Source organism: Protopterus annectens, chromosome 15.part0 (assembly GCF_019279795.1).
Source record: "Protopterus annectens isolate FY-2018-M chromosome 15.part0, PAN1.0, whole genome shotgun sequence".
Taxonomy (NCBI): Eukaryota; Metazoa; Chordata; order Ceratodontiformes; family Protopteridae; genus Protopterus; species Protopterus annectens.
Window position 1 is genome coordinate 806756744 of NC_056749.1, and position 72089 is coordinate 806828832.

Sequence of the window (72089 nt, forward strand, 5' to 3'; positions counted from 1 at the left end):
ATATTATTTTTGTATATATATATATAGTTAGTTAATGATTTGTTATTAATTTCCCATTTCCAAAAAACATTTTATATTAATGGTCTCATTCAGACCTGGCTTTCTACCATTAAAGTTTTTCAAAACATATGTGAAGAAGCCATTAGGAATATACCGAAAATTTATGAAAATAATAATTTAAATGATTTGGAAGTTTTGGCTTTAAAAGAACTTAAGGAAAATAATGAGATAAGAGTGATGAAGGCAGATAAGGGGGGGTAAAATAGTTATTATGGATAACAAACAGTACATTGAAAGTATGGAAAATTTGTTGATTGATGTAAAAACATATTGTAGGGTAAATAGTCAGGATATTCAAAGAAGTTATACCAGTTTAGACATTTGTCTTTTTGACATATTTAGTCAAGGTGAAATTGATTATACAACCTATAATTTTTTGCAAGTTGAATTTCCACGGCTGGGATGTATGTTTGGAATTCCTAAATTACAGAAAGATCTATTAAAACCCCCATTTAGGCCTATCATATCTGCAGCAAAGTCAAAAACAGAAAATATTTCTATATGGCTTGATTACATTCTCAATCCAATAGTACAGGCTTCTAAATATTATTTAAAGGATTCCTGGAATTTATTAGAACAACTTAGGAAATTTAAACCTAATACATCTGAATTTGTTTTGGCATCATTGGATGTGCAGTCCTTATACACCTGTATAGACTGTGAGATAGGTGTGGATTATTTAAGGCAATATTTAACTAGATCTACTAATTTTGATAACAACAAAGTTAATACTATATGTACTTTGATGGATCTCATTCTGGATAATAATTTTTTTTGGTTTAATGACCACTTGTATAAACAAGTTTCCGGTGTGGCAATGGGAGCAAGGGTAGCGCAAGCATTTGCTAACTTAACCATGGCCAACTGGGAGAATAATTATTTGGAGAATAGTGACATGTATAAAGACAATGTCATTTTTTACAAACGTTACATAGATGATTTATTTTTTCTATGGAAAGGTACTTCAGAGGATTTTAGTAAATGTGTTCATTATCTTAACAGTACCACTACTTTTCTAAAGTTCTCCATGGGTGCATATGGTATTGGTATCAACTTTCGAGATGTGGATTTGAGTTATGATTGTTTGACTAAGAAGTTTTCTAGTAAGATATATAGAAAATCAACATTTGCTAATCAATATCTACACAAAGAAAGTTTACATCCTTTCCATATGAAAAAAGGTGTGGTTAAGGGTCAGTACATTTGGCTGAGTAGACTGACCTCAGAAAGTAATGTTTTCCTAACAGAGATGGTTACCCTAAGAAAGTTTTTTCTTAACAGGGGTTACCAAAATTCTTGGTTAAAATCTATAGAAAAAGAAGTAATATCACTTCGGAATAATAAAGCAGCTCCTATTTTGACAGTTAGTCTACAAATCAATAAATCTAGTATTGACACAGTGGACGAGTTAAATAGGGCCTTTATGACCCATTTGTAATGAAATGTGGATTATTAAAAACATTATAGTAGAAAATTGGAAGATAGTATTAGGTAACCAGGATTTGGCTAAAACTACAGGTATGAGACCTAATTTCATCTATAAAAGGGTGGTTAACATCAAAAGTATTTTAGAGAGAACTCCCAGTTCCAATAGAAACATTAGTGAAATTGTCAATACTAGAGGGACGTTTTCCTGTCATAACTGTAGACAATGTAGATATATAAGCAATTGTTCCTCAGTTTATTTTGTACATTTACATATGACTCATTGGTCTAAGATGTATTACACTTGTAATTCCACCATGGTCATTTATGTAGCTCAATGTCAAACGTGTCCAAGTTACTACATAGGAATGACCACTAGAGCCCTTAAGGTTAGAATTAGTGAACATTTATTAGCTATCAAAAAGAAGGGTTCTAATAATGCCTTAGCCAGGCATTCGATGGAATGTCATCATTTTAAAAAAATCCTATTTTCAGTATTAGATAGTATTAATAATGGTATATTTATTGGCAATAAAAAACTGATGTTAGAATGTAAGGAATCTATCTGGCAAGTTTATTTAGGGGCGGATAGAAAGCCAGGTCTGAATGAGACCATTAATATAAAATGTTTTTTGGAAATGGGAAATTAATAACAAATCATTAACTAACTATATATATATATATATATATATATATATATATATATATATATATATATATCTATACAAAAATAATATATAGTTTTTATTCTTAATGAAATTTTATATGTGCAATGTTTGTTGTTATTTGATAATTTTACTAAGTATTGTTATTTTTATGTGCATTTTTTAAGTAAGCACTTTTATAGTTAAATATACATTGTATCTTTAAATTTTCAGTAATTGATTAACCAATTAAGTACTTTTCAGTATTTAAGTTGGTTTGTAGGATGGTGTAGTTGTTTCTGAAGAAGTTCACTGGAATATTAAAGTGGATGAAAGTGCCAAAACAACTGCTTGGTGTCTCATACTTTATACTGCATTGGACTGAATTCGCTGGTTTGGTGTTTATTTACTTGGTTGCTTGGTTCTTGACATTTTGTTACTAGTTCATACTTAGGCATGGGCAGATACTGGGTCATATCTAGGCATGCAAAGGTGCTGGTTCATATTTAGGCAGGAACAGGCACTGGTTCATATTTAGACATGAACAAGTACTGGGTCATACTTAGGAAGGAAAAGATACTGGGTCATATTAGGGCATGACCAGGTACTGGGTCATATTTAGGCATGAACAGGAACTGATTCATATTTAGGCATGAACAGGTGCTGCGTCATATTTAGGCATGAACAGGTGCTGGGTCATATTTAGACATGGACAGATAATGGTTCATATTTAGGCATGAACAGGTACTGGTTCATATTTAGGCATGAACAGGTACTGGTTCATACTAAGGCATGGGCAGATACTGGATCATATTTAGGCATGAACAGGTACTGATTTATATTTAGGCAGGGGTAGATACTGCATCATATTTAGGCATGAATAGGAAATGGGTCATATTTAGGCATGAACAGGTACTGGTTCATAGTTAGTCATGAACAAGTACTGGTTCATATTTAGGCATTAAAAGGTACTGGCTTATATTTAGAAATGAACAGGCACTGGTTCATATTTAAGCACAAACAGGTATTCTGTCATAGTTATGTATGAACTGTTACTGGTTCATCTTTTGGCATGAACAGGTACTGGGTCATATTTAGGCATGAAATGGTACTGGGTCAAAGTTAGGCATGAGCAGGTACTGGGTCATATTTAGACATGAACAGTTAATGAGTCATATTTTTGTATGAACAGGTACTGCATCATATTTAGGCATGAACAGGTACTGGTTCATATTTAGTCATGGACAGGTGTTGGGTCGTATTTAGGCATGAACAGGTACTGGGTCATATTTAGGCATGAACACGTACTGGTTAATATTAAGGTATTAACAGGTACGGGGTCATATTTAGGCATTAACATGTACTGGTTCTAATTTAGAAATGAAAAGGTACTGGTTCATATTTAGGTACAAACAGGTACTTGGTCATAGTTAGGCATGAACAGCTGCTGGTTCATATTTAGGCATGAAAAGGTACTATGTGATAGTTAGGCATGAACAGGTTCTGGGTCATATTTAGGTATGAACAGGTACTGGGTCAAATTTAGGTATGAACAGGTACTGGGTCATATTTAGGCATCAACAGCTACTGATTCATAGTTAGGCATGAACAGGTGCTGGTTCATATTTAGGCATGAAAAGGCACTGGTTCGTATTTCGAAAGGAACAGGTACTGGTTCATATTTAGATACAAACAAGTAAAGGGTCATAGTTAGGCATGAAAAGGTACTGGTTCATATTTGGGCATGAACAGGTCATGGGTCATATTTAGGCATGAACTGGTACTGGTTCATATTTAGGCATGAAAAGGTACTGGCTCATATTATGCATGAACAGGTACTGGGTCATAGTTAGGATTGAACATGTACTGGTTCATATTTACGCATGAACAGGTACTGGGACATAGTTAGGGATTAACAGGTACTCGTTCTTATTTAGGCGTGAACAGGTACTGGGACATAGTTAGGCATGAGCAGTTACTGGGTCATATTTAGGCATGAACAGGTACTGTGTCATCTTTAGGCATGAGCAGTTACTGGGTCATATTTAGACATGAACAGGTACTGGGTCATATTTAGGTATGAATAGGTACTGGGTCATATTAAGGCATGAACAGGTATTGGTTCATATTTAGGCAAGAACAGGTGTTGGGTCATATTTAGGCATGAACAGGTACTGGTTAATAGTTAGGCATGAACAAGTACTGGGTCATATTTACACATGAACTGGTACTAGGTCATAATTAGGCATGAATAGGGACTGGTTCATATTTACACATTAACAGTTACTGGGTCATATTTTGGCATGAACAGTTACTGGGTCATATTTAGGCATGAACATGTACTGGGTCAGATTTAGGTATGAACAGGTACTGGGTCTTATTTAGTTATTTAGGCATGAAGAGGTACTGCGTCATATTTAGGGATGAACAGTTTCTTGTTCATATTTAGGTATAAACATGTACTGGTACATATTTAGGCATGAGCTGGTACTGGGTCATATTTAGGCATGCACAGGAACTGGTTTTTATTTAGGCATGAACAGGTGCTAGGTCATATTTAGGCATGGACAGGTACTAGCTCATATTTACGCATGAACATGTACTGGTTCATATTTAGCTATGAAAAGGTACTGGTTCATATTTAGGCATGAACAGGTACTGGATCATATTTAGGTATGAACAGGTACTGCTTCCTATTTAGAAATGGACAGGTACTGGTTCATATTTAGGCACAAACAGGTACTGGGTCATAGTTAGGAATGAACAGGTACTGGGTAATTTTTATGCTTGAACAGGTACTAGGTCATATTTAGGCATGAACAGGTCCTGTGACATAGTTAGGCATGAGCAGGTAATGGGTCATATTTAGACACAAACAGGTACTTGGTCATATTTAGGTATGAACAGGTACTGGGTCATAGGCATGAGCCGGTACTGGGTCATATTTTGACATGAACAGGTATTGGGTCATATTTAGGTATGAACAGGTACTGGGTCATATTTAAGCAGAAACAGGTACTGATTCATATTTAGGCATGTAAACGTATTGGGTTATTCAGGCATGAACAGGTACTGGTTAATATTTAGGAATGAAAAAGTACTGGGTCATATTTAGGCATGAACATGTACTGGGTCATATTTTGGTATGAACAGGTACTGTGTCATATTTAGGCATGAACAGATACTGGTTCATATCTAGGCTTGCAAAGGTGCTGGTACATATTTAGGCAGGAACAGGCACTGGTTCATATTTAGGCATGAACAGGTACTCGGTCATATTTAGGCAGGAAAAGATACTGGGTCAAATTAAGGCATGACCAGGTACTGGGTCATATTTAGGCATGAAAAGGTATTGGTTTATGTTTAGGCATGAACAGGTACTGGTTCATATTTATGGATCAACAGGTACTTGTTCATATTTAGGGATGAACATGTACTGGTACATATTTAGGCATGAACAGGCACTGGGTCATATTTAGACAGGAACAGGTACTGGCGCATAGTTGGGGATGAACAGGTACTGGCTCATATTTAGACATGAAGAGTTACTGGTACATATTTAGGCATGAACAGGTACTGGGTCATATTTAAGCATGAACAGGTACTGGGGCATATTTAGGAATGAACAGGTTCTGGGTCATGTTAGGGCACGAACAGGAACTAATTCATATTTATTTATGAACAGGTACTGGGTCATATTTTGGCAGGTTCAGATACTGTGTCATATTTAGGCATGAACAGGTCCTGATTCATAGTTAGGCATGAACAGGTACTGATTCATAGTTTGGCATGAACAGATACTGGTTCACATTAAGGTATGAGCGGGTACTAGTTCGTATTGAGAAATGGACAGGTACTGGGTCATAGTTAGGCATGAGCGGGTACTGGGTCATATTTAGACATGAACAGGTAATGTGTCACATTTAGGTATGAATAGGTACTGGGTCATATTTAGACATGAACAGATGTTGGTTCATTTATAGGCATGAAAAGGTGTTGGGTCATATTTAGGCATGAACAGGTACTGGGTCATATTTAGGCATGAACATACTGAATCATATTTAAACATGGACATGCACTGGTTAATATTTAGGCATGAACAGGTACTGGGTCACAGTTAGGGATGAACAGGTACTGGTCCATACTTATGCCAGAACAGATACTGGTTCATATTTAAGCATGAACAGGTACTGGGCCATATTTAGGCATGAGCAGGTACTGGTTCATAGTTAGGCATAAACAGGTACTGGTTCATATTATGGCCTGAACAGATACTGGTTGATATTTAGGCATGAACAGTGCTGGCTCATATTTAAGCATGAACAGGTTGTGGTTCATATTTAGACATGAGCAGGTACTGCGTCATAGTTAGGCATGAACAGGTACTGGGTCATATTTAGGCATGAACAGGTACATATTAAGGCATGAACAGGTACTGGATCATATTTAGGCATGAAAATGAACTGGTTAATATTTAGGCATGAACAGGTGCTGGGTCATATTTATGCGTGAACAGGTGCTGGATCATATTTTGGCATGAACAGGTACTGGTTCATATTTAGGCATGAACAGGTACTGGTTCATATTTAGGCATGAACAGATACTGGTTCATATTTAGGCATGAACATCTACTGGTTCATATTTATGCATGAACAGATACTGGGTCATATTTAGGCATGAACATGTACTGGGTCACATTTAAGTATTAACAGGTACTGGGTCATATTTAGGCATGAACAGGTACTGGTTCATATTCAAGCAGGAACAGGTAGTGGTTTATATTTAGGCATTTAGGCAGGAACAGATACTGTGTCATACTTAGGAATTAACAGGTACTCGGTCATATTTAGGCATGAACTGGAACTGGGTCATAGTTAAAGATGAATAGGTACTGTTCATATTTAGGCAATAACAGTTACTGGTACATATTTAGGCATGAACAGCTACTGGGTCATAATTAGGCTAGAACAAGTACTGGTTCATAGTTAGGCATGACCAAGTACTGGTTCATATATAGGTATGAACAGGTACTGGTTCGTATTTAGAAATGAACAGGTACTGGTTCATATTTAGGCATGAACAAGTACTAGGTTATAGTTAGGCATGAACAGGTACTAGGTCATATTAGGCATGAACAGGTACTGGGTCATAGTTATGCATAAACAGGTACTGATTCATCTTTAGGGATGAACTGGCACTGGGTAATATTTATGTATGAACAGGTACAGGGTCATATTTAGGCATGAACAGGTACTGATTCATATTTAAGTATGAACAGGTACTGGGTCATATTTGGACATGAACAAGTACTGGGTCATATTTAGGCATGAACAGTTTACTGGTTCATATAACCGGTACTGGATCATAGTTAGGCATGAAAATGTACTGGGTCATATTAAACATGAACAGGTACTGGGTCATAGTTATGCATGAACATGTATTGGGTGATATTTAGGCATGAACAGGTACTGGGTCATAATTAGGCAGGAACAAGTAGTGGTTCATATTTACGCATGAACAGGTACTCTGTCATATTTAGGCATGAACAGAAACTGGTCCACAGTTAGGGATGAACAGGTACTGGTTCATATTTTGGCATGAACAAGTACTGGGTAATATTTAGGCATTTACAGGTTCTGGTTCATATTTAGGCATGAACAGGTACTGGGTCTTATTTACGCATGACAGGTACTGGGTCATAGTTAGGGTTGAAAAGGAACTGGTTCATATTTAGGCTTGAAAAGGTACTATGTCATATTATGCATGAAAAGGTACTGGGTCATAGTTAGGTTAAACAGGTACTGGTTCATATTTAAGCATGAACAGGTACTGGGACATAGTTAGGGATTAACAGGTACTGGTTCATATTTAGGCATACACAGGTACTGGGTCATACTTAGGCATGAACAGGTACGGGGTCTCAGTCAGTCATGAACAGGTACTGGGTCATATTTAGGCCTAAAAAGATACAGGGTCATAGTTATGGATGAACAGGTACTGGGTCATATATAGGCATGAACAAGTACTGGTCCATATTTAGGTATGAACAGGTATTGGTCATATTTAGGAATGAACAGGTACTGGTTCATATCTAGGCATGCAAAGGTACAGGATCATATTTAGATATGAACAGGTACTGGGTCATACTTAGGCAGGAACAGATACTTGGTAATATTTAGGCAGGAACAGGTATTGTATCAAATTTAGGCATGAACAGGTACTGGTTCATAGTCAAGCATGAACAGGTACTGGTTCATATTTAGGCATGAACAGGTACTGGGTAATATTTAGGCATAAACAGGTACTGGGTGATTGCTACTGATGAACAAGTACTGGTTCATATTTAGGAATGAACAGTTACTGCTACATATTTAGGCATGAACAGGTACTGGGTCATATTTAGGCATGAACTAGTACTAATTCATATTTAGGCATGAACAGGTACTGGTACATATTTTGGCATGAACAGGTACTGGTTCATATTTAGGCATGAACAGTTTGTCCTTGTTGTTGTTGTCTTTCGGCTTTTCCCGGTTAGGGGTCACCAAAGAGGAACTCCAGTCCGCTAATGATTGGCAGTTGATTTTTCCGTGCCGAGTTGCCAGCCCTGATGCACAACCTTCAACGAAGGCACGCCCATTCACGCATGTCTCCACGCAGAAGATGCTCTAGCTGAGAATCGAAAAAGCCAGTCTTTACTGTGAGGCGACAATGCAACCGCAGCAACACCACCGCATTTAGGCATGAACAGGTACTGGCTCATATTTATGCAGGGACAGATACTGCATCATATTTAGGCATGAATAGGAACTGGGTCATATTTAGGCATGAACAAGTACTGGTTAATAGTTAGACATGGACAGGTACTGGCTCATATTTAGGCATGAACAGGTACTGATTTTTATTTAGAAATGAACAGGTACTGGTTCATATTTAGCCACAAACAGGTATAGGGTCATAGTTAGGCATGAACAGGTACTGGTTCATATTTTGGCATGAACAGTTAATGGGTCATAGTCATGAACAGGTACTGTGTCATATTAGGCATGAGCAGGTACTGGGTCATAGTTATGTATGAACAGTTACTGGTTCATCTTTTGGCATGAACAGGTACTGGGTCAAAGTTAGGCATGAGCAGGTAGTGGGTCATATTTAGACATGAACAGGTACTGGGTCATATTTAAGTATGAACAGGTACTGCATCATATTTAGGTATGAACAGGTACTTGTCAATATTTAGGCATGAACAGGTGTTGGGTCATATTTAGGCATGAACAGATACAGTGTTATAACTAGGCATGAACAGGTAGTGGCTCATATTTAGGCATGAACAGGTACTGGGTCATATTTAGGCATGAACCGGTACTCTGTCATAATTAGGCTTGAACAGGTACTGGTTCATATTTACGCATGAACAAGAACTGGGTCATATTTAGGCATGAACAGGTACTGGGTCACAGTTAGGGATGAGCAGTTACTCGGTCATATTTAGGCATGAACAGGTATTGGATCATATTTAGGCATGAACATCTACTGGGTCATATTTAAGTATGAACAGCTACTGGGTCATGTTTAGGCATAAACAAGTACTGGTTCATATCCAGGCATAGTTAAGGATTAACAGGTACTGGTTCTTATTTAGGCATGAACAGGTACTGGGTCATACTTAGGCATGAGCAGGTACTGGGTCATAGTTATGGATGAACAGGTACAGAGTCATATTTAGGCATGAACAGAAACTGGTCCACAGTTAGGGATGAACAGGTACTGGTTCATATTTTGGCATGAACAAGTACTGGGTAATATTTAGGCATTTACAGGTTCTAGTTCATATTTAGGCATGAACAGGTACTGGGTCTTATTTACGCATGACAGGTACTGGGTCATAGTTATGGATGAACAGGTACAGAGTCATATTTAGGCATGAACAGAAACTGGTCCACAGTTAGGGATGAACATGTACTGGTTCATATTTTGGCATGAACAAGTACTGGGTAATATTTAGGCATTTACAGGTTCTAGTTCATATTTAGGCATGACCAGGTACTGGGTCTTATTTACGCATGACAGGTACTGGGTCATAGTTAGGGTTGAAAAGGAAAGGGTTCATATTTAGGCTTGAAAAGGTACTATGTCATATTATGCATGAAAAGGTACTGGGTCATAGTTAGGTTAAACAGGTACTGGTTCATATTTAAGCATGAACAGGTACTGGGATATAGTTAGGGATTAACAGATACTGGTTCATATTTAGGCATGAACAGGTACTGGGTCATACTTAGGCATGAACAGGTACGGGGTCACAGTCAGTCATGAACAGGTACGGGGTCACAGTCAGTCATGAACAGGTACTGGGTCATATTTAGGCCTAAAAAGATACCGGGTCATAGTTATGGATGAACAGGTACTGGGTCATATATAGGAATGAACAAGTACTGGGCCATATTTAGGTATGAACAGGTATTGGTCATATTTAGGAATAGACAGGTACTGGTTCATATCTAGGCATGCAAAGGTACAGGATCATATTTAGATATGAACAGGTACAGGGTCATAGTTAGGCATGAACAGGTACTGGTTCATATTTTGGCATGAACAGTTAATGGGTCATAGTTAGTCATGAACAGGTACTGTGTCATATTAGGCATGAACAGGTACTGGGTCATAGTTATGTATGACCAGTTACTGGTTCATCTTTTGGCATGAACAGGTACTGGGTCAAAGTTAGGCATGAGCAGGTAGTGGGTCATATTTAGACATGAACAGGTACTTGTCAGTATTTAGGCATGAACAGGTGTTGGGTCATATTTAGGCATGAACAGATACAGTGTTATAACTAGGCATGAACAGGTAGTGGCTCATATTTAGGCATGAACAGGTACTGGGTCATATTTAGGCATGAACCAGTACTCAGTCATAATTAGGCTTGAACAAGTACTGGTTCATAATTACGCATGAACAAGAACTGGGTCATATTTAGGCATGAACAGGTACTGGGTCACAGGGATGAGCAGTTACTCGGTCATATTTAGGCATGAACAGGTATTGGGTCATGTTTAGGCATGAACATCTACTGGGTCATATTTAAGTATGAACAGCTACTGGGTCATGTTTAGGCATAAACAAGTACTGGTTCATATCCAGGCATTCAAAGGTACTATTGGTTCATATTCAGGCAGGAACAGGTACTGGTTCATATATAGGCATTAACAGGTACTGGGTCATTCTTAGGCAGGAAAAGATACAGGGTCAGATTTAGGAAAGGACACTTACTGTGTCATATTTAGGCATGAACTGGTACTGGTTCATAGTTAGGCATGAACAGGTACTGGTTCATATTTAGGCATGAACAGGTAATGGGTCATATTTAGGCATGAACTGGTACTGGTTCATAGTTAGGCATGAACAGGTATTAGTTCATATTTAGACATGAACAGGTACTGAGTCATAGTATGCCTGAAAATGTATTGGGTCATAGTTAGGGTTGAACAGGTACTGGATCATATTTAGGCATGAACAGGTACTGGGACATAGTTAAGGATTAACAGGTACTGGTTCTTATTTAGGCATGAACAGGTACTGGGTCATACTTAGTCATAAACAGGTACTGGGTCATACTTAGGCATGAGCAGGTACTGGGTCATAGTTATGGATGAACAGGTACAGAGTCATATTTAGGCATGAACAGGTACTGGGTCATATTAGGCATGAACATGTACTGGGTCAAATTTAGGTATGAGCAGGTATTGGTCATACTTAGGCATGAACAGGTACTGGTTCATATCTTGGCATGCAAAGGTACTGAATCATATTTAGGTATGAAAAGGCACTGGGTCATACTTCGCCTGGAGCATTTACTGGGTCATATTTAGGCATGAACAGGTACTGGTTTGTATTTAGAAATGAAAAGATACTGGTTCATGTTTAGGTACGAACAGATACTTGGTCATATTTAGGTATGAACTGGTACTGGGTCATATTTAGGCATGAACAGGTACTGGTTCATATTTAGGCATGAACATGTACTCGGTTATATTTAGGCATGAACAGGTTCTGGGTCATATTTAAGCATGTAAGGGTACGGGGTCATAATTAGGCATGAACCGGTACTGGTTCGTTTTTATGCATGAACAGGTACTGGGTCATCTTTGGGCAGTTAAGGGTACTGGGTCATAATTAGGCATGAAAAGATATTGGTTCATATTTAGGCAGGGGCAGAGATTGCGTCTTCTTTAGGCATGAACAGGTAATAGGTCATATTTAGGTATGAACAGGTCCTGTGTCATAGTTAGGCATGAGCAGGTACTGGGTCCTATTTAAACATTAACAGGTACTGGGTCATATATAGGCAAGAACAGTTACTGGGTCATATTTAGGTATAAAGAGATACTGGGTCATAGTTAGGCATGAGCAGGTACTGGGTCATATTTTGACATGAACAGGTACTGGGTCATATTTAGGCATGAACAAGTACTGGTTCATATTTAGGCATGAACAGATACTGGGTCATATTTAAGCATGGACATGTACTGGTTAATATTTAAGTATGAACAGATACTGGTTCTTATTTACACCTGAACAGGTACTGGTTCATATTTAGCCATGAATAGGTACTGGGTCACAGTTAGGGATGAACAGGTACTGGATCATATTTTGTCATGAAGAGGTACTGGTTCGTATTTTGGCATGAACATGTATTTTGTTCATATTTAGGCATGAACAGGTACTGGGTCATATTTAGGAATGAACAGGTACTGGTTGCTATTTATGCATGAACAGGTACTGGTTCATATTTAGGCAGGGGAAGAGATTGCGTCTTATTTAGGCATGAACAGGTAATAGGTCATATTTAGGCACGGACAGGTCCTGTGTCATAGTTAGGCATGAGAAGATACTGGGTCCTATTTAGACATGAAGAGATACTAGGTCATATTTAGGTATAAACAGGTACTTGGTCATAGCTAGGCATGAGCAGGTACTGGGTCATATTTAGGCATGAACAGGTACTGGGTCATAATTAGGCATGAACAGGTACTGGTTCATATTTACACCTGAACAGGTACTGGTTCACATTTAGGCATGAACAGATACTGGGTCACAGTTAGGGATGAACATGTACTGGTTCATATTTAGGCATGAACAGGTATTGGTTAATATTTAGGCATGAACAGGTACTGGGTCATAGTTAGAAATGAACAGGTACTGGTTCATATTTAGGCATGAACAGGTACTTGTTCATATTTAGTTATGAACAGGTGCTGGTTCATATTTAGGCAGGGGCGGATATTGTGTCTTATTTAGGCATGAACAGGTACTAGGTCATATTTAGGCACTAACAGGTCCTGGGTTATAGTTATGCATGAGCAGGTACTGGGTCATATTTAGACATGAACAAGTACTGGGTCATATTTAGGTATAAACAGGTGCTGGGTCATAGTTAGGCATGAGCAGGTACTGGGTCATATTTTGAGATGAACAGGTACTGGGTCATATTTAGTTATGAACAGGTACTGGGTCATATTTAGGCATGAACAAATGCTTATAGGTTCATGGGTTGGTACTAGGCTATCAGCCTTAGGGCTTATACAAGCCTAACCATAAAAATTCCCTGGCTATTTCTTCCCACACTATTTACTTCCCTGGAACCCTGTCTAGCAGGGTGACTGACGTGATCCCCAGGGTGAATTTCCTTTCTCCCATCCAATCGTCAAGGTTCCTTTTGAAGAGGGCCAAAGAGGCACTCTGCTTGGCATGTATGGGCAATCTATTGCAGAGTCTGGGGAGTCTATGGGTCAGGAACCTATCCCTCCAGCATGTTTTGTTTTTTGTGATGACAAGGTTTAGATCCCTGGAGCGTGTGGCTCTGAGGGGGTGGGATTTCTTTAAGTGTAGCATGTCCAACAGCTCTGTGTTTGACACGGCCTTGTATGTTAAGCAGAGATCGCCTCTGAGTAGATGATATGCGACAAAGTATAGCTGGAGTTTTTTAGGCAGTCAGTATAGGGCATCTGCTTTAGGCCTGTGATTCTTTTAGTGAGGTATTTCTGCGGCCTTTCCAGTTGTTGCAGATGTCTTGAGCGGTACATACCAAACGGGGCATTATACTCTATAATGGGTCTAATGAGGAATGAGTACAGTGGGACAATGACCTCCTTTTTTCTGGATGAAAACCCCTTAGTGATGAGTTGTGCCACATAGAAGGATTTTCTGACTGTTGTGGCGATGTGGTCATGGAAGGTGAGACCACTGTCCACCTGTGTCCCTAAGTCTCTTATCACACTTTCGGTGTTTAGTGCACTACCACCTATATGGTAATTCACGGATACATGTTTTTTCCCAAAATGGATAACTATACATTTCTTGGCATTGAGCTTGAGCCCATGGCTCTAGCACCAAGCATCTGTTTCTTTAAGTCCCTTTTGTAGAGTATCGACATCATTTGGGGATTCAATAATGGCTCCAAATTTGCAGTCATCTGCGAACTTTGTTAGCCAGAGTCCCTTAGTTTTGGCCTGTACTTCAGAGAAGTAGATGCCAAAAAAGAGCGGTCCCAGGACTGAACCCTGAGGTACTCCACTTGTCATCTGTCTGGAGCTGGATTTTGAATCGGCTACTTCTACATTGTGGTTTCCATCAGTAAGCCAGTTGGCAAACCATTGGGTGACGTAGGGATTAATGCCCAGCTTAGTAAGTTTATCTATGATTCCAGAGTGAGGGATAGTGTCAAAGGCCTTGGCAAGATCTAGATAGGCTGTGTGGACCACCTTAACCTTGTCTATGGCTCTGGAGACTGATTCAAAGAAGTCAGTCAGGTTCAGGAGACAAGATCAGCCCTTCACAAACCCAAATTGGGCGGAGACCAGTGTTTGAAGGTTGCCAATGTCTTTGTTTATAAGTTCCATTATAATACGCTCCATGGCCTTGCAGATAAGGCTCGTCAGACAGATGGGATGGTAGTTTCCTGGATCCCAGGTGGATCCCCCCTTGTGGAGTGGGATAACTGTAGTTCTGAGCCACTCAGTGGGCACAAACCCTGAGGTGAGGCTATGATTAAGCATGACACTTAGGTGAGGTGCCAGTTAATATTGTAGTTCATGTAGTGCACAGCCCGGGATGTCATGTGGTCCCATGGATGCTGTATTCTTAGCTTTGGAGAGTGCATTTTTTACCTGTGTGACCGTTATTACAAGAATTTGGCAATCTTCTGGTATTGAGATGGGCCATTTAAGGGGTGAGAGGGGGTGAAGTTGGCACTGAATCGATCAGCCAGGATATTGGCAATATCCTTGGGATCAGTATATTTAATGCCATTCTGTTTTAGCTCAGAGCAGATCTGAGCATTGCCATTTAGATTCTTGACATAGTTATAGAATGCCTTGTGGTTGTCTTTGGAATCTTTGGCAATTTTATTTTCATAACTAGCTTTGGTTCATATTCAGGCATGAACAGGTACTGGGTCATATTTAGGCATGAACAGGTACTGGGTCATAATTAGGCATGAACAGGTACTGGGTCATAATTAGGCATGAACAGGTACTGGTTCATATTTAGGCATGAACAGGTATTGGTTCATATTTTGGCATGAACAGGTATTGGGTCATATTTAGGCATGAACAGGTACTGTTTCATAGTTAGGAATGAACAGGTACTGGTTCATATTTAGTCATGAACAGCCCTGGGTCATATTTAAGCATGAACAAGTACTGGTTTATATTTAGGCATGAAGAGGTGACAATTCATATTTAGGCATGAAGAGGTACTGGGTCATACTTAGGCCAGAAGAGATACTGGGTCATATTTAGGCATGGACAGGTACTGGTTCATACTTAAGCAAGAACAGGTACTGGGTTATTTAGGCATGAACAGGTACTGGTTAATATTTAGACATGAACAAAGTACTGACTCATATTTTGACATGAACTGCTACTGGGTCATAATTAGGCATGAATAGGTACTGGTTCATATTTACACATGGAAAGGTACTGGGTCATATTTAGGCATGAACAGGTACTGGGTCACAGTTAGGGATGAACAGGTACTGGGTCATATTTAGGCATGAACAGGTACTGGGTATATGTACTGGGTCATATTTAGGTATGAACAGGTAGTGGGTCATATCTAGGCATGAATAGGTACTGGTTCATTTTTAGGCATGCAAAGGTACTGGTTCATATTTAGGCATGAAGAGGTACTGCGTCATATGTAGGGATGAAAAGGTTCTTGTTCATATTTAGGCATGAACAGGTATTGGGTCATATTTAGGCATGAACAGGTACTGGGTCATAGTTAGGGATGAACAAGTACTGGCTCAAATTTATGCATGAAGAGTTACTGGTATATATTTAGGCATGAATAGGTACTGTGTCATATTTAGGGATGAACAGGTACAGGTTCATATTTAGGCATGAACAAGTACTGGTTCGTATTTAGGCAGGGGCAGATAGTTCGTCTTATTTAGTCATGACCAGGTACTGGGTCATATTTAGGCATGAAAAGGTACTTGTTCACAGTTAGGCATGAACAGGTACTGGTTCATATTTAGGTATGAACAGGTACTGGTTTGTATTTAGAAATGGACATGAACTGGTTCATATTTACTCATGAACAGAGACTGGGTCATAGTTAGGAATGAACAGTTACTGGGTCATTTTTAGGCATGAACAGGTCCTGGGTCATAGTTAGGTATGAGCAGGTACTGGATCATATTTAGACATGAACAGGTACTGGGTCATATTTAGGTATAAACAGGTACTGGTTCATATTTAGGCATGAACAGATATTGGGTCATATTTAGGCATTAACAGGTACTGGGTCATAGTTAGGAATGAACAGGTACTGGTTCATATTTAGGCATGAAGAGGTACTGGTTCATATTTAGTCATGAACAGGTACTAGTTCATATTTAGGCAGAGGCAGATATTGCGTCTTATATAGGCATGAAAAGGTACTAGGTCATAGTTAGGCATGAAAATGTACTGGGTCATATTAAGCATGAACAAGTACTGGGTCATAGTTATGCATGAACTGGTACTTGGTCATAGTTGGGCATGAACAGGTACTGGGTAATATTAGGCACGAACAGGTAGTGGGTCATAGTTATGCATAAACAGGTACTGATTCATCTTTAAGAATGAACTGGCACTGGGTCATATTTAGGCATGAACAGGTACTGAGTCATAGTTAGGCATGAGCAGGTACTGGGTCATATGTAGACATGAACAGGAGTTGGGTCACATTTAGACATGAACAGGTACTGGGTCATATTTAGGCATGAACAGTTACTGGTTCATATTTAGACATGAACAGGTAATGGGTCATATTTAGGTATGAACAGGTACTGGTTTGTATTTAGAAATGGACATGAACTGGTTCATGTTTAGTCATGAACAGAGACTGGGTCATAGTTAGGAATGAACAGTTACTGGGTCATTTTTAGGCATGAACAGGTCCTGGGTCATAGTTAGGTATGAGCAGGTACTGGATCATATTTAGACATGAACAGTTACTGGGTCATATTTAGGTATAAACAGGTACTGGTTCATATTTAGGCATGAACAGGCACTGGTTCATAGTTAGGCATGAACAAGTACTGGGTCATAGTTAGGAATGAACAGGTACTGGTTCATATTTAGGCATGAAGAGGTACTGGTTCATATTTAGTCATGAACATGTACTAGTTCATATTTAGGCAGAGGCAGATATTAGGCATGAACAGGTACTGCATCATATTTAGGCATGAATAGGTACTGGGTCATATTTAGGCATGAACAAGTACTGGGTCATATTTAGGCATGAACAAGTACTGGGTCATATTTAGGCATGAACATGTACTGGGTCATATTAGGCATGACAGGTAGTGGGTCATATTTATGCATAAACAGGTACTGATTCATCTTTAGAATGAACTGGCACTGGGTCATATTTAGGCATGAACAGGTACTGAGTCATAGTTAGGCATGAGCAGGTACTGGGTCATATGTAGACATGAACAGGAGTTGGGTCACATTTAGACATGAACAGGTACTGGGTCATATTTAGGCATGAACAGTTACTGGTTCATATTTAGACATGAACAGGTAATGGGTCATATTTAGGTTTGAACAGGTACTGGTTTGTATTTAGAAATGGACATGAACTGGTTCATATTTAGTCATGAACAGAGACTGGGTCATAGTTAGGAATGAACAGTTACTGGGTCATTTTTAGGCATGAACAGGTCCTGGGTCATAGTTAGGTATGAGCAGGTACTGGATCATATTTAGACATGAACAGGTACTGGGTCATATTTAGGTATAAACAGGTACTGGTTCATATTTAGGCATGAACAGATATTGGGTCATATTTAGGCATTAACAGGTACTGGGTCATAGTTAGGAATGAACAGGTACTGGTTCATATTTAGGCATGAAGAGGTACTGGTTCATATTTAGTCATGAACAGGTACTAGTTCATATTTAGGCAGAGGCAGATATTGCGTCTTATATAGGCATGAAAAGGTACTAGGTCATAATTAGGCATGAAAAGGTACTGGGTCATATTAAGCATGAACAAGTACTGGGTCATAGTTATGCATGAACAGGTACTTGGTCATAGTTAGGCATGAACAGGTACTGGGTAATATTAGGCACGAACAGGTAGTGGGTCATAGTTATGCATAAACAGGTACTGATTCATCTTTAAGAATGAACTGGCACTGGGTCATATTTAGGCATGAACAGGTACTGAGTCATAGTTAGGCATGAGCAGGTACTGGGTCATATGTACACATGAACAGGAGTTGGGTCACATTTAGACATGAACAGGTACTGGGTCATATTTAGGCATGAACAGTTACTGGTTCATATTTAGACATGAACAGGTAATGGGTCATATTTAGGTATGAACAGGTACTGCCTCATAATTAGGCATGAACAGGTACTGGTTCATATTTATGCATGAACAGGTACTGTGTCATATTTAGCCATGAACGTGTACTAGGCCACAGTTAGCGATGAACAGGTACTGGTTCATATTTAGGAATGAACAAGTACTGGGTCACAGTTAGGGATGAACAGGTACTAGTTCATATTTAGGCATAAACAGGTACTGGTTCTTATTTAGGCATGTACAGGTGCTTGGTCATATTTAGGCATGATCAGGTACTGGGTCATAGGAATGAACAGGTACTGGTTAAGATTTAGGCATGAAAAGGTACTTGTTCACAGTTAGGCATGAACAGGTACTGGTTCATATTTAGGTATGAACAGGTACTGGTTTGTATTTAGAAATGGACATGAACTGGTTCATTTTTAGTCATGAACAGCCCTGGGTCATATTCAGGCATGAACAGGTACTGGTTTATACTTTGGCATGAAGAGGTAATGGTTCATATTTAGGCATGTACAGGTACTGGATCATACTTAGGCCAGAAGAAATACTGGGGCATATTTAGGCATGGACAGGTACTGGGTCATATTTAGGCATGAACAGGTACTGGTTCATATTATGGCCTGAACATGTACTATTTGATATTTAGGCATGAACAGTACTGGCTCATATTTATGGATGAACAGGTACTGGTTCATATTTAGGCATGAACAGGTACTGGGTCATAGTTAGCCATGAAAAGCAGTACTGGATGATATTTTAGCATGGACAGTTACTGGGACATAGGAGTGAACATGTACTGGTTCATATTTATGCATGAACAGGTACTGGTCAAAGTTAGGCATGAACAAGTACTGGTTCATATTTAGGCATGAACAGGTACTGGGTCATAGTTAGCCATGAAAAGCAGTACTGGATGATATTTTGGCATGGACAGTTACTGGGACATAGGAATGAACATGTACTGGTTCATATTTATGCATGAACAGGTACTGGGTCATATTTAGGCATGAACAAGTACTAGGACATAGGGATGAACAGGTACTGATTCATACTTAGGCATGAACAGGTACTGGGTCATAGTTAGGCATGAACAGGTACTGGGTAATATTTAGGCATGAACAGGTACATATTTAGGCATAAACAGGTACTGGGTCATATTTAGGCACGAACACAAAATGGTTCATATTTAGGCATGAACAGATGCTGGGTCATATTTAGGCATGACCAGGTACTGGTTCATATTTAGGCATAAACGGGAACTGGTTCATATTTAGGCATGAACAGATACTGGTTCATATTTAGGCAAACAGGTACTGGTTCATACTTAGGCAAGAACAGGTACTGGGTTATTTAGGCATGAAGAGGTACTGGTTAATATTTAGACATGAACAAGTACTGACTCATATTTTGACATAGATTCATAGATTAGTACTAAGCTGAACACCTTAAACATTAGGCCACCCTCCCATCCATGAACTGCTACTGGGTCATAATTTGGCATGAATAGGTACTGGTTCATATTTACACATGAAAAGGTACTGGGTCATATTTAGGCATGAACAGGTACTGGGTCACAGTTAGGGATGAACAGGTACTGGGTCATATTTAGGCATGAACATGTACTGGGTATATATACTGGGTCATATCTAGGCATGAACAGGTACTGGTTCATTTTTAGGCATGCAAAGGTACTGGTTCATATTTAGGCAGGAACAGGTACTGGTTCATATTTAGGCATGAAAAGGTGCTGGGTCATACTTAGGCAGGAACAGGTACTGGGTCATATTTAGGCATGAAGAGGTACTGCGTCATATGTAGGGATGAAAAGGTTCTTGTTCATATTTAGGTATGAACAGGTACTGGGTCATAGTTAGGGATGGACAAGTACTGTCTCAAATTTATGCATGAAGAGTTACTGGTACATATTTAGGCATGAATAGGTACTGTGTCATATTTAGGGATGAACAGGTACTGGGTCATATTTAGGCATGAGCAGGTGCTGGGTTATATTTAAGCATGAACAGGTACAGGTTCATATTTAGGCATGAACAAGTACTGGTTCATATTTAGGCAGGGGCAGATATTTCGTCTTATTTAGTCATGACCAGATACTGGATCATATTTAGGCATGAAAAGGTACTTGTTCATAGTTAGGCATGAACAGGTACTGGTTCATATTTAGGTTTGAACAGGTACTGGTTCGTATTTAGAAATGGACATGAACTGGTTCATATTTAGCCACGAATAGTGACTGGGTCATAGCTAGGAATGAATAGTTACTGGGTCATTTTTAGGCATGAACAGGTCATGGGTCATAGTTAGGTATGAGCAGGTACTGGATCAAATTTAGACATGAACAGGTACTGGGTCATATTTGCGTATAAACAGGTACTGGTTCATATTTAGGCATGAACAGATATTGGGTCATATTTAGGCATTAACAGGTACTGGGTCATAGGAAAGAACAGGTACTGGTTCATATTTAGGCATGAAGAGGTACTGGTTCATATTTAGTCATGAACAGGTACTAGTTCATATTTAGGCAGAGGCAGATATTGTGTCTTATTTAGGCATGAAAAGGTACTAGGTCATAGTTAGGCATGAAAAGGTACTGGGTCATATTAAGCATGAACAGGTACTGGGTCATAGTTATGCATGAACAGGTACTTGGTCATAGTTAGGCATGAACAGTTACTGGGTCATAATTAGGCATGAACAGGTACTGGTTCATATTTACGCATGAACAGGTACTGTGTCATATTAAGCCATGAACATGTACTAGGCCACAGTTAGCGATGAACAGGTACTGGTTCATATTTAGGATTGAACAAGTACTAGGTCATATTTAGGTATAAACAGGTACTGGTTCATATTTAGGCATGGACATATATTGTGTCATATTTAGGCATTAACAGGTACTGGGTCATAGTTAGGAATGAACAGGTACTGGTTCATATTTAGGCATGAAGAGGTACTGGTTCATATTTAGTCATGAACAGGTACTAGTTCACATTTAGGCAAAGGCAGATATTGTGTCTTATTTAGGCATGAAAAGGTACTAGGTCATGGTTCATATTTAGGCATGAACAGGTGCTGGGTCATATTTAGGCATGAAAAGGTGCTGGGTCATATTTAGGCATGACCAGGTACTGGTTCATATTTAGGCATGAACAGGAACTGGTTCATATTTAGGAATGAACAGATACTGGTTCATATTTAGGCATGAACATCTACTGGTTCATATTTATGCAAGAACAGATACTGGGTCATATTTAGGCATGAACAGCTACTGGGTCATACTTAGGCATGAACAGATACTGGGTCGTATTTAGGCATGAACAGGTACTTTGTCATATTTAGGCATGAACAGCTACTGGCTCATTGTTAGGCATGAACAGGTACTGAGTCATATTTAGGAATGAACAGGTATTGGGTCATAGTTAGGGATGAATAGGTACTGGTTCATATTTAGGCATGAACAGGTACTGGTACATATTTAGGCTTGAACAGCTACTGGGACATAATTAGGCATGAACAGCTACAGGTACATATTTAGACATGAACAAGTACTACGTCATAGTTAGGCATGAACTGGTACTGGGTAATATTAGGCATGAACAGGTAGTGGGTCATAGTTATGCATAAACAGGTACTGGTTCATCTTTAAGAATGAACTGGCACTGGGTCATATTTAGGCATGAACAGGTAATGAGTCATAGTTAGGCATGAGCAGGTACTGGGTCATATGTAGACATGAACAGGAGTTGGGTCACATTTAGACATGAACAGGTACTGGGTCATATTTAGGCATGAACAGTTACTGGTTCATATTTAGACATGAACAGGTAATGGGTCATATTTAGGCATAAATAGGTACTGGTTAATATTTAGGCATTAATCAAGAGAGGGTCATATTTAGGCATGAACTGGTACTGGGTCATAATTAGGCATGAACAGGTACTGGTTCACATTTAGAAGTGAACAGGTACTTGTTCATATTTAGGCACTAACAGGTACTGGGTCATAGTTAGGCATGAAAAGTTACTGGGTCATTTTAAGCATGAAGAGGTACTGGGTCATAGTTATGCATGACCATGTACTGGGTCATAGTTAGGCATGAACAGGTACTGGTTCACAATTAGGCATGAACAGGTACTGGTTTATATTTACGCATGAACAGGTACTGTGTCATATTTAGGCAGGAACAGGTACTGGGACACAGTTAAGGATGACAAGGTACTGGTTCATATTTAGGCATAAACAGGTACTGGTTCATATTTAGGCATGAACAGGTACTGGTTCATATTTAGGCATAAACAGGTACTGGTTCATATTTAGGCATGAACAGGTACTGGGTCATATTTAGGCATGAACAGATAATGGAACATAGTTAGGGATTAACAAGTACTGGTTCATATTTACGCATGAACAGGTACTGGGTCATACTTAGGCATGAACAGGTACTGGGTCACAGTTAGGCGTGAACAGGTACTGGGTCATATTTAGGCGTGAACAGATGCTGGGTCATATTTAGGCATGAACAGGTACTGGTTCATATTTAGGCATGAACAGGTACTGGTTCATATTTAGGCATTGGCAGATACTGGGTCATATTTAGGCATGAACAGGTACTGGTTCATATTTAGGGTGGGGCAGATACTGCATCATATTTCGGCATGAATAGGAACTGGGTCATATTTAGGCATGAACAGTTACTGGTTCATATTTAGACATGAACAGGTACTGGGTCATATTTAGGCATGAACAGGTACTGGATAATATTTAGGTATGAACTGGTACTAGGTAATTTTTAGGCAAGAAATGGTACTGGGTCATAATTAGGCATGAACAGGTACTGGTTCATATTTAGAAATGAACAGGTATTGGTTCATATTTAGGCACTAACAGGTACTGGGTCATAGTTAGGCATGAAAAGGTATTGGGTCATATTAAGCATGAACAGGTACTGGGTCATAGTTAGGCATGAACAGGTACTGGGTCATAATTAGGCATGAACAGGTACTAGTTCATATTTACGGATGAACAGGTACTGAGTCATATTTAGCCATGAACATGTACTGGGCCACAGATAGTGATGAACAGGTACTGGTTCATATTTAGGAATGGACAAGTACTGGGTCACAGTTAGGGATGAACAGGTACTAGTTCATATTTAGGCATAAACAGGTACTGGTTCATATTTAGGCATGAACAGGTACTTGGTCATATTTAGGCATGAACAGATACTGGGTCATAGGAATGAACAGGTATTGGTTCAAATTTAGGCATGAACAGGTACTGGGTCATATTTAGGCATTAAAAGGTACTGGTTCATATTTAGGCATGAAAATGTACTGGGTCATATTATTCAGAAAAGGTACTGGGTCATAGTCAGGGTTGAGCAGGTACTGGTTCATATTTAGGCATGAACAGGTACTGGCTCATACTTAGGCATGAACAGGTATTGGGTCACAGTTAGGCATGAACAGGTACTGGGTCATATATCGGCATGAACAGGTACTGGGTTATATTTAGGCATGAACATGTACTGGGTCATATTTAGGTATGAGCAGGTATTGGTCATAGTTAGGCATGAACATGTACTGGTTCATATCTAGGCAAGCAAAGGTACAGGATCATATTTAGGCATGAACAGGTACTGGGTCATTCTTAGGCAGGAACAGATACTGGGTAATATTTAGGCATGAACAGGAACTGGTTCATATTTAGGCATGGACAGGTATCGGGTCATATGTAGACATAAACAGGTCTGCTTCATTGCTAGTGATGAACAGGTACTGGTTCATATTTAGGAATGAACAGATACTGCTACATATTTAGGCATGATGAGGTACTGGGTCATATTTAGGCATGAACTAGTACTAATTCATATTTAGGCATGAACAGGTACTGGTACATATTTTGGCGTGAACAGGTACTGGGTCATATTTAGGCATGAACAGGAACTGATTCATATTTTAGGCATGAACAGGTGCTGGGTCATATTTAGCCGTGAACAGGTGCTGGGTCATATTTAGGCATGAACAGGTACTGGCTCATCTTTAAGCATGGGCAGATACTGGGTCATATTTAGGCATGAACAGGTACTGGTTCATATTTAGGTAAGGCAGATACTGCATCATATTTAGGCATGATTAGGAACTGGGTCATATTTAGACATGGACAGGTACTGGTTCATAGTTAGGTATGAACAGGTACTGGTTCATATTTTGTCATGAACAGGTACTGGTTTGTGTTTTGAAATGAACAGGTACTGGTTCATATTTAGGCACACACAGGTACTGTGTCAAAGTTAGGCATGAATAGGTACTGGTTCATATTTAGGATTGAAAGGTATTGGATCATAGCTGGGCATTAACAGGTACTTGGTCATATTTAGGCATGATCAGTTACTGGGTCATAGTTAGGCATGAGCAGTTACTGGGTCATATAAAAATATGAACAGGTACTGGGTCATATTTAAGTATGAATAGGTACTGCATCATAGATAGGCATGAACAGGTACTGGTCCATACTGTGGCATGTGCAGGTGTTGGGTCATATTTAGGCATGAACAGATACTGGGTTATAATTAGGAATGAACAGGTAGTGGGTCATATTTAGGCATGAACAGGTACTAGGTCATATTTAGGCATGAAAAGGCATTGGGTCTCAGTTAGGGATGAACAGTTACTCGGTCATATTTAGGCATGAACAGGTACTGGGTCATATTCAGGCATGAACATGTACTGGGTGATATTTAAGTATGAACAGGTACTGGGTCATGGTTCGGGATGAACAGGTACTGGTTCATATCCAGGCATGCAAAGGTACTACTGTTTTATATTCAGGCAGGAACAGGTACTGGTTCATATTTATGCATGAACAGGTAATGGTTCATAGTTAGGCATGAACAGGTACTGGGTCATAGTTATGTATGAACAGTTACTGCTTCATCTTTTGGCATGAACAGGTACTGGGTCATATTTAGGCATGAACAGTTACTGGGACATAATTAGGAATGAACAGGTACTGGTTCATATTTATGCATGAACAGGTACTGGGTCATATTTAGGCATGAGCAAGTACTAGAACATAGCTAGGGATGAACAGGTACTGGTTTATACTTAGGCATGAACAGGTGCTGGGTCATACTTAGGCATGAACAGGTGCTGGGTCATATTTAGGCATGAACGGGTACTGGTTCATATTTAGGCATGAGCAGGTACTGGTTCAGATTTAGGTATGAACATCTACTGGTTCATAGTTATGCATGAATAGATACTGGGTCATATTTAGGCATGAATAGGTGCTGGTTCATAGTTAGGGTTGAATAGGTACTCGGTCATATTTAGGCATGAACATGTACTGGGTCACATTTAAGTATGAACAGGTACTCGGTCATATTTAGGCATGAACAGGTACTGGTTCATTTCCAGGAATGAACTGGTAGTCGTTTTTATTTAGGCATGAACAGCTACTGGATAATACTTAGGCAGGAACAGATACTGGGTCATATTTAGGTATGAACAGGTACTGGGTCATATTTAGGCATGAACAGTTACTGGTTCAGATTTAGGTATGAACATCTACTGGTTCATAGTTATGCATGAATAGATACTGGGTCATATTTAGGCATGAATAGGTACTGGTTCATATTTTGGTATGAATAGGTACTGGTACATATTTAGGCTTGAACAGCTACTGGGTCATAATTAGGCAAGAACAGGTATTGGTTCATATTTAGGCATGAACAGGTACTGGTTCATATTTAGGCATGAACAGGTACTGGTTCATAATTAGAAATGAACAGGTACTGGTTCATATTTTGGCATGAACAGGTACTGTGTCATAGTTATGCATGAACAGGTACAGTTTCATATTTAGGTATGAACAAGTACTGCGTCATAGTTAGGCATGAACAGGTACTGGGTAATATTAGGCATGAAAAGGTAGGGGTCATAGTTTTGCATAAACAGGTACTGATTCATCTTTAGGGATGAACTGGCACTGGGTCATATTTAGGCATGAACAGGTGTTGGGTCATATTTAGACATGAACAGGTATTGGGTCATATTTAGGCATGAACAGGTACTGAGTCATATTTAGGTATGAATAGGTGTTGGGTCATATTTAGACATGAACAGGTACTGGGTCATATTTAGGCATGAACAGTTACTGGTTCATATTTAGGTATGAACAGGTACTGGGTCATATTTAGGCATGAACAGGTACTGGGTCATAATTAGGCATGAACAGGTACTGGGTCATAATTAGGCATGAACAGGTACTGGTTCACATTTAGAAATGAACAGGTACTGGTTTATATTTATTCACTAACAGATACTGGGTCATAGTTATGTATGAACAGGTACTGGGACATATTTAGGCATGACCAGGTACTGGGTCATATTTAGGCATGAACAGGTAATGGGTCATAGTTAGGGATGAACAAGTACTGGCTCAGATTTAGGCATAAAGAGTTATTGGTACATATTTAGACATGAACAGGTACTGGGTCATATTTAGGCATGAACAGGTACTGGGTCATATTTAGGCATGGACAGGTACTGGGACATATTTAGGGATGAACAGGTACTGGATCATATTTAGACATGAACAGGAACTTGTTCATAGTTAGGCATGAACATATGCTAGGTCATATTTAGCCATGAACAGGTACTGGTTCATATTTAAGCATGAACAGGTACTGGTTCATATATAGGCAGGAGCAGATATTGCATCTTATTAAGGCATGAACAGGTACTGGGTCATATTTAGGCATGAAAAGGTACTGGTTCATATTTAGGTATGAACATGTACTGGTTCATATTTAGAAATGGAAATTAACTGGTTCATATTTAGGCCAAACAGGTACTTGGTCATAGTTAGGGATGAACAGGTACTGGGTCATTTTTTGGCATGAACAGGTCCTGGGTCATAGTTAGGCATGAGCAGGTACTGGGTCATATTTAGACATGAACAGTTACTGGGATCATATTTAGGTATAAACAGGTACTGGTTCATATTTAGGCATGAACCGGTATTGGGTCATATTTAGACATGAACAGGTACTGGTTCATATTTAGACATGAGCAGGTACTGGGTCATAGTTAGGCATGAATAGGTACTGGGTCATAGGTAAACATTACCAGGTACTTGTTCATATTTAGGCATAAACAGGTAGTACTGGGTCATATTTAGGCATGAACAAGTACTTTGACATAGTTAGGGATGAACATATACTGGTTTCATATTTAAGCATGTACAGGTACTGGGTCATATTTAGGCATGAACAGGTGCTGGGTCATATTTAGGCATGAACAGGTACTGGTTCAGATTTAGGTATGAACATCTACTGGTTCATAGTTATGCATGAATAGATACTGGGTCATATTTAGGCATGAATAGGTGCTGGTTCACAGTTAGGGTTGAATAGGTACTCGGTCATATTTAGGCATGAAGATGTACTGGGTCACATTTAAGTATGAACAGGTACTCGGTCATATTTAGGCATGAACACGTATGGGTTCATTTCCAGGAATGAACTGGTAGTCGTTTTTATTTAGGCATGAACAGCTACTGGGTAATACTTAGGCAGGAACAGATACTGGGTCATATTTAGGTATGAACAGGTACTGGGTCATATTTAGGCATGAACAGGTACTGAGTCATAGTTGGGGATGAATAGGTACTGGTTCATATTTTGGTATGAATAGGTACTGGTACATATTTAGGCTTGAACAGCTACTGGGTCATAATTAGGCAAGAACAGGTAATGGTTCGTAGTTAGGCATGAACAGGTACTGGTTCATATTTAGGCATGAACAGGTACTGGTTCATAATTAGAAATGAACAGGTACTGGTTCATATTTTGGCATGAACAGGTACTGTGTCATAGTTATGCATGAACAGGTACAGTTTCATATTTAGGCATGAACAAGTACTGCGTCATAGTTAGGCATGAACAGGTACTGGGTAATATTAGGCATGAAAAGGTAGGGGTCATAGTTTTGCATAAACAGGTACTGATTCATCTTTAGGGATGAACTGGCACTGGGTCATATTTAGGCATGAACAGGTACTGAGTCATAGTTAGACATGAGCAGGTACTGGGTCATATTTAGACATGAACAGGTACTGGGTAATATTTAAGCATGAACAGGTGTTGGGTCATATTTAGACATGAACAGGTATTGGGTCATATTTAGGCATGAACAGGTACTGAGTCATATTTAGGTATGAACAGGTACAGGGTCATATTTAGGCATGAACAGGTACTGGTTCATATTTAAGCATGAATTGGTGTTGGGTCATATTTAGACATGAACAGGTACTGGGTCATATTTAGGCATGAACAGTTACTGGTTCATATTTAGGTATGAACAGGTACTGGGTCGTAATTAGGCATGAACAGGTACTGGTTCACATTTAGAAATGAACAGGTACTGGTTTATATTTAGTCACTAACAGATACTGGGTCATAGTTATGTATGAACAGGTACTGGGACATATTTAGGCATGACCAGGTACTGGGTCATATTTAGGCATGAACAGGTAATGGGTCATAGTTAGGGATTAACAAGTACTGGCTCAAATTTAGGCATAACGAGTTACTGGTACATATTTAGGCATGAACAGGTACTGGGTCATATTTAGGCATGAACAGGTACTGGGTCATATTTAGGCATGAACAGGTACTGGGACATATTTAGGGATGAACAGGTACTGGGTCATATTTAGACATGAACAGGAACTTGTTCATATTTAGGCATGAACATATGCTTGGTCATATTTAGCCATGAATAGGTACTGGTTCATATTTAAGCATGAGCAGGTACTGGTTCATGTTTAGGCAGGAGGAGATATTGCGTCTTATTAAGGCATGAACAGGTACTGGGTCATATTTAGGCATGAAAAGGTACTCTCTCATATTTAGGTATGAACATGTACTGGTTCATATTTAGAAATGGAAATTAACTGGTTCATATTTAGGCCAAACAGGTACTTGGTCATAGTTAGGGATGAACAGGTACTGGGTCATTTTTTGGCATGAACAGGTCCTGGGTCATAGTTAGGCATGAGCAGGTACTGGGTCATATTTAGACATGAACAGTTACTGGGTCATATTTTGGTATAAACAGGTACTGGTTCATATTTAGGCATGAACCGGTATTGGGTCATATTTAGGCATGGACAGGTACTGGTTCATATTTAGACATGAGCAGGTACTGGGTCATAGTTAGGCATGAATAGGTACTGGGTCATAATTAAACATTACCAGGTACTTGTTCATATTTAGGCATAAACAGGTAGTACTGGGTCATATTTAGGCATGAACAAGTACTTTGACATAGTTAGGGATGAACAGATACTGGTTTCATATTTAGGCATGAACAGGTACTGGGTCATATTTAGGCATGAACAGGTACTGGGTCATAGTTGGGGATGAACAGGTACTGGTTCATATTTAGGTATGAATAGGTACTGGTACATATTTAGACATGAACAGGTACTGGGTCATATTTAGGCAAGAACAGGTATTGGTTCATAGTTAGGCAGGAACAGGTAATGGTTCATATTTAGGCATGAGCAGGTACTGGTTCGTAATTAGAAATGAACAGGTACTGGTTCATATTTTGGCATGAACAGGTACTGTGTCATAGTTATGCATGAACAGGTATAGTTTCATATTTAGGCATGAACAAGTACTGCGTCATAGTTAGGCATGAACAGGTACTGGGTAATATTAGGCATGAAAAGGTAGTGGGTCATAGTTATGCATAAACAGGTACTGATTCATCTTTAGGGATGAACAGGCACTGGGTCATATTTAGGCATGAACAGGTACTGAGTCATAGTTAGACATGAGCAGGTACTGAGTCATATTTAGACATGAACAGGTACTGGGTAATATTTAAGCATGAACAGGTGTTGGGTCATATTTAGACATGAACAGGTACAGAGTCATATTTAGGTATGAACAGGTACTGGTTCATATTTAAGGATGAATAGGTGTTGGGTCATATTTAGACATGAACAGGTACTGGGTCATATTTAGGCATGAACAGTTACTGGCTCATATTTAGATATGAACAGGTACTGGGTCATATTTAGGCATGAACAGGTACTGGGTCATAATTTGGCATAAACAGGTACTGGTTCACATTTAGAAATGAACAGGTACTGGTTTATATTTAATCACTAACAGATACTGGGTCATAGTTATGCATGAACAGGTAATGGGTCATATTTAGGCATGACCAGGTACTATGTCATATTTAGGCATGGGCAGGTACTTTGTCATATTTAGGCATGTAGACGTACTGCATCATATTTACGGATGAAAAGGTTCTTGTTCATATTTAGGTATGAACAGGTACTGGTACATATTTAGGCATGAACAGGTACTGGGTCATATTTAGGCATGAACAGGTACTGGGACATATTTAGGGATGAACAGGTACTGGGACATATTTAGGGATGAACAGGTACTGGGTCATATTAAGACATGAACAGGAACTGGTTCATATTTAGGCATAAACATGTGCAAGGTCATATTTAGCCATGAACAGGTACTGGTTTATATTTAAGCATGAACAGGTACTGGTTCATGTTTAGGCAGGGGCAGATATTGCATCTTATTAAGGCATGAACAGGTACTGTGTCATATTTAGGCATGAAAATGTACTGGTTCATATTTAGGCATGAACAGGTACTGGTTCATATTTAGAAATGGAAATGAACTGGTTCATATTTAGGCAGAAACAGGTACTGGGTCATAGTTAGGAATGTACAGGTACTGGGTCATTTTTCGGCATGAACAGGTCCTGGGTCATAGTTAGGCATGAGCAGGTACTGGGTCATATTTAGACATGAACAGTTACTGGGTCATATTTAGGTATAAACAGGTACTGGCTCATATTTAGGCATGAACCGGTATTGGGTCATATTTAGGCATGAACAGGTACTGGTTCATATTTAGACATGAGCAGGTACTGGGTCATAGTTAGGCATGAATAGGTACTGGGTCATGGTTAAACATTAACAGGTACTTGTTCATATTTAGACATAAACAGGTAGTACTGGGTCATATTTAGGCATGAACAAGTACTTTGACATAGTTAGGGATGAACAGGTACTGGTTTCATATTTAGGCATGAACAGGTACTGGGTCATATTTAGGCATAAACAGGTACTGGGACATAATTGCGGTTGAACAGGTACTGGTTCATATTTAGGCATGAACATGTATTGGGTCATATTTAGGCATTAACAGGTATTGGGTTATAGTTAGGCATGAACATGTACTGGGACATGTTAGGCATGAACAGGTACTGGGTCATAGTTATGTATGAACAGTTACTGGTTCTTCTTTTGGCATGATCAGGTTTGGGGTCATATTTAGGCATGAACAGTTACTGGGACATAATTAGGAATGAACAGGTACTGATTCATATTTATGCATGAACAGGTACTGGGTCATATTTAGGCATGAGCAAGTACTACGACATAGTTTGGGGTGAACAGGTACTGGTTAATACTTAGGCATGAACAGGTACTGGGTCATAGTTAGGCATGAAGAGTTACTGGGTCACATTTAGGCATGAACAGGTACAGGTACATATTTAGGCATGAACAGGTACTGGGTCATATTTAGGCATGAACACGATCTTGTTCATATTTAGGCATGAACAGGTGCTGGGTCATATTTAGGCATGAACAGGTACCGGTTCATATTTAGGCATGAACATCTACTGGTTCATAGTTATGAACAGCTACTGGGTCATATTTAGGCATGACTAGGTACTGGTTCACAGTTAGGCTTGTATAGGTACTCGGTCAAATTTAGGCATGAAAATTTACTGGGTCACATTTAATTATGAATAGGTATTGGGTCATATTTAGGCATGAACAGGTACTGGTTCATATTCAGGCATGAACTGGTAGTCATTTTTATTTAGGCATGAACAGCTACTGGGTCATACCTAGGCAGGAAGTGATACTGGGTCATATTTAGGCATGAACAGGTGCTTGGTCATATTTAGGCATGAAAAGGTACTGGTTCATATTTAGGCATGAACAGGTACTGGGTCATAATAGGCATGAACAGGTTCTGGGTCATAGTTATGTATGAACATTTACTGGTTCATCTTTTGGCATGAACAGATACTGGGTAATATTTACGCATGAACAGTTACTGGGTCATATTTAGGCATAAGCAAGTACTAGGACATAGGGATGAACAGGTACTGGTTCATACTTAGGCATGAACAGGTACTGGATCATAGTTAGGCATGAACAGGTACTGGTTCATATTCAGGCATGAACTGGTAGTCGTTTATATTTAGGCATGAACAACTACTGGGTCATACTTAGGCAGGAAGTGATACTGGGTCATATTTAGGCATGAACAGGTGCTTGGTCATATTTAGGTATGAAAAGGTACTGGTTCATAGTTAGGCATGAACAGGTACTGGATAATAATAGGCATGAACAGGTTCTGGGTCATAGTTATGTATGAACATTTACTGGTTCATCTTTTGGCATGAACAGGTACTGGGTCATATTTAGGCATGAGCAAGTACTAGGACATAGGGATGAACAGGTACTGGTTCATACTTAGGCATGAACAGGTACTGGGTCATAGTTAGGCATGAACAGGTACTGGGTCACATTTAGGTATGAACAGGTACAGGTACATATTTAGGCATGGACAGTTACTGGGTCATATTTAGGCATGAACACGAACTGGTTCATATTTAGAGATGAACAGGTGCTGGGTCATATTTAGGCATGAACAGGTACTGGTTCATATTTAGGCATGAATGTGTACTGGTTCATATTTAGGCATTAACAGGTACTGGTTCATATTTAGGCATGAACATCTGCTGGTTAATAGTTATGCATGAACAGATACTGGGTCACATTTAGGCATGAATAGGCATTGGTTCACAGTTAGGGTTGAATAGGTACTCGGTCATATTTAGGCATGAACATGTACTGGATCACATTTAAGTATGAACCGGTATTCGGTCATATTTTGGCATGAACAGGTACTGGTTCATATTCAGGCATGAACTGGTAGTCATTTTTATTTAGGCATGAACAGCTACTGGGTCATACTTAGGCAGGAACAGATACTGGGTCATATTTAGGCATGAACAGGTACTTGGTTATATTTAGGCATGCACAGGTACTGGCTCATAGTTAGGCATGAACAAGTACTGGGTCATATTTAGGCATGAACAGGTACTGGATCATAGTTAGGGATGAATAGGTACTGGTTCATATTTAGGCATTCTGTGTTGGCCTGCACTTCAGAGAAGTAGATACCAAACAGGAGAGGACCCAGGACTGAACCCTGTGGTTCTCCACTTGTCACTGGTCTGATGTCGGATTTGGAATCCGCTACTTTCAAAGTGTGGGTTCTGTCCGTGAGCCAGATGACAACCCATCTTATGACATAGGGATTTATACCTAGTTTAGTGAGCTTATCTATAATTCCAGAGTGGGGGATGGTGTCGAAAGCCTTGGCGAGATCTAGATAAGCTGTGTGAACCATTTTACCATCATCTATGGCTTTGGTGACTGCTTCAAAGAAGTCAGTCAGGTTTTGGAGACATGATCTGCCTTTTATAAATCCAACCTGAGTAGGGCCAGAGTTTGGAGATTACCAATGTCTTTGTTTATGAGTTCCATGATGATACGTTCCATGGCCTTGCAGACCAGGCTCGTCAGGCTAATGCGGCGGTAGTTCCCGGGGTCCGTCGTGGCTCCCCCTTTGTGGAGTGGGATAACTGTCGCTGTGCGCCATTCAGTGGGTACAAAGCCTGAGGTGAGGCTATGATTGAACATGGTACTTAGGTAGGGTGCCAGTTCATTCTGTAGTTCATGTAGAACGCAGCCTGGGATATTGTCAGGTCCCATGGATGCTGTGTTCTTGGCTTTGGAGAGTATGTTTTTTACCTGTGCAGCCGTGATTATAGGAACTTTGCATTCTTCCGGTATAGAGATGGGCCCTCTAGGGGGTGAGAGGGGGGTAAAGTTAGCACTGAACCTATCTGCTAGGATGTTGGCAATATCAGTTGGTTCTGTATATTTAGTGCATAGGGATGAACAGTTACTGGTTCATACTTAGGCATGAACAGGTACTGGGTCATAGTTAGGCATGAACAGTTACTGGGTCACATTTAGGCATGAACAGGTACTGGTTCATATTTAGGCATGAAAGGGTACTGGTTCATATTTAGTCATGAACACAAGGTACTAGATTATATTTAGGCATGAACAGACACTGGTTCATTGTTAGGCATGAACATGTACTGGGTCATATTTAGGCATGAACTGCTACTGGGTCATAGTTAGGGATGAATAGGTACTGGTTCATATTTAGGCATGAAGAGGTACTGGTTCATATTTAGAAATGAACATGCACTGGTTCATATTTAGGCATGAACAGGTACTGGGACATAGTTATGCATGAACAGGTACTGGTTCATATTTAGGTATGAACAGGTACTAGGTCATAGTTAGGCATGAACAGGTACTGGGTAATATTAGGCATGAACAGTTACTGGGTCATAGTTATGCATGAACAGGTACTGATTCATCTTTAGGGCTGAACTGGCACTGGGTCATATTTAGGCATGAACAGGTACTGGGTCATAGTTAAGCATGAGCAGGTACTAGGTCATATTTAGATATGAACAGGTACTGGGTCATATTTAGGCATGAACAGTTACTGTTTCATATTTAGACATTAACAGGTACTGGGTCATATTTAGGCATGAAAAGGTACTGGTTAATATTTAGGCATAAACAGGTACTGGGTCATATTTGGGCATGAACTGGTACTGGGTCATAATTAGGCATGAACAGGTACTGGTTTATATTTATGCATGAACAGGTACTGGGTCATATTTAGGCATGAACAGGTACTGGGTCATAGTTAGGAATGAACAGGTACTAGTTCATATTTAGGCATGAACAGGTACTGGTTCGTATTTATAAATGAACAGGTACTTGTTCATATTTAGGTACAGACAGGTACTGGTTCATAGTTATGCATGAACAGGTACTGGTTCATATTGAGTCATGAACAGATACTGGTTCGTATTTAGAAATAAACAGGTACTGGTTCATATTTAAGCACAAACTTGTACTGTTTCATATTTAGGCATGAACAGGTACTGGGTCATAGTTATGCATGAACAGGTACTGGGTCATATTAAGCATGAACAGACAGTTATGCATGAATAGGTACTGGGGCATAGTTAGGCATGAACAGGTACTGGGTCATAATTAGGCATGAACAAGTACTGGACCACAGTTAGGAATGAACAGGTACTGGGTCATATTTAGGCATGAACAAGTACTGGGTCACAGTTAGGGATGAACAGGTACTGGTTAATATTTAGGCATTAACAGGTACTGAGTCATATTTAGGCATGAACAGGTTCTGGTTCATATTTAGGCATGAACAGGTACTGGGTCATATTATGCATGAACAGGTACTGGGTTATAGTTAGTGTTGAACAGGTACTGGTTCATATTTAGGCATGAACAGGTACTGGGACATAGTTAGGGTTTAACAGGTACTGGTTTATATTTAGGCATGAACAGGTACTGGTTCATATTTAGGCATGAACATGTACTGGTTCATATTTAGACATGAACAGGTACTGGGTCTATTTTAGGCATGAACAGGTACTGGTTCGTATTTAGGCACGAACAGGTACCGGGTCACAATTAGGCATGAACAGGTACTAATTCATATTTAGGCATGAACAGGTACTGGGTCATAGTTAGGCATGAACAGGTACTCAGTAATATTTAGGCATGAACAGGTACTGGGTCATTGTTAGGCATGAACAGGCCCTTGGTCATATTTAGGCGTGAACAGGTACTGGGCCTTATTTGGGGATATAGCTTACCCTGCATCTGAGGTGGATCAGAGCCACATTCTGGCTCTGCAGTCTTTCAGTATAATTGTAAAGGACTAGCTGGAGGTTATTAACCTGTCTGATACAGGTAAGGAATTCCAGGCCTTAGTAACATAGTATGATTACAGTTTGTGCCCAGCAGATTTTATAGGTTTGTGGACAGACAAGAGTGTTCAGTCACTAGAACATAATGACCACGTAAGGGCATGTGTGTGTAGAATGGCATTTTGTGCTGGACAAGCAGATGGATGCGGGATAACTCTATAGGTGGTAAGCAACTGTGTATATGTTAGTCGATGTGGGTAGTTCTTACTAATTTAGGTTTTTAGTGGTATATAGTGGTGGGCTCTAAAAGGGTATTGTTGCAAATTTAGCCATTTTATTAAAGCACCCCCACACACCCTGCTACTTAAATACCAACCCCAAGATCACACTTATATTTAAGTCAATGGGAATTTTTCCCTACAGCTATCTCCATGCAAATGGTTTGATGTTGTAAAAAAATATATTTTTGTCTCGGACGTATGTGGTTTTATGTTATGGCTGCTCGACAATCTGAAGGGAACCCTATATCTATATCTATATCTATATCTATATGTGTATCAATATGTGTATCTATATCGATATGTGTGTCTATTTCTATATCTGTATTTATATTTGTATTTGTATCTATATCTGTATGTGTATCTATATCTGTATCTGAAGCTATATCTATATTGGTATTTGTATCTTTATGTGTATTTGTATCAGTATTGGTATCTGTACCTGTATCTATATCTGTATGTGTATCTATATCTGTATCTGAAGCTATATCTATATTGGTATTTGTATCAGTATTGGTATCAGTATGGGTATCTGTATCAGTATCATTATCTGCATCTGCATCTATATCTATAACTTTATCTGTAGCTGTATCTGCATCAGTATCAGCATCTGTATCTGCTTCTTTATCTGTATCTATATGTATATCTGCATCTGTACTATATCTGTAGCTGTATCTTTATCTGTATCTGCATCTTTATCTATTTCTGTATTTATACCTGTATCTGTATCTATATCTATATCTATATCTATATTTATATCTATATCAATATCTGCATCTGTATCTGTAGCTGTATCTGTATCTGTATCTGCATCTTTATCTATTTCTGTATTTATACCTGTATCTGTATCTATATCTATATCTATATTTATATCTATATGTATATCTATATCAATATCTGCATCTGTATCTGTAGCTGTATCTGTATCTGTATCTATATTTGTATCTGTATCTGTATCTTCAGGAGCACAGGTGGAAGGGCATCTAAGCACCTGCTTTCCTGCATGGATGATGCCCCTTTCTGTATAGCTCCCAACACAAGCTTGGGTAAATTTTTTAGGGAGAGGAATGAATGGGGATGGGTGGAAACTATATGGCCAGCAGCATGAGGGAAAAGGCGTCTAGAAAACAAAAATCATCTTTCAGTACATCTGTGTGTTTGTTGATATACTTTTCCATCCAGTGTAAGACAAGATAAAGTAATGTTGAGTGTTTTTCTTTTCCCTTAAATAAACATCTGTTGTAATATATAATATAGGGAGTGCCTTTGCTTTTATAACAGGTCAGAAATCAATTCTTCTAAATGTTCTGTTTTTTCCTGTCACAAAGATACACCCGCACACATTCATACACACACACACACACACACACACACACACACACACACACACACACACACACACACACACACACACATACACATACACACACACACACATACACACACACACACTGGTATGCTTTACTGTGTTACTCGTAGCCAAGCTAGAGTAAACAAAGTCATTTTTTACCTTCTTGAGACATAATGATATTAAAGTACTTTATCAAATATCAATAATTCATTAATTACTGACAAATGACTTTTGTTAGTCCAGAAGTTTGCGTAACTGTAAAACCTAGGCTGATGCAATAAAATGTAACATATTACCTCTGTGCTTTATTTCTTAGGATTTGCAGTAAATTTTCACAATCTGGCAATTCTGAAGGTAAAATCTTGAAAATAAAATATTGTTTGATCAATTAGTCATTTTTTGTGAGAAAAGTGTACTATGCATGTTCATATAATATGATATTTACTGTTCTGTAGATGTGGTGATGGTAGTTTAAAATAAAAAAGGAGAATCCATTAGATTACTGGAATATGGCCTTCATGATTCCAGATGTGAACTTGAAATGGTAGTAGAATAGTTCATGGTATTTAAATTTCAAAAGTTTTAACGATTCATATTTCGAAATAACAACAGAGAAGCATTTTGATGTACATTACAGATGCTGTCAGCATCAGCAAAAGTTTGTTTGCATAAGTGCAGTGGAAAATGCTGGCTTAAATAGATGGATTTATTTATTTGTTTGTTAGTGTGTATGCTTGCTTGTTTGTTTACTTTTGTTTTCAGATATGGAGGTCCATCTGGACAAAGCCCATTTTCAGTAAAGGCAGATGGAGAAACAGTCCAGACATAGAACACTTGCTAGCCAAATATTTGCAACATAAATATAATTTTCAGTATATAGTAATGAGTGCATACCTTGGACTTGGCTTCTGTGAATGAAGGGAAACAGAAACAACCAGTGTAATGCAGTGTGTCTGCGTGTGTGTGTGTGTGTGTGTGTGTGTGTGTGTGTGTGTGTGTGTGTGTGTGTGTGTGTGTCTGTCTGTCACTAAGCCCTTGATGTGGTTGCTAACTGCCATTTGGTAACAATGAGTTAAAATGGTTCATCTGAATCAATTAAGGGATGTAAAAACAACTGGTATAAAGTAGTGAGCTGGACTTGTGATATATGAATTGGTAGGTGATTTAAATCAAAGAATTTAGAGCATATCTGAATGCCAACATATACATTAATATAGCAACAAAAAATTAACCACAATCCACAAATAAGGAACCACTGAAACGACTGCAGGAAAGCTGCATCACCTTGCATCTCAGTGAATCCTCTGTGTGGTGTGGTATAAACGCTTTTGAGGACTGCATTTCTTGAAGTAAATAAAACAGTGCTTTATGTACATGAATTGATCCTGTTGATATCTTAAAGCCAATACAGTCATGGGCCACACCCTCACACTTTTGTGAACCAATCAGGCTGCAGTTACACAGTAGACCTATGAGGTTTGCTCAAGCCTGAAAAGGATTAACAGGTAAGAGTAAAAAAAAATATTTATTTATTTGATTATCTTTGTTTTCCAGATAAAAACAGAGGCAACATAAATTAAAGAGGTATCCCAAGGCAGTTAGTAATAATACCCAAGAATGTTCTCTTAAATCACAATTCCTGTGGGATATTAAGTAGTGCTTGAGGAGGTAAGAACCCTAGGGAAAGAGCAGTAAATGCAGTAGCTAAGTAGAGACATAGGAAAAATATAGATCTAAAAAGACTGAAACTCAAAATATTTAAAACAAAACAACCCCTGTGATTTATATATACTGAGATCGTGCAACAGCGAGAAAAGTGTAGATTCCCAGTCCCTGCTGTATCGTCACCTTGCCCAGTGCAGTCATCTGAGTATACGTTCACTTGTTTCAGCAAAAAAAGTTTGATATTTTTTGATTATTCAAACATTTCACCATGCAGTCTTCCTAAATGTATATATATATATATATATATATATATATATATATATATATATATATGGGTCCATGTCATATGGTCGACTGTTCATTTGACTGAAAGTTCATTTGGTCGACTGTTCATTTGATCAACAAGAATTATAGGTGGGGGGCTTCACCCCCCACACCCCCCCCTAACTATATATATCATCTCCAGGGTCGCACAACTTGGGGAAGGGGGCAAATTCTTGTCGATCAAATCAACAGTCGACCAAATGAACTTTCAGTCAAATGAACAGTCGACATATATATATATATATATATATATATATATATATATATATATATATATATATATATTTATGTGTGTGTGTGTGTGTGTGTGTGTGTCTGTGTGTATTTATGGGGTTACTTAATTTTGTCATCTCTACATTTGGTCAACATCTGTTTAGTGGACAAAATTTGATCGAATGCACAGATGACTGACAGGTGTGTGAGATCAGTTCTCAGGTTGGAAAACATGTCCTTTCCTCAACATTTTGCAATCTGGGAGTTAGTGTATATAATTACCAGGGGCCGTGGGGGTTCAACCCTTCACATAGGGACGAGAGGTGCAGGAGCACTTGCCCATTTGTAAAAAATTATATTTTAATTTGATTTTTTATATTTAGAATCTTTGGGCACCAAGGTTATTGTTTGGTACATGTGTAGTAGCATGTTGACATTCACGTTGGTATTTGTGGTTGAAGTTTTAACTGTTGATATTTGGGTACAGATTACACACACACACACACACACACACACACATATATATATATATATATATATATATATATATATATATATATATATATATATTATATATATATATATATATATATATACACACATACACACACACACACACACACATACATACACGTATATGCATAAATGGATAGATTGTGTATGTGTGTATTATATAGAGAGAGAGAGAGAGAGAGAGAGAGATCTGTTTATCTAACTATAGATAGAAAAATATATTGGAAGAGAATCCATGGGGTGGTGAGGCTTATACTTTAAGTATCGTGGTGCAGAAAGAAAAAGGTCCCTGCAAAAAAAGCCTTATTGTAACATTCTAGAATAGAATGTACATTTATTATAGTTCTTACACAGCACTAATGACTCTTTGTTTATTCTTACCATGTTCATTGTATTGCATTTTGCTTTCTTCCTGATAGTTCCAATTTAATTTACCTTAGAAAAGTACATTTTCAGATCCTCAGTATTAATGTAGTTAATTATACACTGACAGTAAATTTAAATAGAGCATCTCAGCATGAATACAAATTAGAGCTCTTTCCTAAGAGCTAAACATAACACTTCAGCTAATGGCACATATTTGTTTACTTAGATTAAAGGCAGAGAAATGGGCTTATATCAGTTTGGTGCAAATTGCATGGAAAATCTCTGAAGTGGCTACTAAAAGCATTCTACTTTACTGCTACTATAAACTCATTTTTATTATTTTTGCATCGTTATCCAGTTATATTTTACTAGTTTTTAATATCTGTAATACTGTTTACTGATTAAACACTTTAATATAAGCAGAAGCTGGAGCTGAATCTGTATGTTAGGTACAATTACATGTACATGGGCATATGGCAGTAGCACAGACTGTAGTTTAAATATCTGTTTTCAGACTTCTTTTAAGCAGTACAAAGTGCTTTTAAACTTTACCTGATGCTCAGTACTCACTGCCTTCCAAACGGTGCTGTGGAATTAGCAGCTCTTTTGGCAATTTCTTAGTTTGAAATGCTAAAATGCTATAAAATCTTTGTTATAAAATCTATTCTGTGTTTTGATGGGGTGGGGGTAGCTAGCTGTGCTGTGAATTAAAGTAACTTGCCTTTTCAGTTGCTCACCTTAAATTCTGCCATTAAGGCTGGCTAAACTAATGTCTTTCAGCTTTTTCTGGGTAGGGGTCACCAAAGCAGAACACCGATCCGCTAATGATTGGCAGTGGATTTTTACAGTGCCGAGGTGCCAGCCTGATGTTCAAAGAAGGTACACTCATTCATGCACACACCTGCATGTCTTTAAATGTCATACAATCACAGGGAGGACATGCAGACTCCACACAGAAGGCACAGCAGCCGAAAATCAAACCAGAGAATCTCTTGCTGTGAGATGACAATGCTAACTACTGCACCACCACAGCTGGCTAATGCATGTTTATGCGAATACACTGAGTGTTATGTTTTTTTGGGGGGGCAGGGTTATGTGTGCTGTGGGAAATAAATAACATGCTCTCTTCATTCGCTCAGCTTAAAGTCTGGTATTACAGGCTGATGTATGTGTATTCGGGTACAATAAATAGAATGTTTTTTTTTTTTCCTTGGGGGGGTGGGTTGGCTAGCTGTGTTGTGGATTAAATTAACTTGTCTTTTTCACTTGCTTAGTTTAAATTCAGCCATTAAAGGGTGGCTAGTGTGCATTTGTGTGAAATAAATCAATTGTTTTGGGTGAGGAGCACTAGATGTGCTGTCAGAAAAAAACAAAAATAACTGTCCTCTTCATTCGCTCAGCTTAAAGTCTGGTATTAAGGGTTGGCTAGTATGCATGTGTGTGAAATAAATTAGAATATTTAGGGTATTTTTTTCTTGGGAGGGGATTGGCTAGCTGTGTTGACACACACACACACACACACACACACACACACACACACACACACACACACACACACACACACACACACACAGCTCATTGCATAAACTCACACAGCTCCTGACCCTACCTTACTACTAAAATCTCCAGTACTTACCCCTTCCAAGATGGCCTTTTAGCCATGTTGACTACACAAATGTGGTAAGGTTGGTCATGCTAAGCTACACGTCCAAGTCATTTCATGAATCACTTGGCACATAAATGTCTTTATGAAGGTGGCTCTGTGGGAAAGAGCACATTTTAATATTAAAATTAACATTAACATTAATAATTATCATATGTCTCTACCCCAGCCTGTCTCATTTGCATTTATCCTAGCCTCAGAGACAGCAGTGTATGACTTTGTGCTAGAACACCTTTTCAGGGCTGTCACTAAATTTAAAACACTTACCACCACATGTACACAAGGTCTAGATGTTGCAGAAACTTTTATGAATTCCCTCATGTCTCCCAGGTCTCATATACCTTGACTTGTATGCACACTAGATATATCCTTAGCATTCATTTTTTGGATGTTCAGTTATATACAAAAGCTGTATTCTGAGTTAAAATCCACTATTACAGGAGCACGTGTAATAATTAATTTATCTTATACAACTATGCATCAAGCTTACTTAAAACATAATATTGTCAAAAGTCAATGCTGTAGACTGAAGAAGATCACCTTCAGTGAAAAAAACAGCAGGAGAAATATTGATGGATTTCCACAAAGGATTTATCAGCAGAGATTACCAGTGTGTTTATTACACAGATATGTAAATCTTTTATTATCAGGTACAATTGTATAAAGTGTGTGTGTGTGTGTGTGTGTGTGTGTGTGTGTGTGTGTGTGTGTGTGTGTGTGTGTGTGTGTGCACGTGTGTGATGAAGCTAAAGAAGACGGGAGTAAAAAAAAAACACAAAGGAATATGACAATGCCATTAATGTATTATTTAAACAGTCAGTAAATAAAATATATAATGAATAATAAATAACATTTTTTTCTGCAAATCAGATGGTTATGTAAGTGGCAAGTTCAGCTTCAGTTTTTGTTAACAAAAAGGGCAGAAAATTAAAGTAAACTCTTGGAAAAGGAATTCAGTGGGAAATGTGGCACTTCTAAATATTATTATATTTATTTATTTTTATTTTACATTTGTTTACCAGGAAAGTCAGACTGGACACATGTCCATTTCAATGGAGACCTGGGAAACTGAGAAACACACGCACGCACAGACACAGACATATACACACGCACACACGCACACACACACACACACACACACACGCACACACGCACACACGCACACACACCCACGCACACATGCACACACACGCACACACACACAGACACACACGCCGCACGCACACATACACACACACACACACACACACACACACACACACACACACACACACACACACACACACACACACACACACACACACACACACAAACACACACACACAAGTGCACATATATGATACACAACTGTTCATTGATATGCATAAACATCAAAATACAGCTGACTGAAACATTTTAAATTACCAACTTACTGAAAACCACCACAAAGCTACTATATGAACGATCACAAAAGTAAGACAGTTTCCTTCTGTGATCCTAAAAACAAAACCCTTCTAACAAATTTAACTGAACAGTGGTAGTGTTCTGAAAACGGTATTTATAAAGAAAAGCAGGTTCAGGTCTAGGGTTAGGATTAGTATGTATTAGTAAGAATGGATGCTGTGGGGGGTTCATCTTCCCGTATCATGTTATTAATGCATGCTAAACCAATCCCAAATCTGCCGAATCCTCTCTACCTGTCATACAGGTGTACATAATAATTCAATCATCTGTTCTGACTATTTAACAGTAGGAAAGTAACAGATCTGGCACTGAGCTAGAAGACACATTGTCATGATAGCAGCAGATATTTAAGAGGAAATTCATTTCTTCTGCTCCTTGTAATTTTATTCAAAAACCAAAAATTCATAATTCTCCAAAAATAATTCTTTATAAAAAAGTGTAAATAGAAAAAAATGTAAAAAAATTAGGGTTTAACTTATGCTTCTCTAGAAATGAAAACTAAGTGGTATGACCAGCAACACATTTCTGATATTTCTAGACTGTTGTAAAAAACATACCCTATTTAGACCTTCTTGTAGAGAATAATCCATGGGTAAAGGCTAAGGCATAACTACTTGCCATTCTGACAGATATTTGCAGTCTGGGCATAAATATTTTTCATTTAATGTGTCAGCATTCTATCTGAGGTGTGTATGCATAGACTGAGAAGAATCCACATGAGTGTGTGCCCAGTTATCCAGTATCAAGTGCAATTTCAAAGCAGTCCTGAGTTCAATGGCTCAAAAACTTTGCATTATTATATAATTAGTGTGTCACATTATCTTTGGAATAATGTACTTACTACATATGCTGAACCTGTGTGACTATATGTCTGTGATTATACTGTTTTTGTGCATTTTTATTTTACAGTGTGTATCTCTGTTTACTGTCCCCTCTCTTTAAAATAGTAATGCAAGCAGGCAGATCAGCCATGCTAAAACTATATTCTAGGCATAGCTGTTAGACAAAAAAATAGAATCTACTCTAAGTAAGGCATTTATTCTTTATTAGAAACTAAGGGATACAATAAAGTATTAATGCATATACTACTTTGTTAAAACATACAGAAGATGGCCATGAATTTGGGCAACTGTGTAATTCTTTGGTCAGAGACAGATCATTTTTGTGGAATATGAAATGACCATCCAAGAGGTAGAGTGAGTCAGGCCTGGCACTAGAAATGCAGCAGATTCATGTCATACCAGTGATATATTAACTGTGTATTTAAAATCTTTATCTGATGACTAAAAAAATGTGTAACATCGATACATCACATGAGAGTGATGAGAAACCAAAACTTCTAAGCTAAAAAATAATACTAAAAATAAAACAAAAGAGATAACAATTGCTATCCAAACATGCTGCCAAGATGGCACGTAGTAACGAGTGAACAAAGAGGCATTGTATCTGTACTAGCTGTCATTGTAGGCATATACAGAGGCAGTGCAAGAAAAAAAAACTCAGTCTTACTAAATATGTAGAGGTCTAGGCCATTAGGCAAAAAATATGTTTAAAAGGAAAAAAACAAGAATACAATAGTACATTAATGCTCCAGAGACAAATGCTGACTTACAGGCAGAAATGCATGTGAATACAGTAGAAATGCAATTTGTGAATACTGTGAAAGTAATGAGCATAGAGAGAGTGTGTGCAACAAAGCTGCATGAAAAATAACCTGTTATTCAAAAGGAGAATGAATGTCAAAAGAGTTTTTAGGTGTCTGACAGAAAAACTGTATATAAATTTTAAATCACTTGTGTTTAAGTTTGACACTTGAGCAGAATGTAACATCATGTCTCAATTCAGAAAATGAGCATGTTGTATTCTTGGCCTAACCTAAAGCCCGTGGGTTGAATAAAGTTGAAATATGTAAAAATATATGTGTGTCTATGAGAATAAAAGAAAAAAAAAATGTTTTTCAGCCACAAATGTGACTAAAAATCCAGCCTACAAAGTGAGCAGAATTTCATGTGGAGAAACTTAGAACGTTTTTCATACAGTAATGAAAGTGTTCAGCATGAATGTTCAAAGAGATGGTTAGTTCTCTAGTTAGAGAAGTGATGAGTTAAATTCATTATAGAAACAATCAGGATTGTGCAATATAGTGATTTATTTGAAAAAAAAAACATATTCAGAGCTTTATTTCCAGTATAATACACACAGAAAAAAGAAACTAAATAAAGATGTCAGTTTGTTTGCATCACTGAGCTTACGATATATGTTGTAAAGACATTTTCTGATATGCTTAAAGTTTTTGGATGTTTGAAAACTGAGATCGCTACTTCCAAACATGGTCTGTGATTGTGGAAGGTTGCTGATTGGTAAAGCTATATATCAATGCCCTTCCATGACTCATAAAGGGAGCCATGTACAGCGGTGCACAGCTGGCATACAAATGGTGTGTCATAAGGTAGTGCTTTGTTGACATTTATGTGTGTCATAAACTATACTGTGGAGCAAAGGCCATATTTTAGAGGTGTCAGTTTGCAGATACACAACACCAAATTCTGCAGCCTGGCACTTGAAGAGTAAGTAATGGTGATGTGTTGCTTAGTATAGCATAGCAGGGTAACTATAACAGCTTTATTTATACAGATATGAATCAAATATATAGTTTTAATGGAAGAGATACAACACAGTGTATAATAACATAGTTACACCTTTTATGCTCTGCCTATGAGACTACTCAACTGGCTTGATCCCTGTATTGCCATGTGTAAAAAATGTGTATTTTCTGCAGTCATGGCCAGTGATCTAGGAATTTCATTGATTCACAGTTGGCTGTTGAGATCTGCATAGAACTACACTTTGCCATAGGCAACAGCTGCCACACGCCACAGTGCAACAATAGAAAACAGAAATGTCATTGTCATGTCCATTTGCGAAGCTGCATTGACCAAAACATATATGAGGACTATGGCTTTGAAATGGTCACATTGTGAAGAAATTAGGTCATAGTGAGCATTCCAGGAACTATTTACCACAATATGCTATATATTGCTAAATTCTTTTCCTGTTAATTACCTTCACAGCTGCTTCTGTAGCCACAGTGATAGACTGTCTGTTTGTATCCCTCACTATCCATCATTTAGTATTGCTTTGTCCATTATATCCTTTAACAGAATGATCTCATACAGGTAGAGCAACACAAAGTGTTGATCAAGAGCAGGATTATATAGAGAATACATGCATGGACCTTGTCCACAGTGTTGGGTCCTTGTGTGTACCATGGGACAGTAGCTATATAGTGAGGTAAATGAGTCAGGCTGTTGCCATGACAGCAGGTTAGTCATAGCACTCTGCACAATGTCTTTGAATAGTCTGGTGGGCATCATATTAAAATATCACCAGTAGTTCCACCAGTGATACATGCCCCATGTAATGTGTCTGTAGAATTTAAGCATTATGAGATGTGCTTTTTTGCAAAACCTCATTTTTTCAGTAAAATGCAGTTCATTTAAATCTTCATGCATGTGAGCACTATTTTGTTGAAAAGTAAAGTTGTTTTAGGTTTAAATGAAAACTATGTGAAACCCTCATGCCATATTGGCAACACAATGAATGCGTTCCTCTTGTCTTGCATTAAGCACAATATGCCAGAAGGATGTAATTACATCATTCTTTTGGAAGCACTAATTATGTTTAACTGCAGCCTCTAAGGAATTATAAAACAATTAGGTGATTACCCACCTGTTAAATTAAAAGACTGGCAAAGAGTATTAAGTGGAAGATAATTTTTGCCAGGCTGCTTATTTAACAAGTTGTTAATTACCTAATTACCTTACAATTCGTTAGGTGTTCACTTAACCCTAATTAGTGTTTGAAGGCACATCCATTGTACTTCCCAGTTTGGTGAGAGCTTTAAAAGTATTTTTTTTTATAAAAAAAACTGCTTCATATAAAAGATAAATGTTTTCCACAAAGTAGTCTTCGGACGAATGAAGATATGTGAAAACACAGTTTTGTAGAAAATGTTTTGCCTTAATCTTTTTCCGTGATCTTGAAAAGAATGTAGCTCCTGAGTATAATAGTCAAACAGCCCGACCCTAGTGAATGAGGTAACAGCACTTTGACTACGGTGATTCAAGATAAAGCTAGAATTTGTATAGACTCAAAGGATCTTAACAAAATGGATCTTAAGAGAATACTAGTCTTTGCTGTTAGTAGAGATGTAGTCACTACTATGCCAAATACAAATTTACTCCACTTCTGGAAGCTAATCAAGGATTTTGGCAACTTCAACTAGAAAGAAGGACCAAGATGTAAGCTGTGTGCTTTTAGTACTCTGTCTGGCAGATACATATTTCTAAGTGTCTTTTGGAATCTCATTGATACAAGAAGTCTTTCTTTAAAAAATTGTTTTTGCCTCTCTTTGTGTGCCTCCCATCTGATCAGCAGCTGCTGTAAATAGCTCCTTTTACCTTAATATCCCTGGTGCCATGACCATACCTGTAGCAAGGTCAGAAAGGGCAGGTCAACTAGATTAGAGGAGATGATAGGCTCATGTATTTTGTACTGCATACCAGGGGCTTTGCTTGGCATGCTGTACCTGTGCAGAACTACTGATGCCATGAGCATCCTTACACAACATAATTTAGTTCTGGTCCTATCTTCATTGTCAAAATGTTAATAACAATCTGCTTCATGCTTTCATTTACAGTGTGATTATGGGTAGAAAATCCTTCGTCTTCCTCAGAATGATAAAACCAGCAAAAAGATATTTGTTCTCACCAGCCCGTTCATGGATCCTTCTCTAAATGTACTACTAGTCAACTTTGGGTCTGCTGTGTCAGACGCAGGTCTACGTCCCTCTATACCATGAAAACAGAGACATACCATTAGTCGGTCAATGCACTGAGCTGACATGAAGAGGAAATATTATTGACAACGGTTTATTAAGGTATCCAAAGAAACAAGAATGTGACATTAGATAAATATTGTTGTTAGAGTGAGATAACACAGCTTAAAACTCAACAGAACAAAATGTTAGACTGTTGCACAAACCTTTTAAATAGATGGAACATATTCTAATAGTTCATAAATTGAAGCCAAATGTTTATAATATCCATGCTGTTCTAAATATGTAACTGAAACAGGCACACCCTCTTACATGTGATTCTTTGGGATGGTAAAATACCTGTTCATGTTCATACCTGACTTGGCAGCTATAAGATTACCTCTAAGAAAGCTAATGTTCACATTTGCTCAGAAGAGCAGGCCATGGCTCTGCGCTACTGAAGATTCTGGTAATTGTCATCTACGGTGAACTAATCTGATCCAACATTACTCAGCACACTCTAAGTGGGTACACATCAGAGTGGAACAGGACTGAAGATTCTGGTAATTGTCATCTACGGTGAACTAACCTGATCCAACATTACTCAGCACACTCTAAGTGGGTACACATCAGAGTGGAACAGGACTGAAGATTCTGGTAATTGTCATCTACGGTGAACTAATCTGATCCAACATTACTCAGCACACTCTAAGTGGGTACACATCAGAGTGGAACAGGACTGAAGATTCTGGTAATTGTCATCTACGGTGAACTAATCTGATCCAACATTACTCAGCACACTCTAAGTGGGTACACATCAGAGTGGAACAGGAGCACTAGGAATGCAAGCCAATGGACCTATCGCCTTTGCATTAAAAGATTTATCATTAGAGGGGCAATACTCAGTTTTAGCAGGGGAGAGTAACTTTATTGTATAATCTGTATTTGACAATCCCCCCATGTGAATTATGACCCAATACATATAAGTAACTGTGACACATAATGATTGAGACACATCTGTTTTAAATACGTGTTATTATGAAATTTAAGTAGAAAACTGTACTCTTTCACTTACTCCTTTTAAAATTAAGATCAGGCAAAGTTCTTGAAGAGTTACTCCTATTAAAATTAAGATCAGGCAAAGTTCTTGAAGAGTGAATTACCACTGATAGAAGTTTTTGTAGGTGTTTTGAACAAGAAGTTTTGTAGGTGTTCTGAACAACCATTAAATGTTCCTTGGGAGTAAGTTACTCCTTTTACATTTGTTACTGCCTGTGTTTTATTTGTAATGGTTAGATATTATTCACTTTCTTTATAATAATTAGGTATCACAGAATTATATAAAAATATCTTTTGATAATTATGTTTTAGAGACTGCATTGAGATAAAATTCAGAAGTGTGTGCCTGTGAAGTTAATCATTTCTACCAGTTTTTAAATGTTTAAGCACAATTTAAGAACCTGCGCCGAGGTAAACCACAAAATTGTGCGTCATTGGAGTTAATAATTTCTATCACCTCCCCCTTAACCCCTAGTGCTGTTTGATTTTAAATGTAACAGGGGATTAAGGAGGGCACAGACCCCTTTCAAGAACTTACAATGAAAAAGACTGAGGCAACTGTTCATGTGCATGTATTAGGTACCTTATATTTAAGCCACAATTATGCAAATAGAGCGAGTTGCTTTACTTATAAGTAAGCATCATTTAAACCAGTAAAAATTGAGAAAGAAATGAGGACCATAGGGTTTGGTTGTTGGACATTTTACTTTTTGGAATAATATTAAAGTTGACATATTTCAAAAACCTTTATAAAACACCTTCAGGGGGGAAAAACATGACACAAAACACCAGCAGATCACAAAAATGTTGCTTTCGGTATAGAGATATGTTGACCCATCCATCCACGAATCCTTTTCCCATTTTTGTACATGAGGTTGGGGTGTCACTTCAATGGTAACAATCATCTAGAGCCAAGGTGTACACCACTGGGTGGCTAGCCATGCCGTGGGCTGTAGAAAAATGTTGATGTGTCTTATAAAAGGGAAGTCTAGTGCTTACTGCTGGTCTACTAATTAGAGTTTAACAGGATTAGTGTAATCAGTATGTCCTATGAGTCCTGACACAAATTGAAGTGGTGCCTAGGAAGCTGCAAAAACTTAAAATGGCTACGGAAGAAGATACACAAATGCTGTTACTAAAACAAACCAAAATGTCCTGATGGTCAGCGAATGCAAAATATTTCAAATCATTGATCAAACCACATTATAATTTCACAGAAGAGATACCTTACATCCAAGGCTTATTATTTAAAAGTGAGACAGCAATTATTCCATCTCATTTAGAAAGTCAGATGCTACTGAATAATCCATAAATAATAACATTTGAGAATGTCTATATGCAAAAAAAGAGCAATAGCTATCCCATAATGGCTGTATAGTTCATTGGAACAGAGTCTAAGATTGTATGTTTTGCTGAATGCTTAAAAAACAAAATCAGAAAGAGGAGCACCTGCCTTATAAAATGTTAATATTGTCATGGTTAAAGTTAGAGGATGAATTCAGTATAATAATCTTAATTTATTGCTATGTTTGGCCAGTTGATGAAATGCCAAGAAACAAAGGAACTCTAAGATGCAATAGCCAGACTGGTAACCATTGCAACAATGTCAGTTGTTGTAGGATATGGAAATTCTGATCAGGTACTGTCAGATAACAGGCTACAATCTGCATGTCTAGCATTTAGACACTTTCCTTAAGACGATGGGCTGAATTCATAAAGGTTACGGTGAGGTGCACACCTCATGTACACCTCACAGTAACATCTGGAGTTCAAAGACCGCCCTACCACAGTGCTTATGCTTTCTTAAGACGATGGACTGAATTCATAAAGGTTACAGTGAGGTGCACACCTCATGTACAGCTCACAGTAACATCTGGTGTTCAAAGACCACCCTACCACAGTGCTTATGCTTTCTTAAGACTATGGACTGAATTCATAAAGGTTATGGTGAGGTGCACACCTCATGTACACCTCACAGTAACATCTGGTGTTCAAAGACCGCCCTACCACAGTGCTTATGCTTTCTTAAGACGATGGACTGAATTCATAAAGGTTACAGTGAGGTGTACACCTCATGTACAGCTCACAGTAACATCTGGAGTTCAAAGACCGCCCTACCACAGTGCTTATGCTTTCTTAAGACTATGGACTGAATTCATAAAGGTTATGGTGAGGTGCACACCTCATGTACACCTCTCAGTAACATCTGGAGTTTAAAGACCACCCTACCACAGTGCTTATGCTTTCTTAAGACTATGGACTGAATTCATAAAGGTTACGGTGAGGTGCACACCTCATGTACACCTCACAGTAACATCTGGAGTTCAAAGACCGCCCTACCACAGTGCTCCTGCACCAAGACATGCAGCACCATGATGGGCTGTCACCACAGCCCTGCTACATACTAATGATTTAGGCACCATGGTTGGCTGTCACCGCAGCCCTGCTACATACTAATGATTTAGGCACCATGATTGGCTGTCACCACAGCCCTGCTACATACTAATGATTTAGAGGACTATACTAATCAGCTATGTCCTCTCCGTTGGAACTGCTTGTGTGTATGGGTGTATGAGAGGGTCTACATGTGTGAGGGTTTGTTCGCCAGGGAGGTAGATGATCTACTAAGGCGGTGAGTTAAGTATGCGTGTGTGTGTGTATGTGTGTGTGTGTGTGTGTGTGTGTGTGTGTGTGTGTGTGTGTGTGTGTGTGTGTGTGTGTATTGATTGATTAACATCTGGTGACTGGGAAAGTCCAACTGGGTCAAAAAAAAGTCATTTTTAGCAGAGGCCCAGGAAGAAAAGTTCAATTACAAATGCAATTAGATAATTACAAAAAGGTAAATATAATATAATGAACATTTTATAACACAATTCAACTGCATCAGTTAGTACATTCAAGTAAAATTTTATACACAAGTTTAGCAAAGATTGATATTTTCAATTTCAGAATGAGAGTATTGTATTGGTTAAAGTAGGTTGGTGCCAACAGTGGCCTAGAGGCTGTACCTATGGGAGGCAGTGGTGCATCTGATGTATTTTGAAGTAGATAATGGTAACTGAGTGTGCAAGAGTGGTAATGTGGTGTAGAGTTAGGAAGTTAGTTAAGCCGGGAGAAAGGAGTGACGGAGGGAAGACTAAAGCAGAAAACATAGTCAGTTGTTTCTTTTTTTGGCAGAAAGTAATGATGAAAGAGGCGGTGATAAAAGTGTGAAGAGAGTGCTAGAGGAGAGGGATTGGATTAGTGTTTAGCGGTGGAAGAGGGAGTGGAGGGGGAAGAGAGTAAAGTATAGTTTTAAAGAAGAAAAAGAGGAAGTGAAAGAGGATTACGGTGGGGGGATCCCAAACCTTTGGAGTTTAGGTGGAAGTTAGTTGAAAACTGGTGTGTGTGGTGAGAGAGAAAGGGGGTAGTGTGAAGAAGACAGAAAGAAGTGGAGTGAAAGAGCTCTGAAATGGGTAGAGGTGAGGAGTATAAAGTAAAGAAGAGGGACCAAAGGGGAAACTTTAATGCTGAAGATGTGAGTGGGGTGGTCAGATGGGAAGGTGGGTAAATATGTTAGGGTGGCTTAGTGCATTAGCAAATACATTTGTTGAGAAGGAAGTTTTTTAGAGTGTGTTTGAATTTGTTAAGGTTTGATGTGGCTCTAATTTCCACTGGTAGCATATTCTACAGTTTTACTATAGTAGGAGTATTGGCTTTGGCCTGCTTTTTTTGTTAGGTCTATGTAGACTTAAAAGTTTGTTTATCTTCGAAGCATTGGGTTCTAGTTGGTATATAGCTTTAAAGGGTGGATTTTAAGTTGGGGCAGTTTTCTGGTATAAATATTATTTTGTGGGAAAAGTTAGTTGAAGGTAGTTGAAATGGTGGAGGAATTCAAGCCAGCTGAGTTTTGTGAGTGCTATGCAATAATTTTATAGGAAGGTGCAGAGATTGCAAACTTAGCAATCTTATTTTAGTAGGATTCTAGTCTTTTTTTAGTAAAATTTGGAGGTTTGTAAATATAGGTGCACAATATTATAATGACAGGAGGAGGAGGTAGTTTTTAGCCAGTGTCAATTTGGCAGTTGTATTCATAATTTTCTTGTGACAATAGAGCATACATAGTTTGCAGTGTTTTTTTTTATTACATTATTTATGTGTTGTTCATAAAAACATTTGCTGTCTATAGTAATGCTTAATCATTTTTCATGTGAAACAATTTCTATTTTTGTTTTGTTTAGTGAGTATGTTTTAAATTCTTTTAGAGGGGTTTTGGGTGTAAATAAGAGGAGTTTTGTTTTGTTGGGGTTGAGGAGTGTATATATATATATATATATATATATATATATGTATATATATCTATATATATATATATATATATATATATATATATTTGTAAAAAAAAATAAAAAGCTACAAGGAGAAATGCATTGTTCAGTGTTCTTCTCCTGTATGTTTGGCCTTTCTTTTCTGCATTTGGGACTCAGCATTGAGAGTCCTGATATTTAATTATGGAGACATATTTTCTTTTTTTTGTAATATGATTTTTATTACAATTTTTCAGTATACAATACAGATACAGATAAAAGAAGAACAAACAATAAAAGAAAGAACTTTGCATTCACTTATATTATTTGCTTGTTGTCAGGTACATTCAATGATAAACTTCAGGATATATGATTAACACTTACTAAGCGAAGACTTACAATTAAACATAAGATCATAAAAGGAAGTATTTGCAATTGCACAAACAGAATTATCTCATAAGAGAATATGTACCCGTATATCTAAACCTATTTTAATTAACTATATATATATATATATATATATATATATATATATATATATATATATATATATATATACATACACACTCGGTTGTCACTGATAGAAGATAATCGACATAGAGACATTGGATATTACTACTACCAGTAGGGGTAGAGGGTGTGGTGATAAGTATATATTATGTCCATTAGATTAAATGAGGAGAAGAGAGAGGGAAAAAACAAAGGAAGAGAAAGAGAAAAAAATTAAGATAAATGAGGGTCTAGTTAAGAGCTTCTATATGGTTACTCCAGTATTTCTGGAAGTACTTTATTTTCATGTTGCTTATTGTACATAGTTTACTTGCCATAACATATTTGGTAGCCATAGATTTAAACTCTTTTTAAGATGTTTTAGATCTATCTAGCCAGTTGAGTGTGATATAGGTTTTGAGTAACGCACAAAGTGTTACAATAATATGTTTAGACTCAGAGTTGTAGGAACTAGGAAATATGTTCAAAATTACCATTTCCCACGAAAGGGTGGACTTCATGTATCCCATTTTCTCGAGTTGGGCTCTCAAGGAGCACCAGAATTTGTAGACATTTTTACAGGACAAAAATATATGTAAAGCATTGGCTACTGAATTAGGACAAGTAGGTCAGAGAGGTGAGATGTTTGAATTCATTTTACTCAGAAATAAAGGTATATGATAAGCACTGTTTATCATAAACTGAGTATAGATTAATTTTTTGAAGGGAGTTAGTTTTAGTGTTATGTCAATCGCCTCAAGCTTTTGGTCAAGAGTTATTTCCTTGTTTTGGCTCTCCCAGTACTTAGAATATAGAATTTTGTCATGTTGTTTTATTTTTGTTATTAATCTGTAAGCATTTGAAAGCATTTTAGACCTTAACAGAGATTGAGTTATTAATTGCTGATAGAGCTGGAAATCTAATGACGTCACTTTGATCTTATCTGTAACCAGGGTTACTAGGTATATTATTTGTTTGACAATTATGTAATATTTCTTGCTGACTGCCAAGGATGCTATAATAGATTCAAAAGGGAGATCATTGATTTTATAAAAGTCCCAGACTGTACAATTCTTGATGAGAGGAAATTTATCTAGATTCAACATGTTGTTAATTTGAAGTTAGGATTTAAGTGAATTGGTTGGGCCATCATTAAGGAATTTTTTAAGTCTAGAGGTGTTATAAGCTTTTGAAACCCTGCAATATTTTTATTAATGTAGGGTGAATCTTAAAGTCTTTGAGAGTTTTGGTATTAAGGAAAATGGTTGCTTTAGAATTAAGCTTGGATGCTATTAGGTGTGAATGGTAGACTTTTAACCATAGAGGATTCCAAACTTTATTTAAAGGATCATAGTTATTTATGTGTATAATATGACTAGCATTTATTATATAATAGTATGTTAGAAAATCAGGGAGGCACATGCCTCCCCTTTCTTTGGGAAGGATTAGTTTAGAATAGCTGATCCTAGTGTTCTTGGGGTATCATATAAATTTCCCTAGTGTAGTTTCTATTTTTGAGATAAAGCTGTTTGGAATATTCTGATTGAGGGCATAGAAATGGAAAAGAATTTTGGGGAGGGTATTCATTTTTTATAATAGCTGTTTTAGAAAGGAGGGGGAGATTCAAGTTTTTCCATCTTGAGAGATCATCCATGATTTTAAACCATGTTTTATTAAGATTATTTTTTATTATTTCCTGTTGGGGATGGGTGAAGGTTATGCCCAAATATTTGAGTGAATAATTAACTTTGATCTTTGTTTCTGGTATGAAGAATTATTTGTGTCCAAGGGGGTTTAGTGGATACATTATTGATTTATATGGGTTGATAACATAATTTGAGATTCGTGAAAACTTGTCGATGGCACAAGATCTTTTCTAGATCAGTTGAAGGAAATTCAAAGTAGATATTTAAATTATCTGCAAAGGCAGTATATTTCACTGGAACTTTGGAGATGCAAATAGAGTGATGAAATGTTTTTTGACTTATTTTCAACAAAAGAACTTCAAGATAGAGGTGAAATAAGTAAGATGAGAGAGGATACCCCTGCCTTGTACCATTTATTATTTGAACTGGGTTTGGATTCTTTTTGTTTATATTTAGTGTGGTGGATGCCTTGTTATAAAGGGTTATGACCATATTGATATATTCATCAGGGAAGGCAAAGCGCTTCATAATCTTGAAAAGTAAGTGTAAGTTTACCCTATCGAAGGCTTTTTGAGCATCTACAGAAAGTGCATACTTGGGTGACTTGTCATTCAATTTCATATTGGTTATAGCTTCTATAGTCAGAGTGTTGCCCCACACGTCTATTATTCATGAATCCTAATTGGTCGTGAGATATGATTTGTGGTAGTACATTTTTTAATCTATATGCAAGAACTGATGACAGAATTTTTATGTCTAGATTGATTAAAGCAATTAGATGGTAGTTGTTTGGGCTGAAATTAGTGTCATTAGATTTTTGTATAAAAATAGTCTTGGAATTATTTATGTATAAATTGGAGATGCCAAATTGGATTATATAATTGTAGACTTTGAGTAAAAGTCTACTAAGAGTTGCCTGAAGGATATATAAAATTCTGCAAAATAACCATCCGGACCTGGGGCTTTTCCTGGTTTCAGTTTGTTTTTGACTAGAAGGATTTCGTCAATGGATATAGGAGCCTTGAGAGATTGCCTATGGGTGTCATTTATTGTTGGGAATTATAAGTCATCCAAGAAAAGGTCAGTGAAGACCTCCCCATCAAGTAATTGTGGTCCATAAACTTCTTTATGCACCCCTTCAAAGACATGAATGATTTCCTTGTCTGTGAAAAAGGACTTGCCATTATGGTTAATTTGTTTTATTCTAGTAGGTGGGGGGTTGATATTTATTATCCTGGCCAGAAGCCTTGAAGGGGTTTGGGCCCATTCAGCATATCTAAGTTCCGTGAGAGAGTATTGTTTTAGGTGTACTTCATGTAATTGTTTTTGCAGGGAGATCATCTAGTTTTCAACATCTATAGAGAATTTAGTTTGCAGTTCTGACTGTAGTCTTTTTAGTTTGGCTTCTAATGTCGATAATGTGATTTAACTTGTTTTTTGATTAGAGATGCTTTTTGAATAAGGATACCTCTGAACGTAGCTTTAGCTGCAGCCCAATAAGTGTCATGGGGGATATCTGAATTGTCAAAGGAATTTGTTGTATGGGATAAGAATTCCTGGATTTCCTGACAGAGAATCTTATTATTTATGATATTTGAGTTAAAGGACCAGTTTAATGGGATTTGTTCACCGGAGTTTGGTCTAGAATTATTTATGTTAAGATTAATTTTGGTATGATCATAAAGAGTTCTAGGGTTGCTACTGTAAGTTATTTTATAAGATGAGAAAAATGTTGAGATTAGAAAAAAGTCTATCCTAGACCAGGATTTATGATATGGTGAGAAAAATTTATATTTACTAACTGAAGGGTCCTTTCTGAAAGATTCAAATGGATCATACAGATTAAAGTCATCTATTATATCGCCTAGGAGGTCGGTAAGGCCTGCAGGTTGTTTGTTAGCTTTGTATGTCCTGTCATGTTCAGGTCCATTAGTCATATTCCAGTCCCCACCCAGGATCAGTAGATGATTATTAAACTTTTCAAGGAGTAAGTAAATTTCATATAAGAAAGAGAATTGGTATAAGCAGGGCCCATAAACATTTAATATGAGGATTTCTTTATTGCAGAAGGGAATAGAACATGTTAGGTAACACCATCTTCCATTAGGATCCCACCCACTTGCTATTAATGAGCCTTTAAAAGAGTTTTTAACAATTATGGCTACTCCTTTAGAATCTGTGCAGTTCCCAGCAACTATTATTTGTTTAATCCATTTCTTTTTGGCATCCTTTTCCCATTGTTCTTTTGTCATGTGGGTTTCTTGAATAAGAGTTATCTCGAAGGTAGATTTGTATATTAAATGTAACACTAGTTCTTTTTCTTATTATTTTGTAAACCCTTGACATTCCATGATTCCAACGATACCATTAGAGAGTTATTTTGGTGATCCGACAGTTTTTACTAAAATTAGAGTGAAACAAGAAGGCGTGATTGAATTATATAGGAAAATATAACCAAGGCAGCAGAAGTTAAAAGCGTTTTTAGATAGGTCAAATTTGTAGTAATAGTAAGAGACAGTGACAACCCCCCCTTTCAGACCTCCCCCTGTGATGGAAACATAGTTTCTAAAAATCTGCCATTAGCTTCCACATGACAACTTGGCATTGTAGCAAAACATAGTTTAGAGTTGACAAAACTGAAACACATCACATAAGGCCTTCAACATATGTGATACAGAATTAGTGGAATGTACAGAATCATGCATTCATGCAAGTATATTACCATTGTCACCAGAATTAGTGGTGTTACATGACCATGGTCATGTACCTCAGGTAACACCCATAAAAAAGAAATGTTAGGATCTTTTGCAGATATTTGGAAAGCTGTATGGCTGTACCAATCTGGATTTAGACTACATCATGAAAAATATTTATGGAACAATGTAGAAGAATAAGGCACAAAGAATACAAACCAAGAAAGTGTGACTGTAATTTAACGTGCTAGTATAACATTGTAGTACATCAGAATATTCTTGCTATTCTTAGGTACAATAATTTTGGAGTTTACTATCAAATGATTGAAAATCAAAAGACTGAATCCCAAAAAGACTGAAAATTCAAAATATTGAATACATTTTAATGCAAGGGGCAAGCCCCCCTGCTCCCCTCATGTGTGGGGCTGCACTCCCCACACCCCCTGCTAAATATATATACCAACTCCAAGATCGCACAACAGTGGAGAAGGGACAAATTCCATCATTCAATATTTTGAATTTTCACTCTTTTAGTGCTTCAGTCTTTTGATTGTCAGTCATTTTATAGTAAACCTAATTTTGGACTTCATACATATGGGAAGTAAGAGAGTGGAAGACACAGACCCCCTCATCAATGTTGCAGGGAGGCAGCGCCCCATTTCAAGAATGCCTTAAATAGCAGAGTTTCAGATGTTCAGGGTACGAAATGTGAACCATATTTCAGTGTTCACACTTTTATGGGTGTCAGATATTTGCCATGAATATATGTTTCTAAGGTAAACAGGCATGACATATATCCTACTATTTAACCTTTTCAAATGGTGATGCAAGGAGTGCAGCTTTCTTAGGACATTTCTTTGTTTATATCTGTGTCTGTTGTAGTGTTCATGCGTATTGTTCAGTTTATTAACCAGTTTTCAGAAAGAATAAAGGCTAAACACATAGCTGTGAAGCATATAAAATAATAATGGTTCTTAAATGTAATTACACTATAAATATAAGCATTTCTCAAATAAAGAGAAATAATTACTTACATCAGTTTAAGACCACTTGTCTTGTAAGCATACATAAAACAGTATTTGTTTCAATCCCTAATTGAAGCTAAAATATTCTTTAGACCATTTTAAAATTTTCTTTTATATGAGCTATATTTTTCCATGGTAGTCATTTTGTAGAAATAAAGAGAAATAAGTCATAGTAACACTAGCAAGTTTTTGTTTAGCTCAGATCAATCGCTTACATTCAGCTGGAACAAAAGTCCAATTTAAGGCTTGCTCTATAAACTGATAAACTATACTCTATACTTGCATGGATTGAATGTTAACAATGACTAGTTTCACTAAAAGTTTTCTAGAAACAGCCGGGTGACAACAGAAGCAAGGCATTTGTGTCAGCTTGGGTAACCTTAATATAACTGCAAAAGGCACAAAATGCTGTTTCTCAGTTGTTACTTTTCAGTGTAAAATGAGCAACTCTATGAATATTTTTTATCCAGCTGCGATAGCTATTTCTGATAGAAAATGTATCAACAGAGTATGTAAGGATTTCAGATGGTAATGTGCATTGCTCCTTTAGAAAGTGCACAAGTAAAACCAACCTCTAACTCCCACTGTGAGCAGTTGCCAGAAGGAAACTGCAAATAAAAACAGCCCCAGCATCATTATTCACAATAGCCGCTGTTTCCAGGGCAACCAAGGCAACTTGCAGTGATGGGAGAATGGATCACGCTGATATATCTGGGACACATTCGATGTGCCAGAAACGGGGCAGATAAATCATGACTTAAAGCAAGGTGCATTGCCACAAGAGAAAGGGATTAGTCATAATGTCTTACTGTTAAACTTGTATCCTAAGATGCTGACCAGAAAAAGAAAAAGAAAAGTAATCTGAGGAATTCAAAAACATGTACTCTTCGTACAAAAACAAATTCTATTTACTGCTAAATACATGCCATTTTTATGGGTACATTCCCAGAGTTATAACCTCTGACACTGTACCAGGTGTCTATGCAAGGCTCTGTAGACATAATTGCATGACTTCATATCTTTCTTTATGCTGATGTTGAACAAAGTAATTAACTGTCTATACATTTCCAAAGGGACGTTTTTTTACAAAATTCCCATTTCCATGTCTACACCATATTGTGCATGCCAGTTGTTATGAGTTAGTCTGTCTAGCATTTGAGGACCAAAAGATTTTTAAGATAGCTGCAACTAAGGTAAGATTCCTAGAGTGTAGGGCACTGTCTTTTGAGGTCAGAGACAATTTTGTTTGATCTTACTGCTGTTCAGCTGATGTAGAGTATGAACTATGCTCCCGTTTGTTTCATTTTTACAAAACATTTGTCAAAACTTTGATTAAAATTCACACCATGTCATCCTGTGCAAAGTGATGTATGTCCTGGTTCAGTAAAAGAATCCTACAATCTATATTTCGGTTTAACCCCTGCACCACAAGTGTCATGCTATATTGGAATAAACCACAGTCTGTGGTTCTGTCATATACTGAATATTCTATCAGAAAATACTTTTCCCACTATTTTTACTGTTCTGTACAAGGAATCCTTCTTCCTTTTCTCAAATCATTTTAAGAAAAGCTTACTTTGTAAAGTGGAATTTTGCAATAATATTTCTGTTATTATTATTATTTTTATTTTGCTTTTAACCAAACTTGTGACTGTAAAATTATTTTTCAGTCAAAAATACCACATTTAATATTTATTCCTATTTTCCCCTGAGAACCAGCTATAAGAAAAAGGGAAAGTGCATGTTTATTCAAAGCAAAATAATATAATAAGCATTAATCCATCTTGGGCGCACCCCATTTAAAACACATTTGAGATTAGGAACATTAACCATACATTCTGACTCTGTTATAGGTTCATCAAAGGTCATACTCTAAAACTGGATTATCACATGCCATGAGGCAGAGATATTCACTAATAGCACACGTTTTGAGATTATGAAGTGATGTCAGCTGTAATTCCATGCAAAATGTCAACAGAACAAAGATAATATCACAACGTCCCAACTGACTGAAAGACTGTAAGCATTATGGGTACTCAGCAGTCTTAACGGTACAAGAGCATTTACACACACACACACACACACACACACACACACACACACACACACACACACACACACCCACACACACATGCACACGTCACACACGCACACACACACACACACACACACACACACACACACACACACACACACACACACACACAACATGCACACAGACACACACACAGAGACAAGACACATGGGTATATGTAAGATCATTGGTCTGCAAAAGATTGTTGCACTGATCATTGACAAAAATCTAATTGGCATACACACTGCTGACAGTGAAACAGGCATGCTCTAACCAATGAATCAGGAGCAAAAAAAACTGCAAAAACATTTTTTTTTGGGGGGGGGGGGCTTCCCACACACCACAATACTTATATATGGCAACTCCACAATCATATAATAGTGGGGAAAGGGCATCTACTCCAACCCCACTATTACAGTGATCTCACACCGGCTCAGTCAGTCAGCTGATCTCTTGGCCAAATGGAATTGATAGCCCAACTGTCAACCAATGACACAAGGGTCATCTTGGTGGAACCCATTAAAAAAAAAAAAAAATATATATATATATATATATATATATATATATATGGGTCTTCTTCATTTCACTGAAAGCTCATTTCACTGAAAACTCATTTGACTGAAACTCATTTGATTGAAAGGTATATATGGCCTTTTCCCCACTGTAGTGCGATATTGGATTTAGTGTATAAACTAAGTGGGGGTGTGGGTGGCACAGTCCCCCACATTGGGGTGTATAAAAGGTGTAGCCCCCTACATAGTTTGGTTATATATTGTCTACTGGAAAGAGTTATTCATTGGAGTTATAAGTATCCATATCTAAGGTTTTAAACATTTAAAACAGGTGGAGGGCTATACCCCCCACACCCTAATGTGGGTGGCTGTGCTCCCGCAATCCCCTCTTACTTTATATACTAACTCCAGGATCACACTACAGTGGGGAAAAGGCCATATATAACTTTCAGTGAAATGAGCTTTCAGTGAAATGAAGTAGACCCATATATATATATATATATATATATATATATATATATATATATATATATATATATATATATAAATAACTAAAATGAACCGCACTCAAAAAAATTGAACGAAGAGAGGAAATTTTAACTAAGAACTGAACTTCGTGACAATAAAAGCATTCAAAAAATAGTAAATCACACCAACAACTCTTGTAGAACGTTAGCGCTTTCATCTTATTTATTATCAAGACTTCTTCAGAAAGACATGTTTCATAAGTATGAGCAACCATTTTCACTTCCTTTATATACATTAGTTCTAGCAGGCCATTTAAATTAACAACAGTTCCTTTCCAATAGTAAAGTGTGAACAAGCAGGGTGCTGTGTGCATTTTCATTAACATTACAATGTTAATGAAACATGTCTTTCTGAAGAAGTCTTGATAATAAATAAGACGAAAGCGCTAAAGTTCTACAAGAGTTGTTGGTGTGATTTACTATTTTTTTGAATGCTTTTATTGTCACGAAATTCAGTTCTTAGTTATATATAGATATATCTATAGATATATATATATATATATATATATACATATATTTATATATATATATATATATATATATATATATATATATATATATATATATATATATATATATATTAAAGGTCATGCTGCTAAATGCTAGGAGTCTAAACATGACACTGCACTCATTGCAAGCATTCTTAACCCTTGGAGACGTTGACATTTGTACAGTCACAGAAACCTGGTTCAAAGTTGTGAGGAGAACTCCAGCCATACCAGGTTACTCATCCTATCATATATTCAGACCCCTAACCATGGGCAGCAAAGCAAATGGAGGTGGAGTTGCAATATATGTCAAAAACATATACAGCCCCAGGCTGGTCAAACAATATGATGCACAGGAGACACTACAAGTGCAGTTAACCATTGACAAGATCCCTGTTCAAATCATAGCTAGCTACAGACCCTCAACTTTGACTCAAGATGCCAACTAAACCTATCTGAACCTCTTTGAATCTATCAAGATTCAACCCTTTACCCTGATCCTGGGTGACATTAACTATCCAACCATAGACTGGAAGAACTATTCATGCCAGAACACAAATGCCCAGAGAGTCCTTGATTTTGTCAAAGCAAATCCCTTGGACCAGCTGGTCGACACCCCCACAAGAGGTGAAAATATCTTGGACTTGGTATTAACCAACATGAGTAACCAGTGCAGTATCCCTAAAGTGTCATCCTCCCAGGTAAGAGCCAAACACGAAGCGGTCACTTTCAAAGTCACCATCCCCCCACAAGGGAAGGTATAAACAGCTTCACAGCCTCTTTTACCTCCATAGGAACTGGCACATATGTCCAAGCTATAACAAAGTACTATACAAGCATTTATATAGCTGCATGGAATCAGGAACACCCAACAGGACAAAATTCTCCTCCTCAAGGAAGCGTAAACCTGTCTGGTGGACATCTGCAATAAATAAACTCTAGAATAAAAGGAAAAAATTGCTGTCCAGGGCCAAGAAGGAGCAGGTACCTTATTGGAAGCATTTTCTCCTAAGCATGAACAAGCAAATAAGAGCACTAGTGAAATTCTCCAAGTCAAACTTCGAGTTCAAACTGGCCACATCTACTAAAGATAATCATAAGGCCTTCTTCACATATGTCCGCAGTCTCAAAAGAAGCACTCAGATCTGCTCAGAACTATTGGTCAAGGACACCACATACACAAATGCTGTAGATATAGACAACCTGCTGGCAGACAGGTTCACTGAAAACATCACTCCTCTGCCCCCTCATCAGTAATACAGGACATCCTCAGCACCTGACCTCCTCCCTTTATCTCTAGGGAGCAAGTCATCACTGCCCTCTCAAAGGCAAAAAATACAGCCTCCATGGGACCCAATAACATGCCAGGCTGCATCCTACATGAACTCAGGCAGGAACTTGCAACACCAATTAGGCAACCTATTCAGCCAAAGCCTGAGTACCAGCTTCATCCCAGCAAAGTGGAGGACAGCCACTGTCATCACTTTGCACAAAGGTGGAGCATCCACCGACACAGGAAATTATAGACCCATCAGCCTAACTAGCCGGATATGCAAGGCCATGGAGTGGATTATCATGGAACTCATTAACAAGGACATTGGCAACCTCCAAACACTTGATCCCACACAATTTGGTTTCATCAAGGGGAGCTAATGTCTGTTAAATTTGGTTGACTTATTTGACACAGTCACCAAAGCGATGGATGAGGGGAAGACTGTGCACACCACTTACTTTGACTTGGCCAAAGCCTTAGATAGTATTCTCCACTCAGGTATAATAGACAAACTCTCTCAACTTTGCATCAGCCTGAATGTTACAAGATGGGTAGCAAACTGGCTCACTGATAGAACCCACCTAGTCAAAATAGGGGAAGCCACCTCAAGCAGTAGACCTATAAAAATCAGTGTACCCCAGGGATCAGTCTTGAGGCCTCTGTTGTTTGGGATATACTTTTCTGAGGTGCAGAGCAAAACCAGTGAGCTGTAGCTGACCAAGTTTGCAGATGACTGCAAATTGGGTGGTGTCATCAATTCCCTAGTGATATTGACATCCTCCAAGAGGGTCTCACCCAAACAAATGAATGGTGCCAGAAACATGTCCTCAAACTGGATCCCAAAAAATTCATCATCATCCCCTTTGGGGAGAGTGATGTCCCCACAAATGTTCACATTAATAACAAATATCCTAAGCATGCAATCAGTTGTGAAGTACTTGGGCACCCAGGTTGATAGCAAACTGACTTTTGACCACCATATTGCCTCCATTATACGGAAAGCTTTATATATGGCCCACCTCATTAGTAAGGGTATGTCATCCAGGGATAAGTTGGTCATAAAATCCCTGTATTCTTCCACTATAAGACCTATTAGTGAGTACAATGCCCCTTTTGTCATGTACCTCACTAAGCACATGCAGCAGCTGGACAGACCACAGAGGTTCCTCACCAGGAGAATCCTGGGCCTCAAACAGCTACCCTACACAGATAGGCTAAAAGCCCTGTTTCTCTACTCACTCTCATGCAGATCCATCAGAGGTGACCTCTGTCTGGCATACAAAGCAATCTCAGACTCCACCTTGATGGGATTGCTGCATAACCGCAAGTCAAGGTCCACTCGATTAACCCGCATGTGCAACTTCAACCTGGTCTGTGACATCAATAGGACTTGTTGGTGGGAAAGATATGTGTCCCAGAGACTCCCTCTTCTGAGGAATAGACTCACTCTCTACATCAAACAGAGTACCTCATTAACCCCTTTTAAGCACAAACTGGATAACTGAATGGGGAACAGAAAATACATCCTTGGGATTCCACCAGCATCCCTGCTTTATGGGGCATCAGCTGCTGACTTGTCGGAACATGGGCTAAATTGTTGGCTAGGCTTGTAAGTGCCTCAGGGCCAATAGCCTAGTAACTTCCTATTATCCTATGATAAATGGTAACCTTTGGGTGTGGTCAAAGTATAACAGATGATGTCTGGGTTCAGCTTTATCATTAATGGCTAACATTTAAACAGACTTGCTTCTTCATATACATCTAGATTGAGATAGTTTATTCTGACAATCAACCCTACTAGAATCTTACTGTTCTGCACATTACTCAGCTATGGACTACCCAGCACTTATACCCAAAATGTAAAATTGTGACCCTTGCACTCAGATTGCTGCATGGATATGTACATCATTTTCTTCTTCATGCAGTTGTGGGCACATCATGCTGGTTCTATAAGCACCACATTCTATTGCATTAACTTCCGCCACATGTGTCTATTTTAAAACGTACCAGTGTACAACTACTGCATTAACGTCAGCCCCATGTGTCTATTTTAAAACATACCAGTGTCCAACTACTGCATTAACTTCAGCCCCATGTGTCTATTTAAAACATACCAGTGTCCAACTACTGCATTAACTTCAGCCCCATGTGTCTATTTTAAAACGTACCAGTGTCCAAAAACTGCATTAACTTCAGCACCATGTGGCTATTTTAAAATGTACCAGTGTCCAACTACTGCATTAACTTCAGCCCCATGTGTCTATTTTAAAATGTACCAGTGTCCAACTACTGCATTAACTTCAGCCCCATGTGTCTATTTTAAAACGTACCAGTGTCCAACTACTGCATTAACTTCAGCCCCATGTGTCTATTTTAAAACATACCAGTGTCCAACTACTGCATTAACTTCAGCCCCATGTGTCTATTTTAAAATGTACCAGTGTCCAACTACTGCATTAACATCAGCCCCATGTGTCTATTTAAAACGTACCAGTGTCCAACTACTGCATTAACTTCAGCCCCATGTGTCTATTTTAAAACATACCAGTGTCCAACTACTGCATTAAATTCAGCCCCATGTGTCTATTTTAAAACATACCAGTGTCCAACTACTGCATTAACTTCAGCCCCATGTGTCTATTTTAAAACATACCAGTGTCCAACTACTGCATTAACTTCAGCCCCATGTGTCTATTTTAAAACATACCAGTGTCCAACTACTGCATTAACATCAGCCCCATGTGTCTATTTTAAAACATACCAGTGTCCAACTACTGCATTAACTTCAGCCCCATGTGTCTATTTTAAAACATACCAGTGTCCAACTACTGCATTAACTTCAGCCCCATGTGTCTATTTTAAAATGTACCAGTGTCCAACTACTGCATTAACTTCAGCCCCATGTGTCTATTTTAAAACATACCAGTGTCCAACTACTGCATTAACTTCAGCCCCATGTGTCTATTTAAAACATACCAGTGTCCAACTACTGCATTAACTTCAGCCCCATGTGTCTATTTTAAAACATACCAGTGTCCAACTACTGCATTAACTTCAGCCCCATGTGTCTATTTAAAACATACCAGTGTCCAACTACTGCATTAACTTCAGCCCCATGTGTCTATTTTAAAACATACCAGTGTCCAACTACTGCATTAACTTCAGCCCCATGTGTCTATTTAAAACATACCAGTGTCCAACTACTGCATTAACTTCAGCCCCATGTGTCTATTTAAAACATACCAGTGTCCAACTACTGCATTAACTTCAGCCCCATGTGTCTATTTTAAAATGTACCAGTGTCCAACTACTGCATTAACTTCAGCCCCATGTGTCTATTTAAAACATACCAGTGTCCAACTACTGCATTAACTTCAGCCCCATGTGTCTATTTTAAAATGTACCAGTGTCCAACTACTGCATTAACTTCAGCCCCATGTGTCTATTTTAAAACATACCAGTGTCCAACTACTGCATTAACTTCAGCCCCATGTGTCTATTTTAAAACATACCAGTGTCCAACTACTGCATTAACTTCAGCCCCATGTGTCTATTTTAAAACATACCAGTGTCCAACTACTGCATTAACTTCAGCCCCATGTGTCTATTTTAAAACATACCAGTGTCCAACTACTGCATTAACTTCAGCCCCATGTGTCTATTTTAAAATGTACCAGTGTCCAACTACTGCATTAACATCAGCCCCATGTGTCTATTTTAAAACATACCAGTGTCCAACTACTGCATTAACATCAGCCCCATGTGTCTATTTTAAAACATACCAGTGTCCAACTACTGCATTAACTTCAGCCCCATGTGTCTATTTTAAAACATACCAGTGTCCAACTACTGCATTAACTTCAGCCCCATGTGTCTATTTTAAAACATACCAGTGTCCAACTACTGCATTAACTTCAGCCCCATGTGTCTATTTTAAAACATACCAGTGTCCAACTACTGCATTAACTTCAGCCCCATGTGTCTATTTTAAAACATACCAGTGTCCAACTACTGCATTAACTTCAGCCCCATGTGTCTATTTTAAAACATACCAGTGTCCAACTACTGCATTAACTTCAGCCCCATGTGTCTATTTTAAAACATACCAGTGTCCAACTACTGCATTAACTTCAGCCCCATGTGTCTATTTTAAAATGTACCAGTGTCCAACTACTGCATTAACTTCAGCCCCATGTGTCTATTTTAAAATGTACCAGTGTCCAACTACTGCATTAACTTCAGCCCCATGTGTCTATTTTAAAACATACCAGTGTCCAACTACTGCATTAACTTCAGCCCCATGTGTCTATTTTAAAATGTACCAGTGTCCAACTACTGCATTAACTTCAGCCCCATGTGTCTATTTTAAAACATACCAGTGTCCAACTACTGCATTAACTTCAGCCCCATGTGTCTATTTAAAACATACCAGTGTCCAACTACTGCATTAACTTCAGCCCCATGTGTCTATTTTAAAATGTACCAGTGTCCAACTACTGCATTAACTTCAGCCCCATGTGTCTATTTTAAAACATACCAGTGTCCAACTACTGCATTAACTTCAGCCCCATGTGTCTATTTAAAACATACCAGTGTCCAACTACTGCATTAACTTCAGCCCCATGTGTCTATTTTAAAACATACCAGTGTCCAACTACTGCATTAACTTCAGCCCCATGTGTCTATTTTAAAACATACCAGTGTCCAACTACTGCATTAACTTCAGCCCCATGTGTCTATTTTAAAACATACCAGTGTCCAACTACTGCATTAACTTCAGCCCCATGTGTCTATTTTAAAACATACCAGTGTCCAACTACTGCATTAACTTCAGCCCCATGTGTCTATTTAAAACATACCAGTGTCCAACTACTGCATTAACTTCAGCCCCATGTGTCTATTTTAAAACATACCAGTGTCCAACTACTGCATTAACTTCAGCCCCATGTGTCTATTTTAAAACATACCAGTGTCCAACTACTGCATTAACTTCAGCCCCATGTGTCTATTTTAAAACATACCAGTGTCCAACTACTGCATTAACTTCAGCCCCATGTGTCTATTTTAAAACATACCAGTGTCCAACTACTGCATTAACTTCAGCCCCATGTGTCTATTTAAAACATACCAGTGTCCAACTACTGCATTAACTTCAGCCCCATGTGTCTATTTTAAAACATACCAGTGTCCAACTACTGCATTAACTTCAGCCCCATGTGTCTATTTTAAAACATACCAGTGTCCAACTACTGCATTAACTTCAGCCCCATGTGTCTATTTTAAAACATACCAGTGTCCAACTACTGCATTAACTTCAGCCCCATGTGTCTATTTTAAAACATACCAGTGTCCAACTACTGCATTAACTTCAGCCCCATGTGTCTATTTTAAAACATACCAGTGTCCAACTACTGCATTAACTTCAGCCCCATGTGTCTATTTTAAAACATACCAGTGTCCAACTACTGCATTAACTTCAGCCCCATGTGTCTATTTTAAAATGTACCAGTGTCCAACTACTGCATTAACTTCAGCCCCATGTGTCTATTTTAAAACATACCAGTGTCCAACTACTGCATTAACTTCAGCCCCATGTGTCTATTTTAAAACATACCAGTGTCCAACTACTGCATTAACTTCAGCCCCATGTGTCTATTTTAAAACATACCAGTGTCCAACTACTGCATTAACTTCAGCCCCATGTGTCTATTTTAAAACATACCAGTGTCCAACTACTGCATTAACTTCAGCCCCATGTGTCTATTTTAAAACATACCAGTGTCCAACTACTGCATTAACTTCAGCCCCATGTGTCTATTTTAAAACATACCAGTGTCCAACTACTGCATTAACTTCAGCCCCATGTGTCTATTTTAAAATGTACCAGTGTCCAACTACTGCATTAACTTCAGCCCCATGTGTCTATTTTAAAACATACCAGTGTCCAACTACTGCATTAACTTCAGCCCCATGTGTCTATTTTAAAACATACCAGTGTCCAACTACTGCATTAACTTCAGCCCCATGTGTCTATTTTAAAACATACCAGTGTCCAACTACTGCATTAACTTCAGCCCCATGTGTCTATTTTAAAACATACCAGTGTCCAACTACTGCATTAACTTCAGCCCCATGTGTCTATTTTAAAATGTACCAGTGTCCAACTACTGCATTAACTTCAGCCCCATGTGTCTATTTTAAAACATACCAGTGTCCAACTACTGCATTAACTTCAGCCCCATGTGTCTATTTTAAAATGTACCAGTGTCCAACTACTGCATTAACTTCAGCCCCATGTGTCTATTTTAAAACATACCAGTGTCCAACTACTGCATTAACTTCAGCCCCATGTGTCTATTTTAAAACATACCAGTGTCCAACTACTGCATTAACTTCA